Here is a 72,089-nt window from a genome sequence, read left to right as displayed (position 1 = left end):
CGTTTCCAGCTTCAGAAAAATACAAAAAAAAAAAAAAAAAAAAAAGAAAAGAAAAAAGCAATTATTAAAATTACATAAAGTTTTTGGTAAGATTATGTAAAATAATAAGCAATTCCGTATATCAGTAAGAAACACTACACCTCACATCTCAGTTCTTTCCTTGCCTTTGTAGGACAAGTGAGCATCCCAGAGAATTTCTACATGACCAGCTGTTCATCTTAACAGAATGCCACTCTTTAGCTCATTTGGAAAGAATATTTCCTTTAAGTGTGTGATTCAAAGTTCCTGAGGACAGGTATATTTGGGAAAGACATTTCTTTTTTTCTTTTCTTCTTATTTTTAATTTTTATTTATTTATTCACTTTAGAGAGGAGAGTGAGAGAGAGAAGGGGGAGGAGCAGGAAGCATCAACTCCCATATGTGCCTTGACCAGGCAAGTGCAGGGTTTTGAACCAGTGACCTCAGTGTTCCAGGTTGACGCTTTATCCACTGCGCCACCACAGGTCAGGTCCTTTTTTGTTTGTTTGTTTTGTTTTGTTTTCTTCACAGAGTCAGAGAGAGGGATAGATAGGGACAGACAGGCAGGAACAGAGAGAGATGAGAAGCATCAATCATCAGTTTTTCGTTGCGACACCTTAGTTGTTCATTGATTGCTTTCTCATATGTGCCTTGACCAGGGGTCTACAGCCGACGGAGTAACCCTTGCTCAAGCCAGTGACTTTGAGTCTAAGCTGGTGAGCTTTGCTCAAACCAGATGAGTCCATGCTCAAGCTGGAGACCTCGGGGTCTTGAACCTGAGTTCTCCGCATCCCAGTCTGATGCTCTAGCCACTGCGCCACTGCCTGGTCAGGCAGAAAAAACATTTCTTATTGAAAAATTATACAATACAAATTTGATTGGGTAAATATAAGATATAATCTGGAAGCCCAAGCCATTTTCTTAAGAGAAACTCAATACATTTAGTGTCATCTAACCTGCAGTTTATCAATATGCAACAAATGCATCCTATCTAAATTGCTTTAGAATGCACAATTTTCAAAAGCACTTATTACTAGTGACTTTAAAACTCAGAATTTCCAGTTGGTATTTCACAACTTAGTGACTTTGTGACCAGCTTAGAAGTAAGTACACTGTGTTCTCTCTGACCACAGTGCATTTATTATTGGAAATCTCAGCAGTATAGGAATCATGTGGACTGGTGACAACTTTGATTATGATTTATATCAACAGTATCTGCTAACTCACAAAAATGGTCATATCAGCAATTAAATAAATTCATTAAAAAAATGAAATATAAGAAATAACTATTTCTGAAGAAACACCACAGGTTCAGTTGTAGATATAATAGGAACCTACAAAGGTCACTTAAAAGTTACTAAAATGTAAAAAGCTAGCTCACAAAATCATTGCTTTGGTAAACAAATTTGAAATGGCTGATCAATCACAGCTGGCTGCATCAAGTTGTCTATCAGTAGCGTCTGACACAGTTGATTATTTTCTCCTCTTGGATACAGTTTTTCACTTGGCTCCAAGGACATTACTCTTAGTTTTCCTTCTACCTCCCTGGTAGTTACCTCAGTCCCCTCTACAGGGTCCTCCACTTCCTCCCTATCTTTTAATATTAGAGTGCCCCAGAGTTCTCTTCTATATCTGTACTCATGCCTCGTTGATCTCATCATTTTCAATAACATCTATATGCCAAAGACTCCCAAATTAATATCCAAGTGCCTGTTGCCAAAGAATAAAATAAAGATTACCAAAGTTAAAATAAAATAGTATTAACATGCCAGGCAAAGGAACACATATTAGTGAAGACATTCCCTAAGTAGTTCACTAGAAGAAAAAGTCTGAGGAGGTTTTAGGTAGTAGAAAGCAGGGTTCATAGTGTCTGCTAATAAAAAATGAAAAAATAGTGCTCTAGATAGGATAGAGTCCAGAGGTTTATATATGATGAGCTAAAAACATCCTGGATGGAATTTATTCATAAAGAGTCTGGAGTCACTTAAAGTTCTTGGTTTTTTAACAGCTTTAGCTGGTTCTAATAGTTGTAATGAAAACTGCTTTGTCTTGCTTGATGTATTTCAGGCCAGTATTACTTTAAATTAAAATTTTTCCTTTTACCCTTCTCTACATTACTATTTGGATGACTAGTAGAACTCAGATATCTGTGATCCCAAGCTTATCTCCTCACCCCAATCTCCGCCTGCAATCCTCTTCTCAGTTGATGGCAATACCACCTGTACAGTGGTTCAGGCCAAAAACCTTAGAGCGCTACTGCCCTTAAAACAAGCCAGTGGGGGCTCTTTCTCAGAGCCTTGAGCATTAGAAGAGTCAAAATGGCATGTCTGTCTGGAGTTCACTCATTCTAGACTATATTCCAGGTACTCAGGATTCCAAATTCCTTGCCTAAATGGCCTCGACTGTTCCAGAGTATGCATTATGTTGCCAGTGTGTGCGCTGGAATGGAAGGAGGGTGGATTTTGAACATGCGGGCTAGGATGTCCACAGAAATGTGCAGGAGGCCTGCTGCCATAGAATTCAGAGCCAGGGATGGATGGGAAGAGAAGGTGGCTCACGGGCTGAGGATCAGCTCTGCTCCCAAGTAATTGTCTGGTATTGGACTTTAAGAATCTGACATTCAAATTTGGTCCTCCAGGTACTTATGAAGATATATATATTTGTTAACATAGAGCATTGGATGTATTTTCATTTAACAAACTTTTACATATTTAACCTTTGGTGTGTCTCTATTGTACTTTTGCCTGAAGATCTCCAATGTTTAGAAGCATGCCTGCCTTGCAGTTACTCATTCCTCTTGATACTCAACCCACAGATTACCAGAAATCACATCAGTTAAGTCTGCAAACTATATCTTTAGTTCATCCATTTTCTTCTGAATCACTCTGGTACAATCATCATTATGTCTCCTGACCTACTGCAATGGACTTCTAACTTGTTTCCCTGACTCTAATACTATTGTCTTACAATCTGTTTTTAACACAGCAGTCAAGGTCATTCTAATCACTTTCTCCAAGTCCTCCCAAGGAGGTCTATCCTGATCACTCTAAAAATTGCAGCCACTTGGCCCTGGCCAGTTGGCTCAGCGGTAGAGCGTCGGCCTGGCGTGCGGGGGACCCGGGTTCGATTCCCGGCCGGGGCACATAGGAGAAGCACCCATTTGCTTCTCCACCCCCCCCCCTTCCTCTCTGTCTCTCTCTTCTCCTCCCTCAGCCAAGGCTCCATTGGAGCAAAGATGGCCTGGGTGCTGGGGATGGCTCCTTGGCCTCTGCCCCAGGCGCTAGAGTGGCTCTGGTCTCGGCAGAGCGACACCCCGGAGGGGCAGAGTATCGCCCCCTGGTGGGCAGAGCGTTGCCCCTGGTGGGCGTGCCGGGTGGATCCCGGTCGGGCTCATGCGGGAGTCTGTCTGACTGTCTCTCCCCGTTTCCAGCTTCAGAAAAATACAAAAAAATAATAAATAAATAAATAAAAATAAAATAAAAATTGCAGCCACTCAATTCCCCTTAATTTTTCCCATAGCATGTATTACCTCCCAATATACTACTGAGTTATTATGACTGTTGCTTCTGTTCCCCTTGCTGTAGAACATAAGTTCTTCAAGAGAGCAAGGACCATTGCTCTGATGTATCCCAGTCATCTAGTATAGTTCTTGATACATACTAGAGACTCAGTAAATGTAGAAATTTTAAACTGAGTCAGAAGCCCCTGCCATAAAAAGAAAATCAATGTCTACAAATGTTTTTGACAGATATTTCATAATGTACCCAACTTTACAGTTTTTTCAAACTGGGCCCTGCCCAGGTAGCTCAGTTGTTTAGAGCATCATCCTGACATGCTGAGGCTGTGGGTTCCATCCCTGGTCAGGGTACATACAAGAATTGCCCAATGATGACATGAATATGTGTTTCTCTTTCTCTGTTTCTCTTCCTTCATCTCTCTAAAAGTCAAAAAATAAAAATTTTAAATAAAATTTTAAAAAAATGTTTTTAAGTGAGAAGTGGGAGATAGAGAGAAAGACTCCCACATATGCCCTGACCCAGATCCACCCGGCAACCCTATCTGGAGCCAATGCTCTGCCCAGTGGGGCCATGCTCACAACTGAGCTATCTTTAGCATCCGAGGTGGATGCTCTGTGGAGCCATCCTCAGTGCATGGAGCCAACACACTTAAGCTATGGCAACAGGAGGGGAAGAGAGAGAAACAAAGAAGTGGGGGGAGGAGAAGAAGATGGTTGCCTCTCCTGTGTGCCTTGGCCGGGAATGGAACCCAGGACTTCCACATGCCAGGTCAATGAGTTCTACACACTGGTTGGTCTACCACTGAGCCAACCGGTCGAAGCCTAAAATAAAATTTTTACAAACTGTAAAAGAATTCATGAAAAACTTCCAAAACTTGCCATATTAATATATATGTATATTTGGTATAACTTTTTTCAGTTTTATTTAGAAAATTAAATCTAGCAGGGTGACGTTGATCAATAAGGGTACATAGGTTTCAGGTAAACATCTCTACACATGCGGGCTAGGATGTCCACAGAAATGTGCAGGAGGCCTGCTGCCATGTTTAAACAGCATTTAAACTGTTGATTATGTTGTATGCCTATCACCCAAAGTCAAATCATTTTCTGTCACCTTATATTTGTCCCTCTTTACATCCCCCTCCTCCTGGTAACCACTTCACTTATGTCCATGAGTCTCAGTTTTATATCCCATCTATGTGTGAAATCATAGTTCTTAGCTTTTTCTGATTTATTTCACTTACTATAATGTTATCAAGGTTCATCCATGTTGTCGTAAATGGCACTATGTCATCATTTCTTATGGCTGAGTAGTATTCCATTGTATGTATGGACAACATCTTTATCCAATCATCTACTGAGGAACACTTTGGTTGTTTCTATGTCTTATTCACTGTGAATAATGATGTCATGAACATGGGGGTGCATGTGTCTTTATATACCAATGTTTTCAAATTTTGGGGACAGAGAGAGGGATTGCCAATCATATGGTTGTTCTATTCTAATTTTTTGAGGAACCACCATATTTTCTTCCATAATGGTTGTGCTAATTTACATTCCCACCAGCAGTGAATGAGAGTTCCTTTTTCTCCTCAGCCTCTCCAACACTTGTCATTACCTGTCTTGTAGATAATACCAATCTAACAGGTGTGAGGTGGTATCTCATTGTAGTTTTGATTTGCATTTCTCTAATAGATGAGCATCTTTTCATATATCTGTTGGCCATTTCTATGTCCTCTTGGGAGAAGTGTCTGTTCAAGTCCTTTCCCCACTTTCTAATTGGATTGTTTGATTGTTTGTTGATGAGCTTTGTGAGTTCTTTATTTATTTTGGATATTTTAACCCTTTATCGGAGCTGTTGTTTGCAAATATCATCTCCCATTTAGTTGGCTGCCTATTTGTTTTGTTGTCAGTTTCTTTTGGCTGTGCTGAAAATTTTTAGTGATATAGTCTCATTCATTTATTTTTGCCTTTACTTCACTTGCCTTTGAGGTCAAATTCATAAATTGTTTTCTATGGCCAAGGTCCATCATGAGTTCAGTACCTATGTTTCCTTCTATATAATTTATTGTGTCAGATCTTATATATAGGCCTTTGGTCCATTTTGAATTCATTTTTGTGCAGGGGGACAAACTGTAGTCAAGTTTTATTCTTTTGCATGTGGCTTTCCATTTTCCCCAGCATTGTTTACTGAAGGGGCTTCCTTTTCTCCATTGTGTGTTTTTGGCTCCTCTGTCGAAGATGATTTGTCTATATATATGTGGTTTTATTTCTGGGCTCTTGATTCTATTCTATTGTTCTGTATGTCTGTTTTTCTGCCAAATCCATGCTGTTTTGATTATCATAGGTCTATGGTATAATTTAAAGTTAGGTAATGTGATACCTCTGGCTTCATTCCTTTTTCCTACATTGCTTTGGCTATTTGGGGTTTTTTATGGTTTCATACAAACCTGGGGATTTTTTGTTCTATTTATTTTAAAACTGACATTGGGATTTTGATGGGGATTGCATTAAATTTGTATATTTCTTTGGGAAGTATAGCCATTTAAACTATTTTGATTTTTCCAATCCATGAACATGGAACATTTTTCCATTTCATTGTGTCTTTTTAAATTTCTTTCAATAATGGTTTATAGTTTTCCATATATAGGTCCTTCACATCCTTTGTTAAATTGATTCCTATTTTTTGTTATTATTGCAATTGTAAAAGGAATTTTTTTAGTTCACTTCCTGAAGTTCCATCGTTGGCATATAGACAAGCAATAGACTTTTGTATATTGATTTTGTATCACGAGGTGAGGGAGGTAGGATCTGGGAGGCTGGGGGCCACGCTCAGCCATCTCTGTCTCTGCTGAGTGCAGGCTGCAGGCAGACCGCGGGAACACTGGCCTTGACGCCTTGGCCCCACACTTGGCCACTTTTGTTTACCTCCCTCTCTGCCCCTCTGTCTCACCGCTCCTCCCTGCAGATGGAGACCCAATCACTTCTAGTTTCCCTCTCTGTACCCCTCAGACAAAATCCAGAGCCAGAGCTTCCCTCCTCCACAAGTCCAGCACAGAAAAAGCCCCCATCACTCTGGGTTTGTCTCCTCTCCTCTCCAGAGCCCACTGCGGTTACATCTTTATCTTCCGCCCCGCTCTTCACCCTGTTCCACCTTTAGTCCATTTGGTGCATGGATCTTTTAGGTGCACCTGCAAGCCCAGCTGGAGTTCCTTTGCTGAATTATAGTTGTTAAATTTGTTAAAATTTCAAGGGGAGAAATCAGGAGTATGTCTCATGCCTCCATTACTCTGACGTTATCTCTTGATACAATTTTTAAGTGGATTACTACTACACATGCTAGGCATCTCTCTGAATTTAAATGCTATTTATTCTATGGATGTTATGTGAAATAAGTCCTACAAACCTTTCCTTTCAAAGCCATATGCAATTTAATATTGTGCTAGATATTTATATAAACTGTCATTCTATTGATTTCTAGTAATCTAATTAGTTTCAAAGAGTAATCAAAAGACCAGAAACACAGTAATAGAAGTGAATTGGTGGCAATTTCTCTTACTTAGCAGTTAAATTGCAAAATACTTGCTTAAAAATCCATTAATACTGTCCATTAATACTGGCTTAAATACATTTGATTTAATAGGACTTGAAAAGTTATTAAGAAGTGCTTACTTTCATTTATAATTTGATTACAAGATCATATCTTTAATCTATAAATTTCCCAATTTTCAATATACAGTATAAATTTATGAAAGATTATTAAAGATAAGGATACAGCAAACTTCAAGTGTCTTTCAAAAAATAAAAGCCATAAATCTATGAAAATATTAAATTAACCTCAGTGCCTAAATGCCCACCACATTCAGACTGTGATTTAGACTTCTTAGCCATTCATTTCTTCATTTTTAAATACTATTCAGTAGAAATCCATCATAAAGATTCTAATTTCCAAAATGCCAAGCCAAAAAGGTTAAATATTAACTTTCTTCAATTGAATACTAAACTATCCAGACTTTGGTGCATTGCTTTAGCCACCTAACTTTCTGCTTTACTAGTTGATGAACTAATGCCTCCTAGTGATCAATTTGTATAACACAGCTTACAGCAAGTGAAAATACTACTGTTCTATTCAAATGTTTTAAACCTGCTATTACAACCTGTTTGTAGATCAAGCACCATTAATTAGCTGTCTCTGTTCTTTCTATTCTGCCAATAGCCTAATTCAGGTTTTTGTTTTTCTCACCTATGCTCTTGTAATTGCCCAACCACTTCAATCCACACTATCCTGTGTTTTGTGTTCCTACCAGTTCTATTCCTGAAATAGAAAACTTTCAGTTGCCTCACGTTGTATATGAGAACATTCTAATTCCTTACCCTGCCATGGACACCCCCCACCTAATAATGAATCCTATTTGGCTTTACAATTTAGACTCTTTCCACTCAAACCTTAAGTCAGCTTGTCACTAATTGTGCTATCTTTGCATTCCTAAATCCTTTGTAATATTGTGTTCCTCAAAGCCCAGTTCAAATCCCACCTCTTATCCACTTTCCAGTTTTGAACTTTTTTTCTTTTATATTGAATTTATTAGGGTGACACTGGTTAATAAAATTATGTTTCAAGTGTACATCATCTGTATATTATATTATGTGTTTACCACCCAAGTCAAGTCTTCTATCATTGTTTATCCCCCCCATCCTCTTCTACCCCTCCCACCACCCCTTTCTCTCTGCTAATCGCCATACTGTTGTCTGTATCTGTGTTATTTATTTTGCTTAACCTCTTCACTGTTTTCATCCAACTCCCCAAACCCTCTTCTGACTGGCACTCATCAGAATGTCCTCTTTATCTATAACGCTGTTTCTGTTCTGCTTATTCATTTATTTTGTTTTTTTAGATTCGACTGTTGATAGAAATGTATTTATTGCCATTTTATTGTTCATTTTTTAAATTTATTTTTCTTCTTCTTCTTAAAGACCCTTTAACTTTTCACGTAATACTGGTTTGGTGGTGATGAACTCATTTAGCTTTTTCTTGTCTGGAAAGCTCTTTCTTTGTCCTTCAATTCTAAATGATAGCTTTGCTGGGTAGAGTTATCATGGTTGTAGGTCCTTGCTTTTTATCACTTTGAATGTTTCTTGCCACCCCCTTCTGGTCTGCAGTTTCTGTTGAGAAATCAACTGACAGTATTAAGGGAGCTCCTTTGTAGGCAACTAACTGCTTTTCTCTTGCTGCTTTGAGGATGCTTTGTCTTTATCCTTTTGCAGTTTAATTATGATGTGTCTTGGTGTGGGCCCCTTTAGGGTTCATCTTGTTTGGGACTCTGTGCTCTTCCTGGACTTGTATGTCTATTTCCTTCACCAGGTTAGGGAAGTTTTCTGTCATTATCTTTTCAAATAGGTTTTCAACTTCTTGTTCTCTCTCGTCTCCTTCTGATACCCACGTGATGTGAATGTTGGTATGCTTGAAGTTATCCCAGAGGCTCCTTACATTATCTTCACTTTTGGATTCTTTTTGCTGTTCTTATTGGATGGGTTTTTTGTTTGTTGGTTGGTTTTTTTTGCTTCTTTATATTACATTCAAAATTGCTGATTTGACTCTCGACCTCATGTACTCTACTGTTGATTCCCTGTAAATTATTCATTTCAGTTAGTGTACCCTTCATTTCTGACTTGTCCTTTTTCATGGTTTCTATGTCCCTTTTCATGCCATTGCAATCCTCACAAGTTCCTTGAATTTCTAAGTTCCTTGAGCACCCTTGTAACCATTTTTTTGAACTCTGTATCTAGCAGTTTTCTTGCCTCCATTTCATTTATACTGGTCACAAAAATTAGGGGATATTTCAAAATGAATGTGAAGTGATAAAATATCCCTAATTCTTGTGGACAGTATAGTTAGTCTGCATATTTCTCCTGGTCCTTCATTTGGGATCTGTTTGTCTCCAAATTTTGGCTGCTTCCCTATGCTTGTTTCTTTTACTAGGTAGAGCTAGCTACTATGTCTTCCAGACTTGGTAGAGTGGCCTTGTGTAGTAGGTGCCCTATAGGGCCTAGTAGCATAGCCTTTCCAGTCACCTGAACTGGGCACTCCAGGTGTGCCCGTTTCGGCTGTAGGCACTGTTCTGTTGTAGAGCCTTGATCTGCTGTTGGCATCACTGGAAGGAATTGACTCACAGGCCAACTGGTTGTGCAGACTGGCTGTGACTTTAGTGGAGAAGCTGCTATGCAGGAGCTGACTCTACAGAGCAGGACTTGCTTCAGTGGTCTCCATGTATGCCTCTTGACTGTGTCATTCATGGTAGGGTTGTAATCTGGCATGGTCTGAAGCTGTCCACTGGGTGCCAGGAGGTGTGAGGTCAGCCACTGCCTGTGCCCTGCCTGAGGCCACCTGGCATAAGCTACACAGTGATCTGCAAATGGCTACTTGTGCCCAGGAGAAACCAAGCTGAGAACCAAGGCTGGCCATCATTAGTGCCAGGCCTGGGGCCACTTAGCAAGAGGTATATAGGGTATGCAGAGACCAGATGCTGTTTGAGAGATTTTTATAAAGTCTGAAGTGTTAAATGAGAGGCCATTTCTATGAAAAAGTCTTTGGAAATGGTTTGGGTGGGCCCACATGTTGGGTGGGGCAGGGCCTCAGGGAGTTATCTGGGTGGGGCAAACAGTCTTAGCTTTGTTGATGGAGACTCAAATATGCTAAACTGGCTGTGTGTGTGTGTGTGTGTAGGTCTCAGAAAAGTAAGTGGCCTCTGCCAGCACTTTTGTCTGACAGAAAGCTACTCCCACCCCTAACTCTTGTCTTTACATCAGACAGTTAAGTCCCCTCATCCTCATAGGTCCCTGGTGCCTTTCCACCTGTTGCCCCAGCACTGGAGCTTAGAGGGAGTGAGTCCTAGTAAATCTGTATGGGCCCTTTAAGAGGAACTGCCAGAAACCCTGGCAGTCTCAATCCCTGCTGATTTTTATAGTCAGAAGTTACAGGGACTTCTCTTCCCAGCACTAGAACCCAAGGCTGGGGCCCTTCAGTTCTTAGGGGGGACCTTTACAGACATGATATCCCTCCCGATCTGCCACACATGGGTATGGGACCAGACCATTCTGCACCTCTGTGCCTCCTACCAGACCCAATGTGGCTTCTCTGAATCTCTAGGACTGCCATTCTGCTAGTTGTAATTTTGAAGTGATGATGAGAGAATTCAAGTACTCTATATACCTATACCACCATCCTGACAGGAACTCAAATCCCACCTCTTAGATTTCTTTTGGCTGAATTAACTCCTTCCTATTCACTGTATTTCCCCGTGTATAAGATGCACCCTTTTTTGAAAAATTTATGGTCAAAAATTGGGTGCATCCTATACAGTGGTTGTAAATTTTTTAACTTGCATTTCCTACTTTTTTGCACTTGTTGTCTTTGTGCTCATTGTTTCACACTTGTTACTGGTATATTACAGTAGGTTATGTTTTGCCATTTTCTGCCCAGAAATGGCTCAGAAAAGAATTTTTGTATAGTGCTAAATTCAAGTTATAAGTGATCCAGTTTGCAAAAGTGAATGGAAATCGTGCTGCTGAACGTAAGTTTGGTCCTCCTCCAACTGAGAAATCAGAGACTGACTAAGGGAAGAAGAAACCCTACTGAAAACAACACGGCAGAAGAAGGCCATGAGAGGCAAGTCAGCAAAATGGCCTGATTTAGAGAGACAATTGAAGATATGGATTGAAGAGCAAAGGGCAACTGGAATTCCTCTGTCCACAAAGATGATTCAGCATGAGGCAAGACTTTTTGATGAAAAAGAAGTTACTGATTTCAAAGGACACAATTGGTGCTTCAGGTTCATGAAACAGAATGGACTAAGCATGTGTACATGCACCAGACTTGCCCAAAAGATGCCTAAAAGCTATGAACAGAAGGTCCATGAATTTCATCGTTTTGTCATTTGCAAATATGGATGAAGTCCCTCTTCAATTTGATGTCCCAAGTAACAGAACTGTTGATTAGAAGGGGGTGAAAACTGTAATTGTGAAGACAAGTGGACAGGAAAAGAGCCATTATACAGTTGTTCTAGCTTGTTGTGCCGGTGGAACCAAGCTGCCCCCTATGCTGATTTTCAAATGCAAAACAATGCCAAAAGAAGTCATTCCTCAAGGAGTGATTTTCCACTTTCATGACAAGGGTTGGATGTATCAGGATGGGATGAAGATCTGGTTTGAGAAAGTTTGGAGACCAGGTAGGCTCTTATGCAAACCTGCCCTATTGGTGCTTGATTAGTTCAGGGCACACATAACAAAAAACACAAAGAAGTTTGCTGCAGAGCAAAAATATAAAACTTGCTGTCATACCTGTAGACTCGACATCCAGCTCCAACCACTTGATGACAACATTAACAAACCCTTCAAAGCTGCCATGAGAGATGAACGGAACCAACAGATGAAGTCTTCTGGGGACAATTTGACACCAGCAGGAAGAGTGAAGAAACCAACTATAAGAGAAGTTTGTACCTGGGTGAAAAAATCCTGGGATAATATCAAGATTAAGATTGTTGTCAAGTCATTTAAGAAGTGTGGCATTTCAAATGCTATAGATGGAACTGAGGACAAGGCAATATATGAAGACAGTGATTCGTCATCAGACACAGATGAGGACAAGCTAATGAATGAAAGTTTTGTGATAAGTTGTATGAATTTTATGATAAATAAACTTAAGTTCAATAACTTTATGTAATACATTTTTTTTTTCAAATTTTGGGCCCCAAAATTAAGGTGCATCTTATATATGGGGAAATATGGTATACGCCACTACTTCCAATCTGATTAGTTAACATCTTGGGTGTTTTCATCATTGTGCCTAATAGCACAGTAGATCATGATGGAAATTGCTAAGTGCTGACTGACAGCACTTAAGGTAAAGGAGACTAAATGTTAGTTCTGGCTGGAGATACACTGTTATTCAAAACAGGTTGGGCAGGCTGAATAGGCATTTTATTGAAGATGTTCAACAAATAACAGGGGAGTCTGGGGATGCATTACATCAGGGGTCCCCAAACCTCGGCCCGTGGGCCGCATGCGGCCCCCCTGAGGCCATTTATCTGGCCCCCGCCGCACTTCTGGAAGGAGCACTTCTTTCATTGGTGGTCAGTGAGAGGAGCATAGTTCCCATTGAAATACTGGTCAGTTTGTTGATTTAAATTTACTTGTTCTTTATTTTAAATATTGTATTTATTTCAGTTTTGTCTTTTTACTTTAAAATAAGGTATGTGCAGTGTGCGTAGGGATTTTTTCATAGTTTTTTGTTTTTTTTTTCACTTTTCTGAAGCTGGAAACAGGGAGAGACAGTCAGACAGACTCCCGCATGCGCCCAACCGGGATCCACCCGGCACGCCCACCAGGGGCGACGCTCTGCCCACCAGGGGGCGATGCTCTGCCCATCCTGGGCGTCGCCATGTTGCGACCAGAGCCACTCTAGCGCCTGGGGCAGAGGCCACAGAGCCATCCTCAGCGCCCGGGCCATCTTTGCTCCAATGGAGCCTTGGCTGCGGGAGGGGAAGAGAGAGACAGAGAGGGAAAGAGCGGCGGAGGGGTGGAGAAGCAAATGGGCGCTTCTCCTTGTGTGCCCTGGCCGGAAATCGAACCCGGGTCCTCCGCACGCTAGGCCGACGCTCTACCGCTGAGCCAACCGGCCAGGGCCATAGTTTTTTTTTTATAATCCGGCCCTCCAATGGTCTGAGGCACAGTGAACTGGCCCCCTGTGAAAAAAGTTTGGGGACCCCTGCATTACATGTTAGGGTAATATTAGCTTTGAATTGACAAATGAAAATAAGTGGTTAAAATGGAGCAGGGTGGGGTGGTTTAGTTCTTTTTGCCCTAAGTTCAGCATATATAAGATAGTAGTATCTTTGAGCAAGGAGGAAGGTAGTCCAGTGAAGGAGACTAAGACCCAATACTATGGTGTCACAAAACTACTATTACTCAAAAGTATTGATACTCTGACTTCTGGGTCTTCATATGTGGCAGTAGAAAAGCACAATGAGTGCGGCCCTGACTGAATAGCATTCAAACCTCTGCCCTCCATTAAGAACCCCAAAGCACCTAACCACTACTTTCTAAGTCTTCTGCTACTCAAACTAGGTAAATGCTCCTGTTGTTTACAGCTTGAATAGGTGATTAATAGCTACTTGGGCAGATCTCTCCACTTAAGGAATTAGATTCCAAGGACCACTCCCTATTTTGCAGTCTTCCATTACAACATATTATATAGTCTGAGGAAACAACTATTTAATTTGATCATAATTGACATCTGTAAAAAAAAAAAATCAGTAAATGAGTAAAGCCCTTTTCTGGGAGTTAGAGGAAGAGAAGTAGAAGCAGTGAGTATAGACAATTCTTTCAAATTTGAAGACAAAGGAAGACAGATGGTATGATTAACTTGCTTGGGTGCTATAAATCGCAAGTTTACTGTAGAAGAGGAACTCAGACTTGTAAACCAAGGATTAGAGGGTGGAGGTTGTGTTACAGGTGATAGAACTGATTGAGGACCAAAGAATTGCCTTTCTGCCCCACCTGCCTACAACTTGATTTGATGCATTTCAAACTTAGCAACAATGGAAGCCATATCAGACAACAAACAGATAGAAGCCTCTTTTTTCTGATAACTATAAAATTAAGTCCAGATTAACTCCGGTCTTTAAAATATTTCTTACTCTGAAATCTCTACCTTAAAGTGCCATTTAACCACTCCTTGTGCACTGGAAGCAGGTGCAGGGTATCGCAGAGCAGTAACAGCACAGGCAGAGGCCATATACTGGTTCCAACAGATTTGTGGCTTTGTCATTATTTAACGTCTATCCTTACATATAAAGAGGGAATAATTATCATCCTCAAATAAGTATGAAGATTAGAAGATTACTTCTATTGTCTCAAATTATTAAATACACAAGTGGGTCTTTAAAAATCACCGATTAAGATCTATAATGAGGCCCTGGCCGGTTGGCTTAGTGGTAGAGTGTCAGCTTGGCGTGCGGAAGTCCCGGGTTCGATTCCCGGCCAGGGCACACAGGAGAGGCGCCCATCTGCTTCTCCACCCCTCCCTCTCTCCTTCCTCTCTCTCTCTTCCCCTCCCGCAGCCAAGGCTCCATTGGAGCAAAGTTTGCCGGGGCGCTGAGGATGGCTCTGTGGCCTCTGCCTCAGGTGCTAGAATGGCTCTGATTGCAGCAGAGCGAAGCCCCAAGATGGGCAGGGCATCGCCCTCTGGTGGGCGTGCCGGATGGATCCCGGTCGGGCGCATGTGGGAGTTTGTCTGACTGCCTCTCCGTTTCCAACCTCAGGAAAAAAAAAATCTATAATGATATAAAAGCAAACATCCCACCTAGTTTAAAATACAAACAAGTACAGCAATAAAGTTTTTCTCTGAATTACATCCCTTAGAAATTTGTACTTAATGGTTTTATACTTACCATGAGGTTCCTTTACTAATTGAACTGACATTTTTGATTCACAATAATTGTGTCCAACTTCAAATGATAAAAGATCCCAATGATAAAAACATTTCTTTCTCCATAAATAGGCATACAATGTAATTTGATGTTTCTGGTCATTTTGGAAAGCTATTGCAGATTTTCCTTCATCAACACTGTTGCAGCCAACAGAACTTTCCAAAAAGACAATTTGTGGCCACTAGAAGATTCCAGTTCACTTTCCTAAAAGCTTATTATTCCTCCCACAAGATGTAGTATTCTGTCCATTAAACTCAGTGGGTTTATGCCTGATTCTCTAACCAACAGAGTACAGAAGTGATAACTTCTCACGGTAGGTCACAGAAAGGATTTACTTTTGCCTCTTGGAAACCAGTTACCGTTCTGTGAGGCAATGTCTAGTGGAGTTCTGGCCCCACCCCAGCTGAAGTTTCATCTAGCATTAACCACCTGCACATGAAGAGCCTTTGGCTGCTTCTTCAAAAGCTGCCCCTGCTGATGCTGAGCAGGAATGAACTACCTAAACTGTCAGCAAAATAAGTCTTGTCAATGATTTATTTGGTAGTGCTTTTGTTATGCAGTACTAGGTAACTGCAACAACTACTGATGATACTGTCCACATTCTAATAGTCCCAGTGAATCTATGAATAATATACCCATAGTCCAGCTGTTTTATTGGTTTCTTCAATGTAAGTGACTCAGTATGTAGGAGTGTGACAAATACAAAGTATCTTGATTGACTAGTGAGATTGAACTAATGAGAACCAATCATTTAACTTGCAACATGGCTCCACACAGTATTATGGTTGGTACACTGGAAGGAGTCCAATAAATCCTAATCTACACATACAAAAATATGCTATACATCTACTGTCTTCCAGGCCCAATACGGGAAGTTAGGAAATCCAGCAATGAACAAGTATCCCTAGATTACTTCTTGAACTGGTAGAACCAAACTTTTTACACAGGGGGCCAGTTCACTGTCCCTCAGACCGTTGGAGGGCCGGACTATAAAAAAAACTATGAACAAATCCCTATGCACACTGCACATATCTTATTTTAAAGTAAAAAAACAAAACAGGAACAAATCCAATATTTAAAATAAAGAACAAGTAAATTTAAGTCAACAAACTGACCAGTATTTCATTGAGAACTATGCTCCTCTCACTGACTACCAATGAAAGAGGTGCCCCTTCCGAAGTGCGGCAGGGGGCCGGATAAATGGCTTCAGGGGGCCGCATGCGGCCCGTGGGCCGCAGTTTGGGGACCCCTGAACTAAAGAGTGGGTCTTCAAGGAAAAAGTGACAATATTGAATTAGACCTGTGCTGACGCAGTGGATGAAGCATACGTCAACTTGGGAGTGCTGAGGTCTTGGGCTTGAAACCCTGGGCTTGCCTGCTCAAGGCAAATACCAGAAGCAACAGTGAGTTGATGCTTTCCTCTGTTCCCTCCTCCCCATATTTCTCTCTCCTCTAAAATCAATAAATAAAATCTTTTTTTAAAAAGGGTACATGCATAAAAGATCAGCTGAAGTTAATGAAAAGGCAGCCAAGATGAACAGTGCAAATGCAGGTTATTTAGGATGGGCTGTTTCTGTCAAAGTTGCTCTAAAGGTTTTAGGTCCACTCACCAAGGCAACTGAACAGCAAAGGAAATATCCAGCGTCTAGTTTTGAAATATATCTACTTACTGGCCTGATCCAAGCCTGAAATCACATCTGATCTCAAGACAGACACCTCCCATTGTCCATGCCTACACAGTCCAACCCCGGTGTCCAGGGCTCCGGGTAGATGTTAGGATAGCCTGGCAAATTACATCATTTAGTTTTACGCTATATCATTTCTGGATTCAGCCAAAGGCAAAATAAATCAGCATATAAAAAGATTCTTTAAAAATAAGAAATACACTGTAATGAGCTTCTTAAACTGACATTAAGGGCAGCAAATTATTTTCAATTTCTTTTTTTTTTTTAAAGAAACGACAGGAAGATGAGAAGCATCAATTCATACTTGTGAAACCTGAGTTGTTCATTGATTGCTTATTCACATACGCCTTGGGGGGAGGGGCGGCGCCTCCAGCCAAGCCAGTAACCCCTTGCACCAGTCAGCGACCTTGGGCTCAAGCCAGCGACCTGGCATCATGTCTATGATCCCAAGCTAAAGCTGGCGACCTTGGGTTTTTGAACCTGGGTCCTCTGCGTCCCAGTTCAACATGGCGCCACCGCCTGGTCAGGCTCTCTTCTCTTCCAGCTAGTGGTTCAATTGGTCTTAGCATTAGCCCTGGGCACTGAGGATAGCTTGGTTGATTAGAGCATCCGCCTTAGAAGGGGGTTGCCAGTGGATCCCTTGGGGCACATGCGGGAGTCTATCTCCTTTCCTCTCACCTAAAAAACAAAAACACTTTCAAAATGCAATCTTAGCGAGGAGCAATTTTACCATTAGAAAGGAAAAAGAAAAACCTTCCGCCTACTAGTTCTGAAATTAAATTTAGAAGGTAATCCCAACCACAAACTCTAGGTTTTTTTGTTTTGTTTTTTATTGATTTTACAGAGGAAAGAGGGACGAGGGGGAAGTAGCAACTCAGTTTCCCTTTAGTTGTTCATTAACTGCTTCTCGGATATGCCTTGACCAGGCAAGCCCAGGGTTTCAAAACCCACAACCTCAGTACTCCAGGTCAGTGCTCTATCCAGTGAGCTGGTACAGGCCATGCATGCTAACTTTTATGTCACAAAGCACACTGACTAAATGTTCATCAATCATGTTCTGAGTACCCACCAAGTCCTAATACATTCTTAGTACTAAGCAAATCTTTCACAACTCATCAAAACATTGAGCCTGAGCCTGACCAGGCAGCGGAACAGTGGATAGAGCGTCGGACTGGGATGCAGAAGACCCAGGTTCAAGACCCCGAGGTCACCAGCTTGAGCACGGGTTCATCTGGTTTGAGCAAGGCTCACCAGCTTGAGCCCAAGGTCGCTGGCTTGAACAAGGGGTCACTCAGTCTGCTGTAGCCCCCAGGTCAAGGCACGTATGAGAAATCAATGAACTAAGAAACTGCAACGAAAAATTGATGTTTATCATCTCTCTCCCTTCCTGTCTGTCCCTCCCTCTGACTCTATCTCTGCCACAGAAACAAGACATTGAGCCTGAATGAACAAAGCGTAGATGGACTCAAATGGCTGTTTAACCATTCTAATACCCAATGTTATGAACCATTTTATTCCTATATTCACTAAAAATAGTCATTTGTTTAGGGGCTATAAGGGTGTATTCTATTAATTTTCCATTTTCACTCATTTCTTATTCATGTAGAGCAACCTCATCAACAATTCCCAATTGAGTCAGCTACTAAACCACCTACGACTGGGGTTAAGGTTAAGAATCCCATTGTGTTGCACTAACTTGTAAGTTAGTGTATTTAGTTTTTATTTCCTAAGCCTGTCATCTGCAAAAGCTTAGGAACAAGGATTTCCTAGAAAAAACACACCCAGAACCCAGACTTGGTTTCTAAATACCATTTCCTTTTAAATAGTACCAGAAATCCTTAAAGATACAGCCCATTTCAGGGCTGTGACAGAAAAAGCCTAAGAGAAGCCCGAAGGTCTTTTTGAGATGTTAATTAAAAAGTAGTGATTTGTAAGTAAAGAACGTAAGCTTGGTTGGTTAAGGCTCTGTCTGGAAGTGAAGAAGTTGCCAGTCAGGGCCCAGACAGGAATTAGATTGATATTCCTGTCTCTAAAATCAGTAAAAAAACAAAACAAAACAAAAACTCTCACATACACACATATTTTCAACTATTAGAAAAAAATTGAAATACTTCTAATAGTAGAATAAAGTCCCCCCATCAACCCTGAAATTTGACTTCATCACCAATAACCCCAAATCCATTGTTTTTTTAAAAAGGAAATCACTCCTTACTTTTGATAGGGTAGCCTCTAACTGGCCCTGAGGCCTCTGGTATAAATGTTCTAATCATGTCTTAATTTCTTTAAATATTTGGGTGGCTTTCAGTGTTTTAAATCCTTTAAAAGGATTTTTATGGCTAAATCTGCCATGGCTTTCCCTTTTTTAATCTCCATCCATTCTTTAAACTCCCTGACTTGTTCTACTTCAGGCTTTCATTTATTTCTTCCAGTACTTTCATGTGAACTCTTCTCTGTGCAGAGGCTCCCTTCCTCACTACACAAATTCCTCCTCATTCTTGAAATTTCAGTTAAAAGCTCTGAGAGAGACATGACCGATAGTGGCACAGTGGACAGAGCATCAACAGTCCCAGGTTTGAAACTCCAGGGTCTCCAGCGTGAGCGTGGGATCATGTCGCTGGCTGGAGCTCCCCAGTCAATGCCTGTATGAGAAGCAACCAGTGGATAACTAGTGACGCAGCTATGAGCTGATGCTTGTCATCTCTCTCCCTTCCTGTCTTTCTTGCTTGCTTAAAAAAAAAGGGCAACCCTCATTCAAGTTTTGAGTATTTTGGCTGAAACCCATTTTATCATTTCATGAAAAATTCAGAGCCACAATTGCCTAATTTATGAATGAAAAAATTATTAATATTAGTAGCATTAACTCTTATTGAGACGTCAATTTCTGGCCCTTTTCATTTCTCATCACTTATCCCCAGTTCCTCCTTACCTTTAGGTTTAAAATATGTGCCAATCCAAAAACGCACTGCTTTTATTTTAAGCAACATTTCATTCTGAGTTTCAAAATTAAAGAACTGGATTAAGGATTTATTTCCTACTGGCAATTTATTATTTCTAAATTGTTATACTCCATTTCTTTTACTTTATATTTAAACACAAGATACAAAGCACACTGTATTTTTAAAAATAAACCAATTAAAATTTCTCATGGATAAACACTTATCCTTCAATATGTTCACACTTCAACAAAGATGTTTTCACTTTTCTGAAGTTGTGTAAGTGGTCCTTAATCAGTCGAACTTGTTACAGTAACTTGATTTTTAAACAAGGACATTATATAGCTAAAAATTAACCTGTCAATTTCATCATTTAGTTTTCCTTTTTTTAAATTACTTTTTTAATTTATTCATTTTAGAGAAGAGAGATAGAGAGAGATAGAGAAGGGGGGAGGAGCAGGAAGCATCAACTCCCATATGTGCCTTGGCCCGGCAAGCCCAGGGTTTTGAACCGGCGACCTCAGCATTCCAGGTCCACACTTGATCCACTGCGCCATCACAGGTCAGGCAAGTTTTCACCTATTAAGAGACTTAGTACTTGAAACAAATTACCTAAACTATGAATACATATTTTCCAAACAAAACCCAATTACAATTACCACTAATATAGTGATTAAAAGAAAACTAAATTAGCCTGATTTTTACCCTCTAAGGCAGGGGTTCTCAACCTGTGGGTCGCGACCCCGGCGGGGGTCGAACGACCAAAACACGGGGGTCGCCTAAAACCATCGGAAATACATATTTTATTTAAAAATGTATTGTATAATAAATATGTATTTTCCCATGGCTTTAGGCGACCCCCGTGTTTTGGTCGTTTGACCCCCGCCGGGGTCGCGACCCACAAGTTGAGAACCGCTGCTCTAAGGTTTTTAAAGAATGTATTCTTCTTCTAAGCTATCCATTTATTCTGTACATTTAAAGTAACATCTGGCTTGATTTAAAGTAAAAAATATAAAGGCTAAAAATTTTATTATTTATAAATAAAATGGACTCAAATCTAAATCAAGCCCTGAAACCAAACATTCAAATATATGAATATTAAATAGTTTAATACTTCTGCATGGTATGTTTTCACAGATTCAAAGTTTTATATTTTTAATAATGGGAATAGCTTACAACTCAGATAAACCCACAAATTCTGTCTTACAAGCAGCAGTAACATAAATTCAATTATCTTAAGAGGACTTATACACCAATCAATGTTAATGAACCTATTCATAAAATAATGAAAATATTTCTATCAAGGCTAATGTCCCCTTATTCAAGTTTATGTTATTAAATGAGTAAAAAAGGAAATAGGTAGAAGCCCATTTTTCATAAGTACTACTCTAAACCATTCCATACAATTAAGATATTTTTGTCACAGAAATATTTCAGGGAACCTAGAAAAAATAATGCTATGAAATTTCATAAGTTTACTTTCAGACATTCATGTTAAACTAAAAATTAATTTATAAAGCTGTTTAAGTTGTCTGGTTATTTACCACATTTGAATGACTATATATAAAATGTCAAAAAATGTTTTCAAAAGTTATCACTTTATAGACGATCACATTGGATTTTACCATTTATAGAGAGAAAACTTGGTAGCCAGTGCCTGGCCTAGAGAAAACTGTAAACTGAAAATATGAATTGCCTTGAAAAATGTCTATAGTTAATTCAGTGAAATCTGTAGAACTGTGGAATTCCTTTCTAGTCTTCCAATAACAAATTCCGTTTAGCAGGGTTTGGGTGGGTGCTCACAATTTGAAATTATGCAAATTTACAGGCCACCATGGTCTAAGCACAGAATAGCCAATTCTAAACATCACTACTCTGTTCTTACAAAAAAAGTAGTCATTAAAAAAAAAACCCACCCAAAACATCAACAGTACATTTTATAAAATTAAATGTAAATTTTATTAAGGACCTCCAATTACATTTTTCAAATTTTTTGAATGGAATAGAATCATTTTGGACTGGACAGATGGCATAGATGAACACTGATATCCCTTGAACCACAACTTTATTAGAAAACAATGCCTCTACAAACCACATCACTCTTATATAACAAGACGAAATAGAATCCTACTCCCTCACTTTGGCAAAAGCCATTTCCTACAGGTTTGGGGAAAAATAGTGGTTTTGCTATTTTAAGTTCATTAAAAATGAGATCCTTTCGATTAATTTTTTTTAAGTTCAGCTGTATTCAAATGAGCTGTGGTACAAAAAAAATATTAGCACAGACTCTCTAATCAAAGCAACCAAAATCATTCTGAAAATAAAGAGGAAAAATAAATGGAGGTTTCATGGCATTTTTCCCCCTAGAAACTACTGCAATTGGTTAAGGATTTCCAGTAGTTAATTAAAATGTTAGGAGCAAAATAGATATACTATACAAATTGTATCCATTCACATTCCAAGACCTTAATACTAAATTTTCAAAATGGAAGCTCTATTACTTCTAAAAATGAATCTAATGTTTTATTACAAGCGGAAAGTCTACACTGTTCTCCAATTACAATCCAATTACAATCCACCCTCACTGGCAAAACTTTTAAGTTCAACACAAAAAATTAACAGTAATTAGCCTGAGGTATTTTAAATGTGGCTCTATAGTCTCAAATTTAATGACATCCCACCCCCACCCCCCAAATGGTCTTATTTCTATTTTAGTACCATGATCGATCTCTACAATATGGTCATAACTAAAATACCTAAAAACAATCCTTGGACCTTTTGAAATAGTTGATTACTAATCCACTTCTATTAAAACAAGAGCCACACAGAGAGCACTGCCTGACCAGATCCAGCATCAAGTACTTAACTTTGTTTTGCAGTTTACCAAACTGTGGTAGAATAAAATACTGACTATCATACTTGTGGTGTACATAGGTCCAAATTTTTAAGCTTTTCATAAGATTGAGAAACAATTCATATAATTTAACTTAGTATGCCTAATACATGTGAGGTAGTTAAGTAAACAGTACTACCCATTTTAATACACAGTAGACAGAACACATGGGTAAATAACATACTCATACTTTCAAACAATAAAAATTGGAATTAACCATAGAGGCTTGGGACCCTCTCTTATTCTAACCAAAGAAAATAAAACTTAACTTTTTAAACTTTGTTTTAAAAAATTACATTATTTGTCTTAAGTTTCTTACACTTTCCTAGATGTAGTACACCCCTTCCAAAGTTGGCACAATATTGGGTACAATATTTAATTCAAGCTAGCGCTCTACTTCTGCCTGAATTAGTACAAAATTAAGACATTACCTTGTGAGAACTAAAATTATATTTGACATTTTTATTTTAGGCTGCAAAAACAAAAACAAGCAAGCAAACAAACAACAAAAAACTTCAAATGAACTTGTCAAATGATGAAAATTCATCCTTTCCAGGGAAGCGGAAGGTAGACCCTACCACAAAGAAAAGATGCTTAGTTAATGAAGGTTAAATTTAAAAGTACAGTTAATAAAGCTTAACTTCTGGAAATACTAGGTTTTATTCACTTCTCTGTGGTAATCAATAACCATACTACTGAGTTATGGGTTCTTTATAGTTAACTATGTTACCTAAAATGTAAAAATTCACTAATAATCTTAGTTTAATGGATGTGGTCACACTGGAAATTCTTAACCATAGACTTGTCTTTACAAGTTTGTGTTTGTTTTTTAAATGATGAGTTGTTTTAGTATAGGCACTGCATTTCTACAATATAACAAGGTAATGAAACACAAAGCTAATGCAAGCAAATTTAAACCCACTTAACTACCAGCTGAAAAATTACTTTGGTTCTTCAGGAAAACAATTAGCAAAACAAAAAATCTGTTTCATTCAATAGTTCTGTTTATTTTCATAGCTGCAATCTAATAGTTACACGATAAAAATACCCTAGAAGAACCAAACTATGTAGCAGTGAATAAAAATGTGTGAGAGAATTTATGCATTCAACATACCTGGCAGAAAAACTAAAGTTAAAATGCTAGGTAGAGCAAACTTCTTGTTAAAATATCAATTCCCTTCCTTTAAAAAAAAATTAAGAGTCTACCAAGAAATACAGAATCATAAGGCTGTAAGTAGTAGTTGTGTTTAGGCTATTACAGTGTAGGTTTATCCTCAAGGCCACATACATCTGCTTCACTGCTGCTTGCACTCTGCTGGGTTTTGATCCTTCTGTTAAAGGAAAACAACAAGTCAATCTATCTTTTTCTACCTGCTTCAATTAATTTTTCATTAATAATTAACTACCACAATTATCACATCATCTCACTGTTCAGTCAAAATTTTTGCCAATTTAAAGAATGGATAGAGCAACGATGGCAAATTACTTATTCAAACATTAACAGATCTTGAAAATGCTAAAACCCAGATTTTACATTGTAGAATGAACTCCATAAAATACGACACAGTGAGACATCTTAAACAATTAAATAACCAAGCAATTTGTTAGTCATGGTACCCATTATTTGTTCCTTTTTCTAGATCAGTAACTCAAAAATACTAATTCCATTTGTAATTTAGCTGCAAGGAGTTAATATCTGTTAGATTATTTTTAAACTTACTCTTTTGGGGGTATATTACTGCAGGTTTTTAATTATTTTTTATTTATTCATTTTAGAGGAGAGATAGATAGATACAGACAGACAGACAGATAGAAATAAGGAGGGGGGGGGAGCAGGAAGCATCAACTCCCATATGTGCCTTGACCGGGCAAGCCCAGGGTTTTGAATCGGCAACCTCAGTGTTCCAGGTCGACGCTTGATCCATTGTGCCACCACAGGTCAGGCAGAATATTTTATTTTTAAATATCCTCTCTAACCTGCTCAATTGTTCAAGTATCTTATTGGTACTTTATAGCATTTAGCAAATGAATAAATGTATTAAAGGGAAAACAAAATTTCAAATGAATCCTGATAAAATTACAAGGTATTTTGTGGGAAGATAACAGCCTTTCCTAACCCTGATATGACACATTCCAGGAACAACAGACTGGGACTCAGAAATGAAGAAAGGTGGTTGGAAGAACTTAGCACACAGTCCTGCTCCCCTATTTCCAAGCACCCCTACAGTCAGATGATTTAAAAGCTGACTTTTTGTTTATAAGCTTCCCTTTGAAGGAAAAACCACCTAAAACCAGAAGATGATTTAAAATGCTCCTAAAAAAAAACCCCAGAAAACACCATACATGATAACGTGCCATTAAAACAGAATCCTAGGGCTTCCATAGGCTGAAAACTACGAAAAACACAAAGTCAGACCCAAAAATAAAATTGTGTACTATTGAAATGCCAATAAGGATTAAAAAACAATTGTGTATTTATTAGTCAATGGGCTAGACTTTAATAGACAAAAAACTAAACTTTTTATTTAGATGCATCAATTCTTAGTTAACCTGACTTTACTAGAAAGCAGCACTAATTTTGCTCACCTTTGCATCACTGTCTGCATCATTTTCCTCATCTTCTTCTTCCCCTTCCTATATTAAAGTTCAAAATGCATCCATGAAGTAGGTACACAATAGCAAGGAATGGCTCATAACGTAGGGAGAATTTAATACAAACTACACTATAGATCAACAGAATTTCATGATTACAGTTTGGTGGCACTGCAATTTAATTTAAAAGCTTCTAATATGAAAAATTTCCCAACACAACTTGAGACATCCAGACAACTTTTATTGAAAAGATTTACTGCAGCCAACGTTGAAAAAGTTTACTGCAGCTTTTGACTTCTTCAAAGAGCTGATAACCCTGCAGCAGAACAGAATTATTTGAAATAAAAAAAAAATGTTCTGAGTTTTGGAATTTATTTATTGAAACCTTATTACATACATTGTTTGGCTGTAGTTGCTAAAATCATATTTTTTCCAAAAATGTTTTTATCCCGTATCACAGAATGATTATAGCAAAGGAATACATAAGTCAATTTGCTTCTCAATGTGTTAAACAGAGAATTACTTGTTCATTTGGTAAACATTACCTCATCTGCTTCTTCACCTTCTTCATCATACTGAAAAAGAAAAAGGCCCAAGTTTGATTGTGCTAACAGACTTTCTGAGAACAGCATTATTTTACATCCATCATTGTACCCACTAATGTCTAAAAAGAGCCTGACCGGGCGGTGGAGCAGTGGATAGAGCGTCGAACTGGGACGCGGGGGACCCAGGTTCGAGACCCCGAGGTCGCCAGCTTGAGCGAGGGCTCATCTGGTTTGAGCAAAAGCTCACCAGCTTGAGCCCAAGGTCACTGGCTCAAGCAAGGGGTTACTCGGTCTGCTGAAGGCCTGCGGTCAAAGCATGTAAGAGAAAGCAATCAATGAACAATTAAGGTGTTGCAATGCGCAACGAAAAACTAATGATTGATGCTTCTTATCTCTCCATTCCTGTCTTGTCTGTCCTTGTCTATCCCTCTCTCTCTGACTCTCTGTCTCTGTAAAAAAAAAAAAAAAAAAAAAAATCTGAAAAGAAAAATACTTTGTGCTAAGGTGACCGACTATAAATTAAAACAAAAACAGCTGTAGGAATCACTCAGCTCAGTGCCATCACATAATCCTAGCAGTCTGAAAAACAATTGTGGATAAAGTAGGATCAGACAACTCTTAGTATAAATCTAGCTTGCCTGTATTTATGTGTGGAACACACTGCACAAAAAGTCTATTTAAATTATTGCCATTTAGCAATAAGCACACCCACAAACCTTTAAGGGCAGCCTAATTTTACCTTAATCGTTACTTACTAGTCCTTGGGATAAAATCTCTATGCTTCCTAATATTATCTTAAGCGCTAAGAAGTCCTAGATATGTATGTTTTATTTGGTCAGAGACAAGAGCATAATAGCTTTTATAAAAATAAAAACTATAGCCTGACTAGGCGATGGCACAGTAGATAGAGCATCAGACTGGGATGTGGAAGACCCAAGTTTGAGACCTCAAGGTCATGGGCTTGAGCACAGGCTCATCTGGTTTGAACAAGGCTCACCAGCTTGTTCAAGGGGTTGAGCAAGGGGTCACTCAGTTTGCTGTAGGCCCCTGGTCAAGGCACGAGACAGTAATCAATGAACAACTAAGGTGCTGCAACGAAGATGCTTCTCATCTCCCTTCCTTTCTGTTCCTACTGTCCCTCTCTCTGTCACAAAAAAATAAATAAAATTAAATTAAATTAAATAATAACTACAAAGAAGACCTATGTAAAACAATTTAGAAAAGTTATCTATAAGGACACCAGTAATAATCTTAATTGCATTATTCTGTATTGCTTTCTAAAAATTACATCTATTCATTAACCCTCTCACCAATTCTGACTATCATACCCTCCCCCATATGATTTTACTGAATTCATATTCACTCACATCATCATCATCATCTTCAATAGCTTCTCCAGTAAAGTACAACACTGATCTTGGGATTATACGCTCACGTAAAAAGTGACCAATTTCAAAGTCTGCAGCAAGGATAGCTTCAGCATCATCATCCTGTTTAAGAAAAAAAACAGTATAAAACTTAGTAACTTTGTTATTTAATTTGCACATTCAAGACTCTTAGGTTTATATTATGAAGAAACTCCCAACTTTACTTTTAACTTCCTGTCACTTTTAAATTAGCTTAAGTGTGGTGTGATCAAATAGTCATTTACATGTTTTTAGTAACAAGAAAGTTAAGTCAACAGGCCAGGGTATGTATTCAGAGAAATTTCAGGAAGTAAAAATTAGAACAGGTTATTGCTTATGTTTTTTTTAAACACTTCCACTTCCTTTTTTTTTTTTTTTAATTTATTCATTTTTAGAGAGAGAGGAAAGAGAGAAGGGGGAAGGAGCAGGAAGCATCAACTCCCATATGTGCCTTGACCAGGCAAGCCCCAGGTTTTGAACCAGTGACCTCAGCGTTCCAGGTTGATGCTTTATGCACTGTGCCACCACAGGTCAGGCATTGCTTATGTTTTTACAGCTTAAAAGTAAAGTATAAATCAGCAGCTTGATCACTTCAATTTTCCTTTTAAAATATTAGTTACTGAAAACATCAAGTAGAATAACAGAATCTCAGGCTTTCATAAATACATTCTAGTTTCAATAAGAAAGAAAATGTGGTCTTGAAAACTTGAATCCCACAAAGCAACAACTGCCAAGTCTCAAAAGAAAACCTTTAGCTTTTCCGCATTTTTCGGTAAAAGCACTAAGAGCATTCTGAATGGCATTTTTTCAGATGCATGAAGGTTTTCCCCATGCACTGCAAGCCTGGGAACATAATGCTAGTGGCAACTATCCCAACTTCCCATTCTTGAAAACCAGTCCATCAATTTCAAACAAGTAAACAATCCAATAAATAAGTAACAATTCAGCTTACCAGATCTCCACTCTCAGGAACTGCAAAATTGAGAAGAGAAAACCCAAATAAATAAAAAAATTAAACAAAGCTTATAATAAAACAACCATCAATAATCAAACTAAAACACTACTTACCTTCAGGAGGGGCAAAAAAATTAAAGAAAGAGTCATTGGAAACTGTTTTGGTCACAGTACGAACTGTCCCACGTCCCTTGTGTTTCTGCTTCTTTTTAATGGTTTTCAAAGTGACATTCTTCCCTTTTTTCCAATCTATCTGGCAGCTTCCAAAACAAAGGAAAAAATTTTTCTGTCACAATACATTATTTTTAATTAGAAGGAAAGCTAAGATTTTTCTAAATAAATGATGTTTAATTTCAAATCTTAGAGGACAAAATTGTTTCAAATGCTTTCTGTAGCAGTTTAAAGAGAAAAATTTTATTTTTAAACAATTTTTTTCAATAAATATATTTACAAATTCACAATATAACCAATTTAAATGTACATTTCCTTTGGAAAAATATCTGTAATAGTCCATAAGCAAAGAAGAATTCTAGCAAAGTGGCTAAGTTCTCCGAAAACGTTATCCTCAGATGTTTGGAGGTAAACTGTGTGTGTATGTATGTATGTATCAAGCACACACACTAGGAAATACCAGTATCACAAATCTCAAAAACGATATAACATTGTTAATATAGTAAAATTAAACTTACCCTGTACAACCCATAATTTCTGGTCCATCGAAAGAAAAAGGATCAGAATCATCTGGTTCTGACCTCATCCTATATGTCTTTGTCAACACCTCATTTGTGAAATGTTCATTGGGTTCAAAGTGAAATTCTAAAACAAAGCTCTTTAAAAAAAAAAGTATAAGAACTAATTAAATTCCTACATTAATTTCAATGCTTTATAAAGAAAGCTTAATATTTTAATTTATAAACATAAGATTCTAAGTAATAATGTTTTTCCCATTCTGGGAAATGATCAGCTAAATCCCAATTATGTTAAAAAAAAAAGATGCACAAAATAAACTGAATAAAACTTAGTTCAGCATACATTACTGTTTAGTAACATGTTTATGAAACAGGTGAGGCGTACCTGAATAAACTGACTAAGTTCCCTCTTACTCCCTACATCCTCACAAAGAGGACTTTTAAATCTTAGTCAAGAACAGCAGTAGTCAACCTGGTCCCTACCACCCAATAGTGGGTGTTCCAGCTTTCATGGTTGGCGGTAGCGGAACAACCAAAGTATAAATAAAAAGATAGATTTAACTATAGTAAGTTGTTTTATAAAGATTTATTCTGCCAAACATAGCGAAAATCCAACATAAAGTACTTGGTAAGTAATTATTATTATCTGCTTTAACTTGCTATAACTCTGCTTTATAAATTTTATAAAGTTAAGTTACTTCCCTACTTTATAAATCACCATTACTGTGGAACCAGTGGGTAGAAAATTTTACTACTAACAGAGATACAAAAGTGGGTGGCATGTATAAGAGTTGACTACCCCTGGTCTAGAACATGAGCTTGACAGAGAAAAAGCCCAACCTTATACATGCCAATATAATAATCAATAGCCTATAGTGGCTTTGCCTATACTTTATATACATAATACTACTGATGGTTTTGGGGAGTCGCTGTTGGTTGAACTCTCATAATGGGGGAAGCAAGGGCTCTCTAATGTCTTGTTTTATGTAATTCCCAGACACATGCCTTTTATACAGAATAATGTGTTTCCTTGGTATTATTTTTTTAAATCATCTTTAATGCAGGATTAAGGACAGACTAAATTCTAAAATAGTTAATGGGGAAAAGAATAAATGACGCATTACATTATCCCCATGCAAACACTAACTTCCTACCAACATTAAGTATACCAAGCATCACTTTTCATTCCTTCTCTCCCCCATCTCTACCTAACTCTTGAATGTCATATCTTTTTAGAAAGTTTCATCTATTTATCTTTAAATATCTAATGTTACAAAATTGAAAGTTATTTCAAAGTTTTTTACCATAGGCTGGCCAGCATCTGAGAACTTCACTTTAATATCTTTCAAGTGCTTCAGAATAGGTTCATCATGTTCCTTCAAATTAAAAAACATAAATAAAAATGAGTAATGTGGCATTTTAGGGTAAGTGTTCTGTCACTGGACAATAAATACTTAGATGACTGATATTTTATGGTGAAGTCTTATATAGCAATGACTACATCACTATCCAGCCTGACTGGGCTGAAGAGTATGAAACCAAGTCTCAAATAGGCATGTTTACTTTAAAAAATGTATTCTTTTAAAATACAAATGTGCCCTGGAATAAGTGTTTCAGATTGAAAAGGTCTTTGGGAAAGACAACTGAAACAAGTCTCACACCCTACCTCCACACTAAGCATCGAAGACAGAAGGCAGAGCTATCGGAAAGCACCAGACAATAATGTGCAATTATCAAAGAGATCATTTCATTTTAAAAATGAATCATAATTTATTTGGTTACATTAATCGAAACTGCAATTTTCCCTCTATAGATCACAACTTTTAAAAAGAAAGCAATCATTTAAAAAATGTCAACAATGAAGAGACACTTATATTTCAAAGGTTTACTCTGAGGTAAACTGGTATTTCTACAAATAATATTACCTGAACCATATCACTGAGCAAGTCAACATTCTTAAAAACAGTCAACCAAAATTCAGGAATTCCCTTGGGGTCTTGTTTTTCTTCATCCTTTTTCTCATCTTCAACCTTGGCCTTTTCTTTCAGCTCCTCCTTAATAAAAACAGCATATACTATTGAATACCTAGATTATATCACTTGATAAAATTTTATACATCCCCTTAACTTATATGCAGTGGAAGAAGTACAGAAACCAATAAACCCTTAATCAGTAATTATAACTTTCAGATAATAGTTCTAGTTCAGTTGTGTCAACACTGCTGTTATCCATACCAAACTTTACTTTTATAAATATTGCTATTACCATACTGCTCCCAAGAAGAACCCTAAGACCATGAGCTGTAGAAAGTTTTAGGAAAAAAAATTTTTAATTCATGAAAAAGAGTAACTTTTAAGCATAGTAAACAGGAAAAGCAAAAGAAATATAAACCTTATCCAATGTCTCACTCCTTGATGTTTTAAACCAAAATATTATATTCTCTTAATCAACATTAAAATGGCAATTCTGGAGGAACAGGACATGTAACACAGCACTGGATTCGTCTCTCAGCTCTGCCTTTACTAGTTGTGGGAATGTGCCTTAGAAGCCTTCACTTCTTCACTTGAGAAAAGGTAACAATCCTTTGCATGTTACCATGAAATTCAAAGGAAGAATTTATTTCCAAGGTATAAAATCACTAAATTAAAATGTTGATACCAACCGAAATTTCATCTTCCTCATCTGCTTTCCATTCACATTCTTCTTCTGTAGGTTCATAAATTGCATTAATGATCTCGAATCGCTAAAATGATTAAAAAAAAAAGCTTACATAAAAACACTGACATCTAAGCTAAAAACTAGTTGTCATTAAGAACCCATAGATTTAATTAATGCATACCACAATTTAAATTGCTATTACTGAAAGTTTCCCAAATACATCTAAAAACTATTTTGCTGAGAGGTCTAAAGAAAGTTTGCTTCCAGAAATTTATTACCTTCTCCAGTTTTAGATAAATAAAATGCAGTAGAAAGCATTACCTTATCAAATAAAGGCTGATAGAGAACAGCATACTTTCTTTCAAGATCATGGACTTCTTCATAGAACTTCGCTTCTATATGTGCACATTTAACCTGAAGGTTTTTGAGGGCATTCACGCGTCTTTTAACTACCTTAGGCAAGCTGAAACATTGGAAAACATGTTACATAACATCACAGTAAATATCAATGGAAATTATCATATAAAAATGGAAGCATAAAAGTTAGTGAATGATAAGTTTCCTATTTTAACCAAAAATATACTAACTCAAAGTAATTCAACTTTAAGAGATGTAAATACATGGACCTCTGAACTACAAAAAGTTCAAAAGTAGAAATTTAACCAGGTACAGTAAACCAACAGGAAAATGTAATCAGATTTTCAGATCTTTCATTGTACTGAAGTTCAACTTCTTACCATTGTTGGCATCTCAGCTGTAAAATATAGTCTATCTTACAAAGTTAAAAAGTCAGGGAATGACAATGCTAACTCTAAGTATAACAATGATAACCTGAATTTAACAACAACAACAACAACAAAAAGAGTATCTCACCTCTACCAATTAGTAGTACCAGGGTTTATATCTATACTGGAGAAAAGGACATTACCCTAAACCCGTGGTCGGCAAACTCATTAGTCAACAGAGCCAAATATCAACAGTACAAGGATTGAAATTTCTTTTGAGAGCCAAATTTTTTAAACTTAAACTTTATAGATAGATACATTGTTATTAACTTAATTAGGGTGCTCCTAAGCTGGCCAAAGAGCCGAATGTGGCCCGCTAGCCACAGTTTGCGGACCACTGCCCTAAACCATTATTTTCTATTTTAGTCTCTATTTAATTTGGATTTTAAATCACACTAAATAAGAACATATTCTATCAAAAGAGGACATGGGTTTTTAACTAACAGTTTTATGGAGATATAATTCATACACCATACAATTTACTATGGTGTATAGATTTTTAAAAGGTTATACATACCTAGTTTGTGAGTCACATAAAGAATGCTTATACTTAACGAACCTCTCTACCTCCCAAAATATGTTTACACTAAAAATTTACCTAATTTTAGGAAACTCGTGCAACAGGTTAGAATTTCCTGCCATAAAGAGATTGTTTTAATTCAAGTAATTAACTTACATAACCGCAACCTTAGTTAAGATAATCAGAAGTAAAGTAAATAAATAAAAATATATCAAGGCCCTGGCCAATTGGCCCTGGCCAGTGGTAGAACATCGGCCTGGCATGTGGAAGTCCAAGGTTTGATTCCTGGCCAGGGCACACAGAAGCACCTACTTGCTTCTCCACCCTCCACCCCCCTCTCTCTTCCCCTCTTGCAGCCAAGGCTCCACTAGAGCAAAGTTGGCCAGGTTGCTAAGGATGGCTCTATGGCCTCTGCCTCAGGCGCTAGAATGGCTCAATTGCAGCGGAGCAACACCCCAGATGGGCATAGCATTGCCCCCTGGTGGGCTTGCCGGGTGGATCCGGATTGGGTGCATATGGGAGTCTGTCTGACTGCCTCCCCCGCTTCTCATTTCAGAGGAAAATAAAAAATCAACTTTTTATTTCTTAAATAAAAAGCTTCATGTTGTCAATTGGTGGCTGGCCTCTACCCACACTCTCATTTAAAAAACCAACCCTAGAAACTTTATAACCAAGAAGGAACAACTATTTTAGAGTGTGCACATGTATATGAACATATACCACATGTGTGTATATGTACCCATACACAAGTACACTACAAGCAACTTCTGAGTAAGACTGGGGTTGCTCTAACTGGTAGAGGGTGAGCTGCCACCTGGGGAGGGAACATCCTGGGGTGACCAGAGAGGAGGCAGTGAGGACAGGCTGGAGGAAAGCCTTCTAAGTTCTGTGCTTACCTTGCAACACTCACTGCCTTTCCCTTCACCCTCCACAGAGCCAGTGCTAGTAGGGTTCCTAAGATAACATGAAGTTGATGAAAACTGGACTGGTTCAGAAACCAAAGCATTGATTCCTTCACCTGCTCTAATCCAGGTACAATGGATTACAACCAGGAGGCTGTCTCCTCCCAGAGCAGCGCAGCCTAAACAATTTTTAGAATAGTCAGCAAACCTTGAATCTGAGGTGACTGGAACTCTACTGAGGCTCATCCCATCCCCTCCTCCTTAAACACCACAGGATTGTCACGAACTAAGTCTGATCTTCATTCCTCCCCTCAATACTTGTTACTGGAGTAACTCTCATAGCCCAGTATCCCTAAACTCTAAGTCCAAAATAATTAGACACTTGACAATTTCTATGAAAGACAATAATAGACAATTTCTATGAAAGGCAATAATTAGATAATTTCTATAAAATAATGAAATACTTATCATCTGAAGCAGCTTTATTAAATTAAGAATTTCAACAGAATACAAATATATTTAGAGATGAGTGAAGATATTAATGAGACAAGACCAAGAAATTTAAAATAAGGTAGAAATATATTTTTAAAATACAGTAATAAAAATGACCAACAAACAGACTAAACAGGACAGGTTCAAAAGAGAAAGGCCAGGACTTTGAAAAGCTCTCCAAATAGAAGACAGCAAAGCCATGAGATATGGACGACAAATTTAACAATAGTTGAAAGTCAGAGAGTGAATATCTAAAGTATATAATAAGAATTTCTCAAAGTTAAAGCAATATGAAAATTCTTACTCTAACTCCTGACATGTTAATGGCATTTATGAATATCAAAGACAAATGAAAATTCTAAGACTTCAATGAAGAAAACAAATAACTACAAAAGAAAAATAATCAGAAAATGAAGCTTCAAAAGAAAACACTGTACATATACAAGATGTAATAAAGTAAATTTTTAAGATAACTGAGTTTTAAACTTACACTTTTATAGCCAGTTATTCAGATATGAAAACAAAATAAAAATTGTATGAGGTGTATCAGGCTTCAAAAAGTATGCCACAGGTACTCGGTGTATTCATTAAATATAATGTATAAAATAAATAATTATTTACTGATTTTTAGAGAGAGAAGAAACTGAGAAAGAGAAACATCAACTCATTGTTACACTTATTTATGCCATTATTGGTTGATTCTCTGTATGTGCCCTCACGACGGATGGAACCCACAATCTCAACTGGCTGGATGACGTTAACCAACTGACCTACCTGGCCAGAGCCAAAAATAACTTTTGAGTAAGTTAAAAATTATTCAGGAAAGGTCATCGATCAGGTATAGGTCGGGGGTCGGGAACCTATGACTCGCGAGCCAGATGTGGCTCTTTGATGATGGCTTCATCAGGCTCTCAGACAAATCTTTAATAAAAAAAAATGTTAAAAATATAAAACATTCTCATGTATTACAATCCATTCATTTCCTACCACTCATGTTCATGGTTGCAGGTGCCTGGAGCCAATCATAGCTGTCCTCCAGACAACACCAAATTTTTATTGGATAATGCATAACGTACACAGGTCATTGTAAGGTCAGGAAGTAAACTTCCCTCCTTTTAATCAAGTAGTCAGCTAGATAATTGCAGAAACCCTTTTGACAAAGAAGATGGCTAAAAGAAAAAAAGATGAGGAGTATTGTACTTTTCAGCAGGAATGAACAGAGGAATTCGCTTTTGTGTAGAGAGCAGGTTCTGCAGTGTCTAATATGCAATGATAAAAGTGCATCGATGAAACGGTCAAATATAAAGCGGCACTTTGATACACATAATACTACATTTGCATCGAAATATCCAGCAGGGGACAGAAGGAAGAAAGCATATCAAGAGCTACTGTGCAGAGTGCAAGCTAATCAGCAGCAACTCCGTGTTTGGACCTAACAAGGTGACTGGAATTCGGCTAGCTTTGCTGGTGCTTTAGCAATTGTGAGAAACGGAAAGCCATTCACAGATGGGGAGTATGCTAAAGCATTCATGCTTGATGTTGCCAATGAATTTTTTGACTTTTCGAATAAAGACAAGATAATCAAATGAATAAAAGACATGCCTCTGTTGGCAAGAACTGTTCACAATCGTACCATCATGATGGCAAATCAAATTGAGGCAACACAAGTGAAGGACATAAATGCAGCACCATTCTTTTCTCTCGCTTTTGATGAGTCAACAGACGTAAGCCATTTATTCCAGTTCTGCGTGATTGCAAGGCATGCTGTTGGTGACACACTACGTGAGGAAAGTCTTGCTGTTTTGCCTATGAAAGAGACAAGAGGGGAGGATTTATTCAAGTCTTTCACTGAGTTCGCTAAAGAAAAAAATCTACCGATGGATAAACTTATTTTGGTGTGGACTGATGGTGCTCTGTGCATGGTGGGGAAAAACAGGATTCGTAGCGCTGCTTCGTGAACATGAAATGAGACCAATCCTAAGTTTTCATTGCATCCTACATCAGGAGGCGCTTTGTGCTCAGATGTGTGGCGAGCAGCTTGGTGAGGTGATGTCAGTGGTCATTCGGAAGGTCAACTTTATTGTTGCCCGAGCTTTAAATGATTGCCAGTTAAAAATACTGCTGGATGAAGTTGGGAATAATTATCCTGGTCTGCTTCTGCACAGCAATGTGCATTGGTTGTCAAGAGGGAAGGTGCTCTGCTGTTTCGCGGCTTGTTGAGCAAAATTCAGACTTTTCTTGAAATGAAAAATATCGAGCTTCCTGAGTTAGCTAACACTGAGTGGTTCCTGAAGTTCTACTATCGCGTGGACATGATTGAAATCTGAACCAGCTCAATGTAAAAATGCAAGGCATTGGAAATACGGTCTTATCCCTTCAACAAGCAGTGTTTGCATTTGAAAACAAGCTGGAACTCTTCATCACTGACATTGAAACAGGTTGTTTACTACACTTTGAAAAACTGGGAGAGTTTAAAGATGCATGCACAGCAAGTGACTCTGCTCAACATCTTGATCTCCAGCAGCTAGTGGGCTTCACATCTAATTTTCTGCAGTCATTCAAAGTGCGTTTTGGAGAATTTCATGAGTGCACTTGTCTTTTTAAGTTCATCACCCATCCACATGAGTGTGCAGTGGACAGCGCCGACCTGAGTTACATCCCCAGTGTCTCTGTCAAGAGATTTTGAGCTACAAGCTGCTGACCTGAAGGCCTCAGACATGTGGATGAATAAGTTCAAGTCACTGAATGAAGATTTGGAAAGACTTGCACAACAGCATTCAGAGTTGGCAGTGGGGAGAAATGAAAAAACCTCAACCCGCAGACCAGCCGATTGTCAAAACTTGGAACGCACTTCCCGTCACATACCACACACTGCAGTGTGTAAGTATTGCTGTACTGACAATGTTTGGCTCTACGTATGCATGTGAGCAGCCTTTCTCACATCTAAAGAACGTTAAGACCAACCTACGATCACGATCACGTTTAATGGATGGAAGTCTCAACGCCTGCATGAAGCTTAACCTCACCACGTATCAACCAGACTACAAAGCCATCAGCTAAACCATGCAGCACCAGAAGTTGCATTAATGGTAAGTACTTTATTCATCATTGGTTAGCAACAGTATAACAACGTTATTAAAAAGAATTCAGAGACTTATTGTACTTTAAAAGTGTTGGTCTTACATAAAATGCACACATTTACTTGTATTTAGTGTTAAAGATATTGTATGGCTCTCACAGAATTACATTTTAAAATATGTGGTGTTCATGGCTCTCTCAGCCAAAAAGGTTAGCGACCCCTGGTGTAGGTAGTTAAATACCTTGGTAAATTTTATCATTGCCTTGAAAGAAAGAGACAAACAACAAGAGAAGTTATTTATAAATATAGATATTGGTAAATTTAAAAAATCAGCAAGGGTAAATAAACTTTGGTCTTAGGTAATGAGCCACTTTACCTTAATAATGACAGAAAAAAGAATGCATTTATTTTGAAACCAGATGTCAACTCGATCTATTCAATAGAAAGCAGAAAAGGAGAACCAAATATAATAAATTTAAAAATAAGAAATATGGTAGCAATTTAGTCCAAAAACATTACCATTTTATCACTTTAAAGAAATAAAGAGTTGTGGCCCTGGCCGGTTGGCTCAGTGGTAGAGTGTCAGCCTGGCGTGCACAAGTCCCGGGTTCGATTCCCTGCCAGGGCACACAGGAGAAGTGCCCATCTGCTTCTCCACCCCTCCTCCTCTCCTTCCTCTCTGTCTCTCTCTTCCCCTCCCGCAGTGAGGCTCCATAGGAGCAAGGATGGCCTGGGCGCTGGGGATGGCTCCTTGGCCTCTGCCCCAGGCGCTAGAGTGGCTCTGGTCGTGACATAGCGACACCCCAGAGGGGCAGAGCATCGCCCCCTGGTGGGCAGAGCGTCTGTGCCAGGTGGATCCCGGTCAGGCGCATGTGGGAGTCTGTCTGACTGTCTATCCCCGTTTCCAGCTTCGGAAAAATACAAAAAAAAAAAACCCCCAAAAACAAAAAACCAAACAAACAAAAAAAGAAATAAAGAGTTGTAATCAAAGAACCAAACATTCACATAAGAGTAAGATACAAGGATGAAAAAATACATGACAGGTAAAGAACACCCCAAAGAAAGCCATCTTAATATCAGACAAGACAATTTATGACACAAGCCAAAACTGATGGATTTACAGGGATAGACAGATAAATTAAGTATAGAGTGTTAACACATCCTTCCCAGACACTGTTAGATGAAGCAGACAATAATGAGAAGGAGAACCCGAACAACATAATGAATAAGCTTGGGCTATTAAATTTCAGCATATAGATCTTAACACTGAACATTCACAAAACATTTATAAACACAGAATGTTAAGCCACAAAGACAAAATTAATCTTTTTATAAAAATCAAATGAACTAAGTATTCAATTAAGAAAGTGAAAAGAGGTATTGGAAAATTGGAAATAAAAATGAAATAACATTAAAGCCAGAGAAAGAGCAGCAATTAACAACAACAAAAAAATATGCAAATAAAAAATCAAAAGCTGGTTCTAAAAAACATTTATTAAAATTGAGACAACTGGCAAAACTAATAAACATGCAAAACACAGAATACAAAGAGAAAATGATCAGATTTAAAAAAATACCATGAATCATAATCAATTTGAAGCCCAGTAAAATGCATACATTTTTATCTACTGATGAGGAGAGATCTTATTTATGCATTCATTGGTTGATTCTTCTATGTGACCTGACTGGAAATTAAACCTGCAACCTTCACTCATCGGGAAAACCCTCTAACCAATTAGGCTACCAGGTTAGGGTCAAAATGTATACATACATTTTTAGAAGAATATAAACTTTGAGCCTGACAAGGCGGTGGGGTGCAGTGGATAGAGTGTCAGACTGGGACACAGAGGTTCGAAACCCCAAGGTTGCCGGGTTGAGTGTGGGCTCATTCAGCTTGAGCACAGCTCACCACCTTGAGTGAGGGGTCTCTGGATTGAGCAAGGGGTCACTCGCTCTGCTGTAGCCCCCCTCCCACCCCGTCAAAGCACGTATGAAAAAGCAATCACTGAGCAACAAAGGAGCTGCAACGAAGAATTGATGCTTCTTATCTCTCCCCCTTCCTGTCTGTACATCTCTCTGTAGCAAAAAAATAAAGAAAAAAATAAAAGAATATACACTTTGAAACTGGACAAGAGAACTTGAAGAGGCCAATTAATAGGTTAAAAAAAAAAAAAAAAGAGGAAAAATTCCCCAGGACTACTTCTTCTCAATTTTTAGAAGAGTTCTACTGACTGTTCAAGAAACAGTTCTTACCTTACACAAGTCATTCCAGAAAGTAAAAGCAGCCGTGTTCATTTCATTAGGCAATTAAAGTCCTGACTCGAGTCATCCAGGGGATAGAATTACCACCCCTGAAAGCTTTTAATTGTATATACATACATGCACACATGAATACATATGCTCATTTCACTAGTAAGGATCCAGAGTAAGACATTAACTACCCAACTCAATGGCGTAACACATCATGATTAAGCTTATTCCAAGAATGCAAGGTTAGTTTGATATCTAACCTATGTATTTCCCAAAATATACATTTAATATGTAGTTAATAGATTCAAAAAAAGTCAGTAGACCATGTAAATTGACATAGAAAGAAACGGTCATAAAAAATCATAAAGACAAATTTAATGGATATTTTATATTCGTTCTTGGTGAAGATGGAAATATGACAAAGATGCCCATTTTAACTAACGTTTACCATAATACATAAGCCCTGGCCACTGTTATAAAGAAAAAAAAAAAAACATGCAGTATAGTGTAGTGTGGAAGATTAGAGCTAGATTAGAGCTAAAATTGCCATTATTTGCAGATAAGACCTTTTGCCCATGGGATAAAATATACAACAAATTACTGAAAGTGTACACGATTTCTAGATTCAAAATGAACTTAAAAAAAATTCAATAGCCTTCCTCTATATCAAGAACAACCAACCGCAAAATATATTAAAAAATTAAGATACTATTCACAACAGCAACACAACTAAAGTATTCAGGTATTAACTGAAATTAATTTCAGAAACTCTGAAATTAAAGACACAGAATACAGCCTGACCAGGCGGTGGCGCAGTAGATAGAGCGTCGGACTGGGATGCGGAAGGATCCAGGTTCGAGACCCCAAGGTCCCCAGCTTGAGCGCGGGCTCATCTGGTTTGAGCAAAAAGCTCACTGGCTTGGACCCAAGGTCGCAGGGCTCCAGCAAGGGGTTACTCGGTCTGCTGAAGGCCCACGGTCAAGGCACATGTGAGAAGGCAATCAATGAACAACTAAGAAGTCGCAATGCGCAACGAGAAACTAATGATTGATGCTTCTCATCTCTCTCCGTTCCTGTCTGTCTGTCCCTGTCTATCTCTGCCTCTGTTAAAAAAAAAAAAAGACACAGAATACAATCTGTATAAATATAAGCATATGAATGAAACAATTTAATATTAAAAAGATGTAATTCTCTAACATGTTCATATCTATCTGTTTATTCAATGCAATCACTATTAAATCTTAGTTTATTTTTTTTGAAAGAACCCCAAATAAACTATCAACCATACGTAACAATAAAGGTCTACAGATGGTTACTGGGCAGTGGGGGGAGGGGGGGAGGTAAGGGGTAGTAGAAGAACACAACCTACCTTACCAGATATGAAAACATACTATATAAAGCCATAGTAATTAAGAGTGACAATGACAAAAGAAACAACAAAAAAAAAAGATCAGTGAAACAGCAGAGTTCTGCTCAAAGATAACAGAAGTGTTTATAAGAAAGTGATACACAATTAAAATGGTACCACAAATAAATGAAGGAAAATGAACTGTTTAAAGTGTTATAAAAACTAGCTCACGAATAAACAAAGAAAAGGGAGAGAGGGAAGGAGGGAAGAACTGGATGACTATACACACCAAATACAAAGGTGTACTCTAGAGATGAAAGACCTAAAGGTAAAAGGTAAAGCCAGTCAAAAGAAAACAGAAAGGAACTAGGAAGGACTTGACTTCAAAAGAACCACAGGTTAAAAAATATAACAATCATAAAAAGTAATTTCTGTTTAATGGAGGATGCTGTGTGTAAATAAAAACTACAATAGATTCACCAAGTCTAAAACTGATAAGAGATTAATACCGAGAATACATTAAAAACTCTTGTAAAACAAGAAAAAGACAGTAAACCCCAATAGGAAGAAGGACAAAGGATACAAATGAGCAAATCTAAAAGCCTCACCATCATGAAGAGAAACCCATTAGAAATTAGAAAATACAAATAAAATAAGCCTGCACTCCTTCAATTGGTAAAAATAAAAAAACTATAAAGCTGAATGAAACAAGAAAGCAAGCCAAAAGTACTTTTAAGTCTTGCAAATCCTGTAACTAGCAATCCCACTGATAAGTATGTATCACAAAGAAATTCTTACATAGTTACTTAAAATGACATGTACAAGGATGACCACTACAATGGACTTGGCGTTGATTGGGCTTTTAGGCAATCTAGGTATCCATGAAAGAAAAAGCATACAATAAAACATGGTGGACAAACATCATGGAGAACTAACCAACATTTAAAGGCTAGAAACTACTAGGAGATACATCTCTAGATAGCAACAAGGATGGATCTTAAAATAATAAAGCCATGTAAAAAAATTACAAGTAGAATGGGATATTTGGGCTATTATAAATGGTATACATCACCAATGAAATAGAACTGTTAATTCTTCTAATTAACAGTTCTAATTCTTCTGTGCATTTCTAACAAACCTCTATAAACAAATTTTAGAACTGATGAAGATCAGTGTACGTACTTCCTGTGGAGATGAAAATAAACTTTAAAAGACCAACTCTAAATTGATGGCACTTGGCAAAACCTTAAACTCCAGATAATCCTATACTAGATATTAATAAACATTAGCTTTCCACTGTTACATTCGTAAGTCCCAGATGGTCTTAAAAATAGATACACCTGAAATGTCGATTACAGAAAGAGAAATAAGGACGATGAAAAAGATTGTACCTTTCCATGCTTCCTGGTGGTGTTTCTATCAGACCATCAAGTCTTTCTTGGAGGGCTGCAAGAATCTGAGGATTTTGCATCATCTGAACAGTCAGCTGACGCGCTTAAAAAAAAAAAAGGAGCATCGAAAAGAAGGATCTTATGAAATGTATCATGCTATTTTAATAGGACAATCCAATCATGAGGTTTCCCTGTCTAGTCCGTAAATCTGTGGTATGAGTAGAGACGAGCAGCAAGGTAAAGAAAATTCACTTTAGGAAACCCAATGTGCAGAGAGAAGTTCAGATTCCTAATGATCTCTAATGCCATTTCTCAAGATCATTTTAACACGTAACATCAACAGTATCCTCTCTTCCTACTATCTTGCATTTCACCCATCTTGTGTTATGGGAAGCTCAAAGTTTCATTCAGATGCCTATTTATGACTTGATAATCCTCCAAAGGCAGACAACACATATCAAAATACTGCAAATATAGTGATAGTTTCAAGCCAGGGAAAAGAGTGAAATGAGTGACCTGAATGTTTATTTGATGTTTGTTTGCCTAATGTGCGAAGTTAACAGATGAAGACAGTCAAAGGTTATAACTAGTCAAACAACATCTGGTTATCTGAAAATTATACTTAATCTAAAAGTTAGATTTATGCAAAAAATATTTGCTATCTTATCTTTTGTCAATAGACATTACCCAAATTTGCCATTTAATTTTTCTAATTATGTTTTAAAGTTCAATTTACTTCTAATATTAATATTAATATTGGCCACTAAGGACACAGTCTGTTATCTTTAAGAAAATATTGCAAGATGAAAGCAAAAACCAGAAGTTTAATAGTCTTTTAACGGTTAATCTCATTCTGGCATATAAAGTTGAGTCATCTGGTACCTTAATATCCTTGGCCCATATCTATAGGACGTCACCTAAAGCAATATAAATCTCCATCACCAACCTCTTTTAATGTCTTCTTTTTGTTGTTTTGTTAGACTGGCTTAAAAAAGACATGCAGGCACACATATTACATGTTGCCTACACATTAAATACGAACTATTTTCAAGTAAGTCTAAAACAGTGGTATTTGTTTAGATCAGGGGTAGTCAACCCTTTTATACCTACTGCCCACTTTTGTATCTCTGTTAGTAGTAAAATTTCTAACTGCCCACCGGTTCCACAGTAATGGTGATTTATAAAGTAGGGAAGTAACTTTACTTTATAAAATTTATAAAGCAGAGTTACAGCAAGTTAAAGCAGATAATAATAATTACTTTCCAAGTACTTTATGTCGGATTTTCACTAAGTTTGGCAGAATAAATCTTTATAAAACAACTTACTATAGTTAAATCTATCTTTGTATTTATACTTTGGTTGCTCCGCTACCACCCACCATGAAAGCTAGAATGCCCACTAGTGGGCGGTAGGGACCAGGTTGACTACCACTGATTTAGAAGTACCATCAAAAACAAAATTCCCACCACCACCTCTAACACTTCTGAATTCAAAGAAAACTCATGGGTAGCTAAACTGTATGACACAGCTATGCCATGTACACACAGGGGTCATTTCAATTCTGAGGGGTCACTATATACCTGTATTTTTCCTCCCTTACTATCATTCCATTCCCATCTCCCTCTCCTCCACCCCCCAGAAAACACACACTCACACACACACAGTTACTGAACTGAGGTATGAGCCAGTGAATAAAGTAGACAAAGATCAAAGAGAACAGTATTTATTACTACTCTCTAGAAGACATGTGCCAGTAATCACTGGATCCTGAAAAAGTTTAAAATAATACCTTTGATTTTTGCTTCTTCAGAAGTTTCTTCTTCTTCTACTTCTTCAACATCATCCAAATCTTGATCAAGTTCAGACTGTTCTTTGCTATAATATCATAGTATCACACCAAGGTTCAAATGTACCAAATTACCAAAAATAAGAAAAAATATATAGAAAAACTTCAATTCATTTTCTAGGTTACTATGCCCTTTCCAAAATATAAAACAGGAAATCCAAAAGGTTATTCAGTTTTCTAACTTCATATGTAAGCAAGTATATACTTAAATTTCATTTAAAAGCATGTGCTCAAGTTTATACTTCAAATTTTAAAATGTGGTTTAATCGAACGGTTCAGAGAATGTGCTGTCAGGAAGTATGTGCTTTCTACCCAATATTATTGATTTCTCTTAGTAACAGCACCCTAATTTTATATGAGATGGCAATTCAGAAAGCTAAAAAGATCTATATTCTCCAGCCCACCTTTTAGCTAGCTGTGGCTATGTGACTGTGTTTTGGCAGAGAGAGAAAAAGTAGTAGTATAGAACTTTGAGGAAGCTTCCTTTACAGCAGGGGTCTCCAAACTTTTTACACAGGGGGCCAGTTCACTGTCCCTCAGACCATTGGAGGGCTGCCAAATACAGTGGTCCTCTCACTGACCACCAATGAAAGAGGTGCCCCTTCCAGAAGTGCAGTGGGGGCTGGATAAATGGCCTCAGGGGGCCGCATTGCGGGCCGTAGTTTGGGGACGCCTGCTTTACAGGATGGTAGTAAGCAGCTGAGAGGCCTTTGTGACCTTGCTTCCTCCCTAGAATATAAAGGTGATGGCTAGAACCCCATTGGAACATGAGGCAACCTAGAGAATGGAGTCACCAGCTGAGGATGAAGGAGTTGGGAAAAACAGGATCCTGAATCCCCAATCGCTATGAAGCAATCACATCAGTCTGTACTCACTATCTTTGTGGACTTCCCTTTTTTTTCTTTACTCCACAGTGGAAATGGAGAGGAACAGTAAAAGTTAAGGAGAAGGCCTGAGGCTACTTCATGCTTAAACAAAACCAGGAGCTGGTACCATTGAAAGAAAAGGTAAAAAGTAGTAAAACAATATTCTTTCCATTTATCTTAAAAACCTAGTTTTTGAACATGAGATTATAATCAGCATTAAAAAGACAAATAATATCTAAGTCAATACAGAGATCATTCCTTTTGTGATTTTACATATTAATATTTGGTTAAGAGATTTAGTTGCTTTACATGTTTAGAAACATCTGAAAAATTTTCTTATAGAAACAAGTACAGAAAAGGTCAACTGTATTCTGCTAGCAAAATTTATGTTCCTGTCAACTAAGGAAAAAAATTAAGCCTTCTCATCAAAAACAAAATAATCATTTCTCAAATATCTTAGTATAAACGTAAGCATACTTAGAATTAAGAGCAATTAAAGGCAACAACTCTTCCTCCAATGTCATTTCATTCTACCATTTATTAAACATCTAAATCTTAAAGCTTCAAAACAGGAGTCCACAAACTATGTCACATGGCCCAATTCAGCCAACTCCTATTTTTATAAATAAAGTTCTATTTGAACACAGCCATGTTAATTCATTTATGTACTGTCTGACTGCTTTCACACTACAACAGCAGAGCTGAGTAGTTGCAAAAGACAACATGGCCCAAAATGCCTAAAATATTTAAGATCAGGTTTTTTAACAGAGAAAGTTCACTAACTTCTGCTTTAAAGAACAAGAATGCTCTCTTCCTTTCCCCCTCTGAAGGTTCAGACACCCAAAATTAAATAATGAAAGAGGAAATCAATTTATTCATTTCCCCCCAAAATTTAAAACAAAATGAAGATTAATGTGGAAGATTGCACATACTCACCTGATCTCAATTCTTCCATAATCCCCCAAAAAAATCATTATAAAGAGGTTTTAAATAGATACACACAAGGACAAGGAGACAAGAGCAACAACTTAACTGAGAACTGAAATCTAAGCAGTGGAGAAAGCTGAGAACCAGCTCAGAGACTCTTAGAAAGAACAGTTAGTGTGGACAGAATAGGGAGGACAAAGCCAAACCTGTTAAGTACTTAAATCCTTAGGTCTTCTCCCCCTCACTGTAGCAGTATGGTAGTTTCTATTCTGGAAAGGGTAAAACTGAGAAGCTGGACTAGAGGGTCACAGATAATTACAAGTACCTAAGATATGACAATATACAATAGAATACTGAATAGAGAGACCTCTCCCTAGCTGTGTTTTCCCGATTTGACTCCCAGAACACCCATTCTTAACTTAGGTTTATCTCACCAGCCCAAGAAGGAAAAATATCATTCTGACATTAGAGATTCTCATGACAAATGTCCACCACACGACCTTACATTAAAAATCAAAGATATATACAATCTGAAGAAAAACCAGAGAATGACCTTACATTAAAAATCCCAAATTGACAAGCATCACCCTTCCCAGGAATCAAAATTTCCATTCAACCTTTTTTTTTTAAAAGCACCATTCAACTTGCCTGTCCCCACCCTACCCCAACCTTAATGAGCTGTCAACCAAGTACTGCCTTCTTTTGGGGAAAGCATCTTACATTGAGACCAAAACAAACAAGAAAAATTTAAGAGTAAATAAGACTACACAGAAGAACAAGAGCTATAAAAACAGGGAGATCAAAGGAGCTCTTTAAAAGCTAAAAAAGAAATTTAGAAACTCAATACAAGAATTTAAAGATAAAGTTTCAGCCTTGCATAGAAAGAGCAACAAGATGGGAAAATTGTACAAAAGCTAATTAGAAGAATCAGTCCAATGTACAAAAACCAGGAGATCCAGAAAGAGAAAACAGAAACCAAGATAATCAAAATAAGAATATTCCCCAGCACAAAAAGGCATCAAGTTGCCAAATTAAAAGGGGCCATCACCAAATGCTAACAAAAGAGATCAATCAATCAATAAAAACAGACCCCCACAATGTAAAAATTTCTGAACTCCGAAGCCAGACTAGCTTCTGGAAATAAAGACATATGTGTATATTTTTTTAAAAAGTCATATACACATGGTCAAGAATTATAATGACTTTGAATTTTAAGACAACGCTGAAAGCTAGGTGACAATTGAGCAATGTCTTCAAAATTCTTAAGAAAATGACTTCCAAATTAGAATTCTACATACAAACTATCAAGTATAAGAGTAGAAGTGTCATTTTCATTCATGCCATTTCAAAATCATTTACTTTCCTTGTACTCTTCTAAGGTACTGAAGAACAAAAGAGAAAACATGGAATATATAGCAAAAATGCAAACCCAGGAGAGGAGAAACAAAAGAAAACCCCAGAAAAATAGTAAAACAGATCCACAATTTCTTAGCTAAGGCTAAGAAATACAGATTGGGGGAATGTGGCTGAGGCAACAACACTGAAAGACATTATCACTAAAATGCCTGCTGCCACTCTTTTCTCTTTTCAAGCTGAAGATAGCATGCAGGGAGGATTACCCAGATTCTTACATACACAGTACTTGACTGTGTTATCCTTGTGTTTGTTTCCCACTCTTCCATCTCCATGCTCTGCTGCCTATAACAGCTATGGCTAATCATATTATACCCTCCCCCGTCACCAAGTCTGTTTTAACCTGTCCTCTAAATTGGCAGGCTATTGTAAAATTACAAGCAATAAATAGCGCAGCTCATCCCACTTTCCCTGACCATATTTTCGTAGGACACCAATCTACTCTATAACCCTGCCACACGCCAACCTCATTAACCCTGTTTCCAGGATGCATGACCTTGGCCAATGACTTCTCCAAAATAAGGCTTGAAAAGCCTCAGTCATGTTGAAGCCAGACTGACCCAGATAAGTCTCTTTTGCCTTTTATTTTCCTATTGTGGAGCTTTCAACTAATACTGCCTTTTTCTTTATAGATCTAAGTTTGTGACAGCTATTCAGATTTTCAAAACTAAACGTTAAGAATTTGTAGATAATAGAAATCTAAAGGAAAAGAAATGAATTAGATAAAAGCTAAGATGGTTCTTATACCCCTGGAGAGGAAAGGTAGAAGATGCAATTGAGAAGGGGCACAGGGCTCTGACAGTAATGTTCTATTTTTTAGAGCTTATACATAGTGTCCTATTATTCTTTAACCTCTACATAAACATTTCATACACTTTTTACCTTGTATGTATGATACATTACAATGTAAGTAGTAAAAATCTTTGGGAAATACATATAAGGTAAAAATTGGCCCTGCAAGTATTAACAATTCATTACTGTGCTCAGCATTTTCCTAATAAACACTGACAAATGGTTATACTATATGTATGACAATGATTATGGATATTCTATAGTTTGTCTTAGATATGTGGCATGCAACTTTTATAATAGTAGGCACTAAACATTAGTCATTACTATACATTTTTTGTAATATATAACTAGCACTGCTGTTAACTACATCACAGTATAAATCTACAAAAAAAAAACCCAACTATCAGTCACTTACTTGTCAATGTCTGCCATGTTGTAAGAATTCCAAATATCTGTGGAGAGAAATATTAGTGTTAAAAAAGCATACAATTTACTTAAAAATCAATAAATACATTTGAAACTAAAACCCTTTAAATCAATAACATGTTGAAAAACTACCCCAAAAGAAACATATATTCCCACTTAAAAAACATTAGTGTTAAGAAAAATGATGGAACAGAGACTTTCATGGTAGTCAAAGTAATTTTTTAGAGGATACTGCTTAAAATAAGCAAGTTACTAGAAGGCATTTAGAATCTATCATGCAAGAACTTTAATAATAGAACTCTTGGTAAAGATTTTAATGTATGTAAGAATCACAGAAAGTAACAATACAAAGGATCTTTACACAAATTCCTGGTAACAACCATGAATGGTCAATTTTTGTTTAAATTTTTAGGCTTCTTAGTACCTCACAGAACAAACCCACTTCATTTTTAACATGAATTTTTATCAAGTTTGTCTAAAAGCCAAAATTTGCCACCTACTACACGCATTATACGCCCCCCCCCCAGATCTTCTTTAAAAGTTTAATAATCCCTGTGTCAAATGTCAGCCTGTTAAATTTTTTAATGACAATTATAAAGCTCTGGGTCCCAACTCATGTCAACTAAACCTTCTCTGTCTCTTCAAACATACTTTATGTCACATCACTGATAACTACTACACACACCCCAGCTTACTCTGGATATGAATTGTCAACAATGCTCTTGGTTGGCAGACCTGAATATTGTTAGAACCAATCAGAGCACATCCTAAATTCTTTCTCACTGTAAGATTAGTGTTAACTTAAAGAATACTGCTTTTAGAAAACCAAAACTTAAGGTAAAGCGTATTATATTCAAGAAGAAAAATGGCTGAATGCTACTGGTAATACAGATTAGTAAAAAAAAAATTATATACAATACATATGTGTGTGTGTGTATACACACATGTATATTAAAACAAGCTTAGATCCCCCCCACATTAAAATCAAGTTATCTTTTAAAAATTAAAACGTTTGTCTTTAACTCAGAAAATGATAAGATGATTCCTTATACCTAAATGCTTAATATGCTTATTTAAAGTGTTAAGAAGACATACTAGCCCTGACCAGTTGGCTCAGAGATCAAGCATCGGCACTGTGTGGTAATCCCAGGTTCAATTTCCGATCAGGGCACACAGGAGAAGTGACCATCTGCTTCTCCACCCCCCTAACCCCACTCCCACCCCCGACCTCCACCCCCGTCCTCTCTCTCCCCCTCCAGATGTTATGGCTAGATTGATTAGGGCCCATCACTGTGGGCGCTGAGGATGGCTCCCTGGAGTCTCTGTCTCAGGTGCTAAAAATAGCTCGGTTGCAAGCATGGCCCCAGACTGGTTACTGGGTGGATCCCAGCTGGGGCACATGCAGGAGTTTGTCTATCTCCCCTCTTCTCATTTGGAAAAAGGGAGGGGGGGGGGAGACATACTGATTTTAGCAGTCAGGTGCTAATATTTGGAGTATTATTACTACACCTACACTGTTAAACCTCAATGTCCATTCTGTGGCATGACATTTAGAATTCAAAATCCTACAGCAAAAATCTTTCGATTCTTCATTAAAGAGGACTCAAGACAGACAGGATGGTATTTACTTTAGAGTTTTGAAGTCAGATCAATTGCGTTGACACCAACTTTGTAGCAATTTTGCGTAGGAAGAAACTTTTGGACTTATTTAATCACCTATAAAATTAGAAAATAAAATTTTTCCCATGATGGATTGATCTTATTAAGAAGCAAATGCATAGGCCCTGGCTGGTTGGCTCAGTGGTAGAGCGTCGGCCTGGCGTGCCGAAGTCCCGGGTTCGATTCCCGGCCAGGGCACACAGGAGAAGCGCCCATCTGCTTCTCCACCTCTCCCCCTTTCCTTCCTCTCTGTCTCTCTCTTCCCCTCCCGCAGCCGAGGCTCCACTGGAGCAAAGATAGCCCGGGCGCTGGTGATGGCTCCTCGGCCTCTGCCCCAGGCGCTAGAGTGGCTCTGGCCGCGGCAGAGCAACGCCCCGAAGGGGCAGAGCATCGCCCCCTGGTGGGCAGAGCAGAGAGTCGCCCCTGGTGGGCATGCGGGGTGGATCCTGGTCGGGCGAATGCGGGAGTCTGTCTGACTATCTCTCCCCGTTTCCGGCTTCAGAAAAATACAGGAAAAAAAAAAAAAAGCAAATTCATGTAAAAAGATTTAAATAATTAGCTGGGACAATGGTTAAAAAAAGAAACATTCCTTCAGTTCTGACAAATTACAGAATAATCAGTAAATATACTACTGTAATATAAGATGTTAACATTAGGGGAAACTGGTTTAGGGGTTTATGGGAACTCTTTGAACTATCTCTACAACTTCTCTATAAACCTAAAATTACAAATAGTTTATTTTGAAAAAGACAGATTCCCACACTCAGATTCTGAATAATCAAATCTGATGGAGCAGACCCAAAAATCTGTATTCTAAACAAGAAACTGAGCTTCTGAAGTAGGTAGTATTAAGATAATCAGATCACACTGAGATATACAAGTTTAGGTTAACACATACATTATTTTACTAGAGCCAACAACTAAAATCAATGAAATTTTATTAATTCCACATGAAAATGCTAAGAAATCAGAAAATTTTCCATTCCTGGCGGTGACAAGTTAGATTATGCAGATCAGTTTTACCAATGAAAAATAACTGAAAGTATACAATATTTGTTACAACCTTAAAAGCATGGAAAATGCTAATAAGACAATAAGGAATTCCTAAACCAATACTGAAGGCAAAAAAAAAAAAAAAGAATAAAAAAGAATAAGCAACACTGGCCAGATAGCTCAGTTGGGTAGAGCATTGTCCCCAAGCACAGAAGTTGCTAGTTCAATCCCCCAGTCAGGGCACATACAGGAACAGATGTTTCTGTCTCTTGCCTGCTCTCTCACTTACTCTCTCTAAAAATCAATAAAAAAAAAAAACATAGCCTGACCTGTGGTGGCGCAGTGGATAAAGCGTCAACCTAGAAATGCTGAGGTTGCTGGTTCGAAACCCTGGGTTTGCCTGACCTGTGGTGGCGCAGTGGATAAAGTGTCGACCTGGAACGCTGAGGTCGCCGGTTCAAAACCCTGGGCTTGCCTGGTCAAGGCACATATGGGAGTTGATGCTTCCTGCTCCTCCCCCTGTTCTCCCTCTCTCTCTCTCCCCTCTCTCTCTAATAAAAATGAATAAATAAATAAAAAAAAAATCATTCTGTCACAAACAGAAGTGGAATTTAAAAAAAAAAAAATTTAAAAAAAAAGAAACCCTGGGTTTGTCTGGTCAAGGCACATATGGGAGTTGATGCTTCCAGCTCCTCCCCACTTTCTCTCTCTGTCTCTCTCTCCTCTCTGTCTCCCTCTCTCCTCTCTAAAATGAATAAAAAAAAAAATTAAAAAAAAAACACATAAAAAAAGGAGAAGGAAGTCACTTTTGCCATGAGGGTAACAGCCAATCTCAAATTTGAACCACAGTACAGTGTTAGCAAAAGCTCTGGACCCATCTAAGGTGAGGACTCTATGGTAACCTTCCTAAATTAGGTAATAACCCCAAAGTGCTGAATTCTCAGGAACAATAAATCAGTTCTCCTGGAAAAAAATTCCAAATTTACCTCATCAGTGTTGCCCTCACAACTCCAAGCTATGAACTTCAAGAGGTTTCTGACAGTTCCTAGGTTTATGCATATCAAAACCTAAGTGAAAGGTACCTTCATCCTAGACCTCAGATAATTCATAAAAGTAATTCTCAAAAGCAATAAGGGCAACAAAAAACAACAGAAAGCAGTCTACAAAGACTTAAATATTGTCAAAAAGGCTCCAAAATTACAACTATAAACATAGACAAAACAACCACGTTAACTATGTTTGAAAATATGATGTCTGCAGCCGTGTCTGTAAGGAACAAGTCATCTATTACACGTGATGTAGCTAATTCAGCAAAGAACTAAATAGAACTTATAGAAATGGTGGCGCAATCAAATCTGATGGAGCAGACCCAAAAATCTGTATTCTAAACAAGAAACTGAGCTTCTGAAGTAGGTAGTATTAAGATAATCAGATCACACTGAGATATACAAGTTTAGGTTAACACATACATTATTTTACTAGAGCCAACAACTAAAATCAATGAAATTTTATTAATTCCACAAACCTACATAGGCAGGTTCAAGAGTAGACTAAACATGACTGGAGAGAGAATTGAGCGAGCTCTCTGAAGCAAGCTTATAAGATGACAGAACTAAAGGATAGAAAATACCAAAGTTGAAAAGCATTTTAGTATACAATAAAGTCTAAGATTTAACACAAGTTCTAGGAGTAGAGGAGATAATGGACAGAGTATTTGAAGAAATTATGAGCAACAAGTTTTCCAGAACCAAGGAACAACAGTCCTACAAATCCTAATCAGGAAAAATAAAAAAAGAAACCCACACTTCTATCAGATGTATCAAGTGAAAAGACAAGGCACTAGAAACAGTGGTTGTCTCAAAAACACAGAGAAAAGACTTACCGTATTTCCCCATGTATAAGACGCACATTAATTTTGGGGCCCAAAATTTGAAAAAAAGACAAGTGCCAAAGAGCAGGAAATGCCAATAAAAAAACCCTACAACCACTGTATAAGACGCACCCAGTTTTTAGACCCCAAATTTCTTGGAAAAGGGTACGTCTTATACATGGGGAAATACGGTAGATTAACTTCAAAGATACAAAAGACAGCTTTTTTCTTCAGACAACAGAATGTGCTGTTGTGCTTAACACACTGAAAATAATGGAAGATTTTAGAATATTATCGTCAAAACATTCTTTAAGTATGAAAATTAATCATATCTTCATACATTTCAGGCAAAACTATCTCCAGCACTCATTGTAAGTTCTCTAAGGACCTTCTTCAGGCAGAAGGCAACTGATCCCAAATGAAAGGTCTAAGACAGGGGTCCCAAACTACTGGCTGCATGCGGCCCTGAGGCCACTTATCCAGTCCCCCACCGCACTTCTGGAAGAGGCACCTCTTTCATTGGTGGTCAGTGAGAGGAGCACAGGAGCATCCATGCTCTGGGAGTACTGTATGTGGCGTCGCTCGCTCACATACAGTACTACTTCCCAGTACTACTCCCAGTGACGTGGGATGCACACGTCATGGCTCCAGAAGCACATCATATCACTTGTTACGGCTAGCAGTGACAAATATGGAACTGAACATTGACCATCTCATTAGCCTAAAGCAGGCCCATAGTTCCCATTGAAATACTGGTCAGTGTGTTGATTTTAATTTACTTATTCTTTATTTTAAATATTGTATTTGTTCCGGTTTTGTTTTTTTACTTTAAAATAAGGTATGTGCAGTGTGCATAGGAATTTGTTCATAGTTTTTTTATAGTCCGGCCCTCCAATGATCTGAGGGACAGTGAATTGTCACCCTGTGTAAAAAGTTTGGGGACCCCTGGTCTAAGATATAAGAAATGAGCTGCAGCCTGACCAGGCAGCATGCAGTGGATAGAGAGCGTTGAACTGGGAGGCGGAAGACTCAGATTTGGAACCCTGAGGTCACCTGCCTGAGCGCAGGATCATAGACATGACTCCATGGAGGCTGGCTTGAGCAAAGGGTCACTTTCTATGCTGTAGTGCCCCCCCACCCCCTCGCCGTCAAGGCACATATATGAAAGCAATCAACAACTAAGGAGGTGCAACAAAGAATTGATGCTACTCATCTGTCTCCCTTCCTGTCTGTCCCTATCTAGCCCTCTGTCACAAAAAAAAGAAATGAGCTGCAAAAAAGGGTATCTACATATATCTAAATAAATATTTTCAACAAAATAATATCACCACTGTGAAATGTGTTATTAAATTAAAACTATCACAACATGAAATCAGTGGGGCAAGGGTAAGAGGGGAAGAAATGGATCCAAGTATTCTAATGTTCTTATGTATACATATTGTAATTTCAAGGGTGACCCTTTAAATATTAGGAAGACATATAAGATCTAAACTGAAGAAAAACAATGAAAATATATGTATTTTTACATCAACCTAAAATAAAAACTGGATGAACAAACAGAAAGCACATACTCACAAAAAAATCAGATTTAAATCTAAACACCATAGTAATTACATTAAATGTAAATCAACTAAAAACCCTCATTAAAAACTGTGAGTGAAATACAATCCTAATCAAAAGAAAGCTGATATCACTGTACTAACATCAGGAGAAAGACTAAGGAAAAGCATTAGTAAAGATAAGAAGATGAAAGTTTCAACTCACTACCCAATATGTGTAATATATAGATCTCAATGGAAAAACAAGGTTCATCATGACTGAAGGCATACCTTAACTTGAGAACTTAAACACAAAGAAAACCTTTCAGGGGAGAAAAGGAGGATAACAAGCAATTGAATCAAACCACAAACTGATTAATTTGTGATCCTGTTATAGCTAGATGTACAACATGAGCTATCAAATGACTTATCATAACAGTAAACCTGATTCTGAGTGAGTTCTCCTTACTTTTAACAAAAAGGAAAGAAATTTAACATTTATAGAGCCTACTACTGTATAGGGGACTATCACAGGCTTTCCTCTTATTTGCTGATAAAATATTAAGCAACTTGCTCAGCAACACACAAGAGGTTAAGTGAAGAAACTAGGAATTAAAATGACTTCTAAAACCCGTCCAGTCACCATTTCAAAAACCAAGGTGCCTTCCCTATCAGCCTATGCCCCATAGATTATTATAACCAGTTACTAGTCCTTTATGGAAAATTACTACTTCATGGCGACAAAGCCAATCATTACAGACCACACGTTTTAAAGCAAAAGAGTTCATAGAAAACCAGTACTACCCCAAGGATAAGATCTCCCTTTACCTCTGACCTCGTATCTCACTCCAAATGCACTTCAACATATCTTTCGAGCATTGCTGTTCTGTTGATATTTTCAGTGGTCTAGGGGCTCTACACTTTATTTGGCTCCAACATAACTTGCTAGTCAAAATATAATATTCTTTATGCTCAATTTTTCATCAGTCAACTTAGTCCCAAGCAAAATGGACTCCTAGTTGACAATATCATCTGTTCAAGGGACCTCATTATATTCAAGGCAGTGTTTTTCAACTGCTGGTCTGAGGACTGGTGCTGGTCTGCCAGAAATTACACACTGGTTTGTGAAAGAGTTAACCACCCTGATGTCGTGTGAAGATTATAGACCCAATGATTATAGACTCTGTAATCTTCATACAACATCAGGGTGGTTAACTCTTTCACGAACCGGTGGTTGAAAACCACTGACCTAAGTAGTAGCTGATTCGGTGGCAAAGAAACATACTGCATTGGACTGACATTTATAAATATAAACACGCCCAAGCATAAACAAACAATAAAATTATTCACATGAAATAAGACATATGTTGAAAGAAGTTAACTGTTAAGTGCTGCAGCTTTTCCTTGGAGCACACTGAAACCAAGTAAGAGTGCTTTTGAATTCCAAACTTATGTACAGCATAACAATTTAAGTAAATAAAAACTATCCCTTTAAAACCAATACAAAATTCTCGTCCTAAATCATCACTGCTCAGCTGCGCATCTTGGAAAAGTTGCTGTAACTACTGTGTACCTTAGTTTCCTCATTAAAATGGTCATACTACCTACCTCCAGGAGTATTAAACTGGTTAACACTTGTAGAATAATTTAAAACATTGCCTGAATAATCACCCAATAAGTGCTGTTATATTTACCTGCTGTGCTCTTCTATACCCCTTTTACCTTAGAATATAACCCAAAATAATACTCTTCAAAATTACACCCCCCTTTCCCAATAAAAATCAAAATATACAAGGCCCTGGCCAGGTGGCTCAGTTGGTTCCCAAAATGCCAAGGTTGTGGGTTCAATCCCTGGTCAGGACACATACAAGAATCAATCAATGACGGCATTAGTGAGTGGAATAATAAATCAATGTTTCTCTCCCTCCTAAAAAAAAAAAAAAAAAAAAAAAAGCCCAATAAATTTATTTATATATATATATATATATAAAATATACAAACATTCTGAAGTACACAGCCTACCTTCTGTGGCAAGCCCAGTAATGTGATCTAGTGGTCTGCTGTCAATGAACAAGGATGAGTGAAAAGAATAGCTCTCATCTTCTAATCCCTACTCTGCCCAACAAGTGAAGAACTTATTGAGATGAAATCAGTATGAAATGGAACTTATTATCACCACTGTAACAGGTTCATGTAAAGAATGTTAAATATGACTCTAAATTACTAAATTAGTTTTGGTACAGACAAAATTTAGAGATTTTCAAACAGATTTGGTGAATCTTTAAAATGCTATTTATCAAATTAATATAGTATTGACCTAAAGAGTCAATCTATGAAGTCAAGGTTTTAATATCAGATGTCCAAGCCGACCTATCAATAGATGTCTAGTTCCATCTACCCTCCAGACTTCCTAAAAAATAAACCACACATTTTAGATTTTGAGGCATTTGAACTTGGACGACTTTGAACAAGCACCTGAGACTTAATACTCCAGAAGATCTCTGCAGAACTCATTAACCTCCCGTCAGTTTTAAATAAGTTAACTTTATATACAGCAGGTTCCCGAACATCATGGTTTTGAGGTAAAGCCCGTTTCAATGTTGTTTCATTGTAAAGGTGATTAGGTGATGTAGGATCTCACCTCTTGTTTATATTGATTAGCCTATGGTACACTGGTTTCCTTATACATTGTTTTACTTAAAGCCCACAGACCTATGAGGTGAGGACTTACATACAGTGTAAAATTTTCCCCTTATCCAAAGGTAATGTGTATTACTTCCAAAGTAAAATAAGTATACTGTAAGAAGTAGTATTAAAGCTAACAAGAAAATAGGAACTAAATGCTAAGTTGAAGAGGTTAACTTGATGCTATTTTCAAAAATGACAAATTTCATTTTACAGCTCAGCTCTTCTGAAACCAGGTAATCAGTATTTTTAATGTTTAAAGCACAGTCCTTACAAAAATAACTGAGACAGTGATACCTAAAATAGAGGACCCTTGAAGACATCCTAAACCCAGTTCATTTTCTGTATTGAAAGTCTAGCCCTCCCAGATGAGACCTCATTCCCTGTGTCCCTTAACCACCTCATTTTTTGAAGTGGCAGCATTGGCAAGGCAGGTTACAAAAACCTGGCTTGCCAAGTTTACCCTATCATTCCACCCCATAGCACCTCCACCTTACCCCTACTCATCTTAAAAACAAAACAGCTAGTTAAGTGTCTTATCTGGGAACTTAAATAAAGGAACTAACTTGTAAGAAAGCAAAGGAAACCCTAGAAAAATTAAAGACATTGCGAGACAAATCCTTTCGAATTAGCACCATAGAATATTTAGGGGTGATTAAGACAAATTCTCCCCATATAAAAGGCTGGTCAAGACACTCATCCACATTCTCACTGTTCTTGAGATATACACAAAAAGCTTTGATTAAGAATAGCTAACAAGCGCTCACACTCATCAATTCTTTAAATTCTAGCAATGGAGGCCCTGCTTCACCATCCATCACCTGACAGTCACCATTTCCTCCTGTACCAATAAAAAGATTAAGACTAAAGAGAAGCAGGTTAAAAGCGAAAGCCAAGGGCTGGATTTATTGTTCACTATTCATTTTAACATCCCACCATCTCCACAAGTTTCAATGAGGATAACTGAAGCTGCGGGGTCTCCGAGCGGTCCCCGGCGGCGGCCACGTGTCGAGGGAAGCGCCGGGGGTTTCCCCGCCCAGCGCGGTCACCGCCCCCAGTGGGCGGAGAGCCCAGGAGCCTCGCGGCCTCCCCGCCCCCTCCCCGCCCCGGGCCCCGTCCCTTCACAGCTCCTCCCTCCCATCGGAATTCGCAGCCTCCGCCGTTCTTTCCATCCCCCCAGCGGCCTCCTCCGGGTATCGATTTTGAGGAAACGGGGACATCGAGGCAGCAGTAGGCTATGCATTCAGCCTGGCCCGCACCCCTCAGCCAGGCGCCTGCGACGCAGACGCTGCCCGCTCAGGGCGCCCGGAGACGCCGTGGCCTCGCCCCCGTCCGCGCGGGGAAGCCGGTGGAGCTCGGAGTCCCTCGGCGCTGCCGCGCACGGCTCCCGGCCCGCCCAGGCCGCACCAAGCCCCGCATCCCCTCAGCCGTCCCCTCCGAAAAGCTACGAGGGCCTCTCGGACTACAGGGTCGAAACTCCACGTACGGCTCCGGCTTTGGCCTCACAGAACAAACCCGGAGGCCTGGGGAGCCCGCGGCCCCGGCTCTCGGTGTCCTGTCCCTCCGTCCCTGCCCTCCGCGCCGCCCGCCCAGCCGACATTACGTCCCCCTTCTCCTTCAGGCCCCCATCCGTTACCGATGGCTAGCACGGGGAGCCAGGCGACCGGAGCTGCGCAGTCAGTGACTCAGGGAAGCGGCGGGAGGCTCAGGAGGCGGCGCCGAGAGCAGATGGCGCTAAAAAAGACCCAAGAGCCCGCCGCTCGCGCTCATATATAATTAGCGTCAGCACGTAGGGCCAGCTCTGCCGCCCTCCCCCCCGCCTCGTCGTCTCCTAGCAACGCGAGCGGGAGGCGGGCCCAGGACGCGTTGCATAGCAACAGGGCCGTCCTTTTTCCCTGATGACCTCCACACCCTCTGCGCCCAGCTTGGGTTCCTCCGTTCTCTTCCGCCCCCCTCTGCACCGGACATCTCCCTTTTACCCGCTGCTCTGGAAAGGAAATTTCAACCCCTTTCGTTCCCGGGAAGGGCCCTAACCCGCGCTGCTTGCCGCCGTCCGCCTCGCTCCCCTCGACGTGATACAGGGAGGGGGTGAAAATGTACGGGCTAGGGGGCCGCGTCTGGTCCCAGCTCGCCGCAGCGTGGTAGCGAGCGCTGTTTAGTTCCCGTCCCGGTCCGAGGCGAATTTCTGCAACTCCCCTTCCGGCGTAACCGTTTTCTCTCCCTGCCCATTTCCCACCTAAGAACAACAGCTCCTTCCTCCTGACCACCTCCGCGGCGGCCTCTATAGGTTCTGCTTCTCCCAAAGGTGGATCTCACTGGCTTCCTGGAGTGCTCCTCGTATCTACCCCAACATCTTTTTACTGGACGTGAGATCCCACATTTTTCTTCAATTCTTCTGATGGATGAAATAGGCATATTTGTGTATTCTCTGGATGCTGTATAGTGAGGGTAGTCTTATTTCATCTCTCTGAAAAAGTAAATCCTATGTAAGTCCTCAGGACTGAGAAAGGGCATGGCCATTTTTCAACTGATGCTTCATCGAGTAATATTCACTCTTAAAACAAAGGTTCCCAGCCTGACCAGGTGGTGGCGCAGTGGATAGAGTGTCGGACTGGGATGCGGAAGGACCCAGGTTCGAGACCCCGAGGTCGCCAGCTTGAGTGCGGGCTCATCTGGCTTGGGCAAAGAGCTCGCCAACTTGGACCCAAGGTCCCTGGCTCCAGCAGGGGGTTACTCAGTCAAGGCACATGTGAGAAAGCAATCAATGAACAACTAAGAAGTCACAAGGCGCAACGAGAAACTGATGATTGATGCTTCTCATCTCTCTCCATTCCTGTCTGTCTGTCCCTGTCTATCTCTGCCTCTGTAAAAAAACAAACAAAAAAAAAAACAAAGGTTCCCAAAGAGTGATCTGGATCCCAAAACCCTTTCAAAAGGAGGTCAAAAGTATCAAAAGTATTTCTGCAATAGTACTTACTAAAAAGTTATTTGCTTTTGCACTCTCATTCTCTCCCAGTGGCATTTTCCAAAGGCTACATAACATGTGATACGGAAACATTGAAAACAAAAGCAGATGTTAGGATGCAGTCATCTGCTGTTAAACCAGACATTAGAGAGATTTGCCAAAATGTAAAAGAAGGCCACTCAAATTTTTTTGTTTGAAAAACATAAAGTAGTTTTGTCAACCAATGAAGGGTCTAATTGGAGCCAACCAACTTCAATTTGGGGTTCAGTGAAGAAGGAAACTATGCAAACAGCTCAATTGTGATGCAGTACCTGGAGCAGCTCAACAGTGTTACAGCTCAATTATGAAACAACACAGGTAGGTCCTAGCTGGTTGCTCAGTGCATAAAGCCTCCTCACCCACCATATAGATGTCCCAGGTTGGATTCTGGTTAGGACACATATGAGAAGCGGCTATCTGCTTCTCTTCCCCTCCCTTTTTCTCTTCTCTCTCTCTTACCCTTTATAGCCAGTGGCTTGATTGGTTTGGTTAGAGAGTTACCCTTCACCCCCAGGGTTGGGTGGGTCCCAGCTTAAGCCTCAGGTCATAAAGATAGCTGGGTTGAGCATGGGCCCCAGAGGAAGAGGGTGTGTTGTGGATTGCGGGGTAGATCCCCCCATGAGGTACATGTGAGAGTCTGCCTCTATATCCCCTTCACTTAAAAAAGAAAAAACAGCACAGGGGAGGCCCCTTTCTAGCTAGAAAGCACTGCTCTGCCTTGGTCAGGTCCAATCTGCTCTGCCTGCTATGCTGTATCTTCATGGTCTATGCAAGATTTTTGGATATAGTTTGGATGGTGTTTGGATACTATTTGTCCTCATCAATGAAAGTTTGCTGGTAAAAAGAAAGTAACGAAATATTGAAATCCTTGAGATCATAATGAATAAAGAAATTGTTACAATATGGCAACAAGAATGAATCGTAATATGCAGAGCTTGCAGAGTAGAACCACAATTAGACATCATTACATCATTACACACCCATTAAACATGCTCAAATTAAAAAAAACTGATAGTATGAAACACTGGTAAAAATTTGTAACAGTAGGAACTCTCATTCATTGCTGGTATCAATGCAAAATGATACAATCATTTTGGAAGACAGTTTGGCAGTATATTACATTCACTTGGGTAAATACCCAGGAATGAAATAGCTGGGTATGAATTAAAAACTGATGTATACACACACACACACACACACACACACCTGGAGGTGAATACCTATGGCACTTTATCTCAAATTGCCCCAGACTAGAGGCAATAAAGATGTCTTTCCACAGGTAAACAAATAGCGATACAATGCAAATTACTCAGAAAATTAAAAAAAAAAAAAAAAAAAAAAAGCTACTAATTTACTCAACAACATGGATGAATCTTAAATGCATTTTTTACTTGGTGAAAGAAGCCAGATTTGAAAGGCTACATATTGTATAATTCCATAGAGAAAAGGCAAAATTATAGGAATAGAAAACATCAGTGGTTGGCAGGGTTTCAGAGGGAATAAGGAGTTGACTTCAAATGTACCACAGAGGGAGGTAATGGAACTATTCTATACTCTACAGATATTGGGTACCTATATACTTTATCAATTTGTCAAAATCCATTTGCTGTATTTAAATTTTAAAAAATCAACCAGGATGTTGTGGGATCCTAGGATAGAATAGAGACTGTGACAAATTAATCTAACTGTACTTATTACACATATACAATATAACCTCACTGAAGGAGTATGTTAAAAATAAAATGACTTTGGAAATCAATGTTTTGACTAGAGAATATAAGAGTAAGGCAAAAAGAGCTCTGAATAAACACGGTACTTTATTTAGTAAATATGTTTCTCATAGGGATAAGTATTAAGAATTACAAACTAATTTACCTGTCTACTATGAAATCTGTTTTAGTTTGCTATGTAACAAAGTACCAAACTTGGTGGTTCAAGCAACAGAAGTTTATTGTCTCACAATTCTGGAGACTAGCAGTCTGAAATCAAGGTGTTGGTAGGGTTGGTCCCCTCTGAAGGCTGTGAGAGATCTGGTCCAGGCCTTTCTATTTGTCTTGTAGATATCTATCTTCTCTCTATGTCCTCATATCATCTTCCCTCTGTGTACATGTCTGTGTCCAAATTTCCTATTTTTATAAGGTCACCAGTCATATTGGATTAGGCCCCACCTTAATGACCTCATTTTAATTTGCTTACCCCTTACCTCTGTAAAGATGATCTCCGAGTAAGATCACACTATGCAGGCCCTGGCCCGTTGGCTCAGTGGTAGAGCGTCGATCTGGTGTGCAGAAGTACCGGGTTCGATTCCTGGCCGGGGAACACAGGAGAAGCGCCCATCTGCTTCTCCACCCCTCCCCCTCTCCTTCCTCTCTGTCTCTCTCTTCCCCTCCCGCAGCCGAGGCTCCATTGGAACAAAGATGGCCCGGGTGCTGGGGATGGCTCCTTGGCCTCTGCCCCAGGAGTTAGAGTGGCTCTGGTTGCAACAGAGCGACGCCCTGGAGGGGCAGAGCATCGCCCCCTGGTGGGCAGAGCGTTGCTCCCTGGTGGGCGTGCCGGGTGGATCCCAGTCGGGTGCATGCGGGAGTCTGTCTGACTGTCTCTCCCCGTTTCTAGCTTCAGAAAAATACAAAAATAAAATAAAATAAAAAAAAGATCACACTATGCAGTACCTAAGGGTCTCACTTCAACATATAAAGTTTGAGAGGGCACAAGTTAACCGATAATACTAGGGTCAAACAAATAAGTAAATAATTATAGATAATGGGAGCCAGGTGTCTCATTATCAGAGAAAAAGTTACAACTACAATGATCCTTGTGGTACTGGATTGGGGTCAGAGATATCAGTATGAATTCATGTCCATAGCTAGATGGTTTATGCATATAGAGGTTAGTATATATATACATATATTTCTCAGCTTTGTTCCATTGGGATGATCTAGAAGCAGTGACACTCCAGGAGCTGTAAGAATGCCCAGCACCCAGATGTTTATTTCTACATACTATTTACATACAATGTGCTAATTAAATACAAATATATATTAAATACATTGTAAGGGGTATAAGAAGGAATTGAGAGTGGAGTACAGAAGAAAAAGGGAATTGATTTATTTATCTAAAAGGGTCTTATCAGGGACTGGGAAGGAGTTACAGAATCAGTTTCCTCTTCTTTTTTTTTTTAATGGAATGTGACTGTACCTTTTGCCAATACTAGACATTCAATATATTTCATTTCTCAATGTTCTATCTTTACAGATAAAATTGTGATTCATATTTGGAAAGATTAGCTTAGATTAGGAGTGAAGAATAGTAAAATTAGATTTGTCATCAGTTGTAGCACAGTAAATTTGAGCAAAGAAAATGAGATGAAATAAGGAAATAAAATTTTGAAAATCAAGTCAACAGCAACAATAATCAATAACATTTATTAAATGTCTTCTATTACCAGAAACTGTGCTATAGAGTTTTATAAATATTATCTCATTTAATTATCACAACAACCCTATGAGATATTATTACTATCCCTATGTTGTCAATGAGGAAATTGAGGTAAAGAGAGATCCAGGACCTGTCCCTAGGTCACATAGCCCATAAGTGGCAGAGGTGGGATTTGAATCCAGGCAGCCTAGCCTGTAATTACATCCTTTCTAGTTAAATGCGTAAGATAGCTCAGTATTCAAAGAATTCACTCCAAAAAACCCAGACATGTAAATAAGCAGTTACAATTCAATGTAAGTGCTAATAATAGAGAAGAGGGCATCAGAAAAGATGTCACAGAAGTGACACTGAAAACAAAACTTAAAGGGGAAGTAAGAACTTGCTGTATGACAAAAGCAGGATAGCATTCCTGGCAAGAGAACAGCCATATGGAAAAAATTTTGGTCTAGTTCAAGGTCATGTAGGAAATTCATGTGGAATACAAAACCATTCAAACAATGACTTCCGCCTTTGGCTGGGCATGGATTTCATATATAGAAAACCTCTGGTCAAGTCATGAAATATGTCGGTATCAAGTGTTCGTTCACTTTGGGCCTATCATTCTCTCTAACCTCTTGAACTCCGAAAATGTCATTTCTTAGTAATGAAAAAATACATGTACATAGTTTCACACAAGATTGTATTCTTTACAGGTCATGAGCCAGATTAAATCCATTTTCGAAAATCCTATGAAACAATCTCTTTTAGAAACATTTTTAAAAAACATGTTACAGCCCTGAATGGATAGCTCTGTTGGTTAGAGCATCACGCTGAGGCACAGAGGTGGTCAGTTCGATCCCTGGTCAGGGCACATACAGGAAACAGATCAATGTTCTTTTCTCTCTCCCTCTCTCTCCTTTCGTCTCTAAAATCAATAAAATAAACTTTAAAAAACAAACAAACAAAAACAACATGTTACAAAAATCCAGAAGAGAATAACAAACAGCAGGAGCTAAGACAGCGAACACTATGGCTTATTGTTCTAAGCTGGCTACATGTTTTAGCTCATTTAACTCTCACAACAACCCTGTGAGGTCGCTAATATTATTATCTCTATGTCATAGATAAAGTCACTGAGGCATAGAGAGGTTAAGTAACTCATGCAAACTTGCAATCAGTTTAGTAATTGATGGAGCCAGGATTCAATAAAATTAAGTAATTCCAGCCCGTATAGAAAAGAGTGGTGCTATATGTTTTTTTAATTCATTTCTTAGTTGAGCAGATGATCTGGTATGGCCCAGCTCAGTGGTCACAAAGTCAAGCATCTACAGTTGCCAGGAGAAGGATATATTGCGTGACGTCAGCCAGGGGCAGGACAGCAGGAGTGATTGGGATTGTGTCCAGCAGGAGAGAACAGGCTTCACTGAAAGGAGGCAGCTATGACCTCCAGCCAGTTGTTGTCACATGGGTTCGGTATTACCAGATTTTCCTACTTTTCAAGAGAAGCTGACTTCTTATGAAATCTTTCAATTTGGGAGAAGTGCATAAAATGAGTTGAGTTCTAGATACACTATGTCTGAGATAGCTGTGATACCTCCAGCAGTTAGGAATTTGAATGTGCAGTTTCAGAAGAAGAATTTGGGGGCGAGTATGAATTTAGAAGGCCTCAATGTAAGTGGTGTAGAGGAGGATGTCCATGCAAAAACTAAGAAGAAAACAAGAGGATCAGGAACTCCAGCATTTGAAGAGTTGGTGGAAGAGTCAGCAAGAACGAGCAGGAGTAGAAGGAAAGGCAGAGGAGAGTGGTGTCTGAGACGCCAGCGTAGGACGGTGAAGGGGCAAGAACTGTCTGTTCTTGCCACAGTTGATGTACTGATTCCCTCGGGTGGAAGAGTTCCCAGACTTCAGTAATAAGAACTATAACAAGTTCAAGGAATAATTTTTTAAAGTCCAAATGGGCTATGAGTTTTCTGTATCAAAAATTAGCACTTGAGAAGAATCCTAGCACTTTCTTACAACTAATTACTTTAATGACTCTAATGTAAAAGTAGAAGTATTTTACTTCCATTTCCCAATTTTAGTGATATTTTATTAGCACACTAATTGTTATTTCACTTCTTCTGGTGTTTGTTAAATTCACTTTGCTCTTACGTCATTTTGAAGCTTCTGAAATACCGAATTTTAGCAGAGCCACCACCAACAAACACTGTGGTTTTTGTAGGAAAGCAATACCCGTTTAGATTTATAATGATGCATTTTTTACACCAAGGTAAAACTTGGTTCACATATCAAAAAATATTTATAGATTTACTCAGATACAATTTTTCAATGAATTTAGGACACCTTCTTCTATGAATGACAAAAGCAAAGGAATCTGTGTGTTGGGTTATAAATAAAATCTATTTTTCCTGCTTGAGTTTGGAATCAATTGAAAGGAGGCAGGCACATAAAAATCATAGCAGCACCTTTCCTGCAGATAAGCCAGCTTGGAGAACGTGGCTTTGTGTTTGCAGTGGACTTCCTCTCTAACAACAAAATCCTCCCCACAGACACAGGCCCTCTGCACCCACAGCAAGGCAGAATGCAGACCTGGACACAAAGTGCTGCCCAGCCCTTTCTCCCAAATGCCCCAATCAGATGCATCACTCCTTTGGCCCTGGGGATAAACAATCCAGATGGGGAGAGTAAAGCAGGTTTTTCTGGTGGAGGTCATTCCACACAGAAACCCATGGTCAGGGAAATGGAGGCTCCTCCATAACATTCCCTACTGCCTTATCTCCTTTCTAGTTCTTCCCACAAAGCAGGTCCTCTTACCCCACGTAGCTAAACCCGGACTGAGGTCTGAGTCCAGGTTTGTGAAATCCTAGGATTTCACAATGGTGACTCTCATACTACCCTAGGAGGCTGTGCACAGAAGCTGTGTGGTTAAATAATCCCACTGAAATTCATTGGATGGGCAGTTAGGGAAGGGCCATAATGAAATAGCCTGAAAAGTCACCTATCTAGGATTCAGGAGATGGAGACAAGGTTGTGACAGTGTTGCCAACTAGTTGTTTGGCGGTGGTCAAGTCATTAAATTCTCTATTATATTTTATTATTTTTTTGATAAAACTAGTTTAGTAAATCCTGCCATTCTATTGCCTACAGGATCAAATGAACTAATTTATAAAAGCACTTTGAATCAGCATCATGTTATAGTAAAAAAAAACGTCAGTTATTATTTAGGATAAAACTATTATTTTAATAGTTTAATAAACTTTATTTTATTAAAAAATACTGTTTTTCTGAATGATTTAGAGCAGGGATCAGGAACCTTTTTGGCTGAGAGAGCCATGAATGCCACATATTTTAAAATATAATTCCGTGAGAGCCATACAATACGTTTAACACTAAATACAAGTAAATGTGTGCATTTTATGTAAGACCAACACTTTTAAAGTACAATAAGTCTCTGAATTCTTTTTAATAACGTTGTTATGCTGTTGCTAACCAATGATGAATAAAGTACTTCTTACCATTAATGCAACTTCTGGTGCTGCATGGTTTTGCTGATAGCTTTGTAGTCTGGTTGATACGTGGTGAGGTTAAGCTTCATGCAGGTGTTGAGACTTCCATCCATTAAACGTGATCATAGGTTGGTCTTAACGTTCTTTAGATGTGAGAAAGACTGCTCACATGCATACGTAGAGGCAAACATTGTCAGTACAGCAATACTCACATGCTGCAGTGTGTGGTATGTGACAGGAAGCGTTTTCCAAGTTTTGACAATCAGCTGGTCTGCGGGTTGAAGTTTTTTCATTTTGCCCACTTGTGTGTGCTCGCCAACTCTGCTTGCTGTCATGCAAGTCTTTCCAAATCTTCATTCAGTGACTTGAACTTATTCACGCACATGTCTGAGGCCTTCAGGTCAGAAACTTATAGCTCAAAAATCTCTGATGGAGACACTGAGGATGTAACTTAGGTCGGCGCTGTCCACTGCACACTCGTGTGGATGGGTGATGAACTTAAAAAGACGAGTGCACTCACAAAATTCTCCAAAGCGTGCTTTGAATGACTGCAGGAGATTAGATGTGAAGCCCGCTAGCTGCTGGAGATCAAGATGTTGAGCAGGGTCACTTGCTGTGCATGCATCTTTAAACTCTGCCAGTTTTTCAAAGTGTAGTAAACAACCTATTTCAGTGTCCCCGATGAAGAGTTTCAGCTTGTTTTCAAATGCAAACACTGCTTGTTGAGGGGATAAGACTGTATTTCCAACGCCTTGCATTTTCACATTGAGCTGGTTCAGATGTTCAGTCATGTCCATGACATAGTAAAACTTCAGGAGCCACTCAGTGTTAGCTAACTCAGGATGCTCGATGTTTTTCATTTCAAGAAGAGTCCAAATTTCGCTCAGACAAGCCGCAAAATGGCTGAGCACCTTCCCTCTTGACAACCAATGCACATTTCTGTGCTAAAGCAGACCAGGGTAATTATTCCCAACTTCATCCAGCAGTGTTTTAAACTGGCAATTATTTAAAGCTTGGGCAACAATAAAGTTGACCTTCTGAATGACCAGCAACATCACCTCACCAAGCTGCTCGCCACACATCTGAGCACAAAGCGCCTCCTGATGTAGGATGCAATGAAAACTTAGGATGGGTCTCATTTCATGTTCATGAGAAAGCGCTATGAATCCTGTTTTTCCCCACCATGCACGGAGCACCATCAGTACATACCAAAATAAGTTTATCCATTGGTAGATTTTTTTTCTTTAGCGAATCAGTGAAAGACTTGAATAAATCCTCCCCTCTTGTTGTCTCTTTCATAGGCAAAACAGCAAGACTCTCCTCACCTAGTGTGTCACCAACAGCATACCTTGCAATCACTCTAAACTGGCATCAATGGCATAAGTCTGTTGATTCATCCAAAGCAAGAGAAAAGAATGGTGCTGCATTTATGTCCTTCACTTGTGTTGCCTCAGTTTGATTTGCCATCATGATGGTACAATTGTGAACAGTTCTTACCTACAGAGGTATGTCTTTTATTCATTTGATTATCTTGTCTTTGTCCGAAAAGTTGTCAAAAAGTTCATTGGCAACATCAAGCATGAATGTCTTGGCATACTCCCCATCTGTGAATGGCTTTCCGTTTCTCACAATTGCTAAAGCACCAGAAAAGCTAGCTGAATTTCAGTCACCTTGTTGGGTCCAAACACAGAGTTGCTGTTGATTAGCTTGCACTCTGCACAGTAGCTCTTGACATGCTTTCTTCCTGCTGTCCCCCGCTAGATATTTTGATGCAAATGTAGTATTGCGTGTGTTGGAGTGCTGCTTTATATTTGACCGTTTCATCAGTGCAATTTTATCATTGCATATTAGACACACTGCAGAACCTGCTCTCTCCACAAAGGTGAATTCCTCTGTCCATTCCTGCTGAAAAGTACAATACTCTTCATCTTTTTTTCTTTTAGCCATCTTCTTCGTCAAAAGGGTTTCTGCAGCCCTGGCCGGTTGGCTCAGTGGTAGAGCGTCGGCCTGGCGTGCGGGGGACCCGGGTTCTATTCCCGGCCAGGGCACATGGGAGAAGCGCCCATTTGCTTCTCCACCCCCACTCCCTCCTTCCTCTCTGTCTCTCTCTTCCCCTCCCGCAGCCAAGGCTCCATTGGAGCAAAGATGGCCCGGGCGCTGGGGATGGCTCCTTGGCCTCTGCCCCAGGCGCTAGAGTGGATCTGGTCGCGGCAGAGCGACGCCCTGGAGGGGCAGAGCATCGCCCCCTGGTGGGCAGAGCGTCACCCCTGGTGGGTGTGCCGGGTGGATCCCGGTCAGGCGCATGCGGGAGTCTGTCTGACTATCTCTCCCCGTTTCCAGCTTTAGAAAAATACAAAAAAAAAAAAGAAAAAAAAAGGGTTTTTGCAATTAGGTAGCTGACTATTTGATTAAAAGGAGGGAAGTTTACTTTCTGACCTCACAATGACCCGTGTACGTTATGCATTATCCAATAAAAGTTGGGTGTTGTCCCAGAGGACAGCTGTGAATGGCTCCAGCCACCCGCAACCATGAACATGAGTGGTAGGAAATGAATGGATTGTAATACACGAGAATGTTTTATATTTTTAACGTTACTATTTTTTTTTTATTAAAGATTTGTCTGTGAGCCAGATGCAGCCATCAAAAGAGCAACATCTGGCTCACGAGTCATAGGTTCCCGACCCCAGATTTAGAGCCTAGCAGAGATAGGTTTAAATCCAAGAGTTTTCTAGTCACTACCCTAGTAAATCTGAACCAGTATCTAATTCTTCTGAACTTTGAAGAGAATCAGAATATCCCACCCCCAAAATATGCCACTTTGGCATAAAGGTTATTTTGAAGTGAAGGCAACTGGAAGTAGTTAACAGTTATAGAAAGAGTTCTCTGGTTGGCTCAGTGGTAAAGTGTTGACCCAGCATGTGAAAGTCCCAGGTTCGATTCCCGATTCCTGGCCTGGGCACACAGGAGAAGCACCTGTTTCTCCACCCCTCCCCCTCTCCTTTCTCTCTATCTCTCTCTTCCTCTCCCACATCTAAGGCTTTATTGGAACAAAGTTGGCCCAGGCGCTGAGGATGGCTCCATGGCCTCCGCCTCATGGTTGCAGTCACAACGGAGCAACACCCAGATGTGCTGAGCATCGCCCCCAAGTGGACATGCTGGGTGCATCCCGGTCAGGCGCATGCAGAAGTCTGTCTGTCTGCCTCCCCACTTCTCACTTTGGAAAAATTAAAAAAAAAAAAAAGGAGTTTTCTGCCCTCCCCTCATTGCCTTAAAGCAGGATATAAATTTCCCTTTGAGGAAATTCTCTACCCATTAGGAAGAGAAGAGCCACTCCTATCATCAAAGATGAGCAAGATGAGCTTGCACAAACAGGCCTTACTAAAATAGCCGTTAGCTTCCATTAGTTTCTCCCACATATCTCCTAGTCATTTCCCCACAACTTATCATCCCTGAAGCCAAAATTTTCTCCCCTATTTAAGAAGAGAATAAATGTTCCTAAGTATAACTGCTTCTTTGAGTTTCATTTATTTTCTGTGAACTCCTATGCATGTAAGTATTAATAAAAGCTGCATGCATTTTCTCCTGCTAATGTTTTTTTTTTTGTTTTTTTTTTTTAGTTTCATTCACAAACGATCATGCGCTGCACCTAAGAGGGTAGAGGGAAAGTTTTTCCTCCCGATAACCTCCTTCTGAATTTATGAATAATGGTATGTTCTTTACCTAATAGCATTGTGTGAAAATTACATAAAGGTCCTATCACACAGTTTAGTCAGGAAGTGTTCACTTTTTTTCTTTTTCTTGTTCTAATGTAAGGACCGACCCTACCTACAGAACAGTTTACCTTCTTATCAAGTGGTTTTTATGTAAACCTTTTGTTTGAACCATTAAACAGTTGGCTTTTTCGATGAGTTTGTATTTTTGTAAATGCTTGGTTAATGGACTAATTAAATAAATATGATTCCATAATTCAGCATTATAGAAGAAATTGTTAGCCATCTCTGATAACCCTTAATAACTGTCTTGAGTACTTAAATTTTAAAACATCAGTTCTTATTAAAATAATTTACCTATGTAGCAAGAAATCTGCTTCTGTTAGTTTCTAGCATTAGCACATAAATATATATTCATCACTAATTCAATCATTCAACTAGCAAAGTTTTATTAAGTAATTACCATATTTTTCACTCCATAAGATGCACTTCCCCCCCCAAAAAAAAGTGGAGGGGAAAATGCCAATGCGTCTTATGGAGTGAATGTTTATTTTTTTAGATGCTGCAGGTTCCCAGACAACTAGAAGAGTATTTGAACATTAAAGTCTCTTCTCATTTGTTAATAACAGTGCTAATGGTTGTTAATACTGCTGTTGAGTTTACATTGTTGAAATATTGTTGTGGTATATTTTATTAAATATTTTAACACACCATTTGATTCCAAATATTTTTTTTCTTATTTTCCTCCTTAAAACCCTAGGTACGTCTTATGGTCAGGTGCATCTTATGGAGTGAAATTCTTATGGAGTTCAATATCTTTAGATGTTGAATTTTTAATGTTAGGGACACAATTGTATGGTCTAGTTGAGAATATATCCCAAACAAACATAATGGAAGAATGTCCTATAACATAGAACAATATTCTATGAAAGTTACATAATCTAAATCCTCAATTTCCTCAACTGTAAAATGGAAATAACATTTCTCATAACACGGAACTGTTAAAATCATTATATAAGGTAATGAAGTTGAAATTAGAAGAAAGATCCCCCGGCCACAGACCCTTCAGCCTCGATGGAGGTTTATTTACCCTGTGAATTGAATCTCCTTCCTTTTCTGGGTAGGCGGCTGCCCTCCTAGACTAAACTCCTCACCCTTCTGCATATTGAAGAAGTATGACTGTGTACTTAAGCTCTTGCTGGTAGAACATGAACAGAAATGACATGAGCTGGTTCTTGACTTGAGTTTTAAGATAGTTGATATGCCTGTCCATGTTCTCACTGACGTTTCCGCTACA

At 38.7% G+C, this 72,089-nt stretch overlaps 1 protein-coding gene and 1 non-coding gene across 6 annotated transcripts; one reads left to right on the top strand and one right to left on the bottom strand.

Moving 5' to 3' along the window:
• Nucleotides 1-21,689: 21,689 nt before the first annotated feature.
• Nucleotides 21,690-58,948, bottom strand: NAP1L1 (nucleosome assembly protein 1 like 1). 5 transcript variants are annotated; one of them, XM_066257612.1, is made up of 16 exons: nt 58,795-58,948; nt 48,403-48,439; nt 43,933-44,018; nt 42,144-42,246; nt 31,698-31,839; nt 31,381-31,461; nt 30,644-30,772; nt 30,023-30,094; nt 28,719-28,858; nt 28,144-28,289; nt 28,028-28,047; nt 27,037-27,159; nt 25,670-25,699; nt 25,119-25,166; nt 23,792-23,863; nt 21,690-23,106 (listed from the first exon to the last, which is right to left on the bottom strand). In XM_066257612.1, exons 2-15 carry the CDS (start codon nt 48,417-48,419, stop codon nt 23,828-23,830), a joined length of 1,173 nt encoding a protein of 390 aa, XP_066113709.1. In that variant the 5' UTR covers nt 48,420-48,439; nt 58,795-58,948; the 3' UTR covers nt 21,690-23,106; nt 23,792-23,827. The 5 variants fall into 5 exon arrangements, with proteins under 5 accessions (XP_066113709.1, XP_066113710.1, XP_066113708.1 ...); XM_066257613.1 differs by having other exon boundaries at nt 23,821-23,863; XM_066257611.1 differs by lacking the exon at nt 21,690-23,106 and having other exon boundaries at nt 23,515-23,863.
• TRNAA-GGC (transfer RNA alanine (anticodon GGC)) lies at nt 50,195-50,270 on the top strand. Its single transcript has one exon. It is a non-coding gene; the product is annotated as a tRNA-Ala (tRNA).
• Nucleotides 58,949-72,089: the final 13,141 nt, after the last annotated feature.

This window comes from Saccopteryx bilineata, chromosome 2 (genome assembly GCF_036850765.1).
Source record: "Saccopteryx bilineata isolate mSacBil1 chromosome 2, mSacBil1_pri_phased_curated, whole genome shotgun sequence".
NCBI lineage: Eukaryota > Metazoa > Chordata > Mammalia > Chiroptera > Emballonuridae > Saccopteryx > Saccopteryx bilineata.
Note: the sequence above shows the minus strand (reverse complement) of the source record. Positions and strands in the feature narration are given on the sequence as shown.

Coding starts and splice junctions, on each gene's coding strand:
- NAP1L1 (XM_066257612.1), bottom strand. Junction 28,859..30,022: donor CAGATGCTGGCCAGCCTATG/GTAAAAAACTTT, acceptor TTTTTTTTAAAG/AGCTTTGTTTTAGAATTTCA. Junction 28,290..28,718: donor GAAATTATGGGTTGTACAGG/GTAAGTTTAATT, acceptor TTGTTTTGGAAG/CTGCCAGATAGATTGGAAAA.